Source organism: Astatotilapia calliptera, unplaced genomic scaffold (genome assembly GCF_900246225.1).
Source record: "Astatotilapia calliptera unplaced genomic scaffold, fAstCal1.2 U_scaffold_70, whole genome shotgun sequence".
NCBI classification, from domain to species: Eukaryota; Metazoa; Chordata; class Actinopteri; order Cichliformes; family Cichlidae; genus Astatotilapia; species Astatotilapia calliptera.
This window is the reverse complement of record NW_020535812.1, coordinates 3,559-75,230: the sequence shown is the minus strand read 5'-3', so window position 1 is coordinate 75,230 and position 71,672 is coordinate 3,559. Positions and strand designations below refer to the sequence as shown.

General features: G+C 43.0%; 3 protein-coding genes and 1 long non-coding RNA gene across 6 annotated transcripts in view; 3 read left to right on the top strand and 1 right to left on the bottom strand.

Annotated features, from left to right (window-relative positions):
• The window catches only part of LOC113018373 (uncharacterized), a 16,142-nt gene extending 14,875 nt beyond the window's left edge, over nucleotides 1-1,267 (top strand). The window contains exon 8 of the mRNA XM_026161439.1: nucleotides 1,187-1,267. Coding sequence (XP_026017224.1) covers nucleotides 1,187-1,267 — 81 coding nt within the window. The remainder of the gene's footprint in view (nucleotides 1-1,186) is intronic.
• On the top strand, nucleotides 1,248-4,110 carry LOC113018374 (uncharacterized). The gene is made up of 6 exons (XM_026161440.1): nucleotides 1,248-1,504; nucleotides 1,626-1,697; nucleotides 1,797-1,915; nucleotides 1,999-2,059; nucleotides 2,150-2,244; nucleotides 2,681-4,110. The coding sequence occupies exons 1-6, from the start codon at nucleotides 1,469-1,471 to the stop codon at nucleotides 3,858-3,860; spliced, it is 1,563 nt and encodes a 520-aa protein (XP_026017225.1). The 5' UTR covers nucleotides 1,248-1,468; the 3' UTR covers nucleotides 3,861-4,110.
• A 30,140-nt stretch (nucleotides 4,111-34,250) lies between these two features.
• LOC113018375 (uncharacterized) lies at nucleotides 34,251-53,946 on the top strand. Of its 3 annotated transcripts, none has more exons than XR_003271782.1 (3): nucleotides 34,251-34,451; nucleotides 34,531-34,704; nucleotides 53,925-53,946. It is a non-coding gene; the product is annotated as an uncharacterized LOC113018375 (long non-coding RNA). The 3 variants fall into 3 exon arrangements; XR_003271781.1 differs by lacking the exon at nucleotides 53,925-53,946 and adding an exon at nucleotides 51,374-51,400; XR_003271780.1 differs by lacking the exon at nucleotides 53,925-53,946 and adding an exon at nucleotides 49,090-49,118.
• A 9,384-nt stretch (nucleotides 53,947-63,330) lies between these two features.
• LOC113018372 (uncharacterized) lies at nucleotides 63,331-66,811 on the bottom strand. Its single transcript, XM_026161437.1, has 5 exons — nucleotides 66,719-66,811; nucleotides 66,193-66,571; nucleotides 64,790-64,907; nucleotides 64,479-64,524; nucleotides 63,331-63,670 (listed from the first exon to the last, which is right to left on the bottom strand). Exons 1-5 carry the CDS (start codon nucleotides 66,809-66,811, stop codon nucleotides 63,518-63,520), a joined length of 789 nt encoding a protein of 262 aa, XP_026017222.1. The 3' UTR covers nucleotides 63,331-63,517.
• Nucleotides 66,812-71,672: the final 4,861 nt, after the last annotated feature.

Here is a 71,672-nt window from a genome sequence, read left to right as displayed (position 1 = left end):
AGCTTTCACATGTGGCAGTGTGCCAGACAGTTGACAAAATAGTGTAAATAATGGCCATAAATGTGTATAGTTTTGCTAGGAGTGCGTTGATCATTTGGAAATTGAGTGCAAAGCAGTGAGTTGTGTTTACAGTTCTGCAAAAAGAGTGCTGTGCAGTGGATTGTAGCTACAGGTTTGCAAAGTGTGTGTTACAAAATGGCAAACTGAGTGCAAAGCAGTGTTTGTGCTTTTAGTTTTGCACACTCAGTGAGTGGTTTTGCTATAAGTATCAATAGTTTTAGGAATTGTGCTGTAAGAATCACAGTTAGGGTTTAAGCATTCAGAAAAACCTGTAATAAACGCACACGCATGCGTCTTCAGCATTACTGGGTTTCTGCAGCTCCTGGTTTCCTGTTTAATACATTCACACAAGCAATCAAACGCTATGAATCGTTCCACAATGTTTGCAGTCACTTTTCTTATCCCTCCTGACTCAAGAGCATAAAGCGATCTACGTTAGCTCTGGGAATTCTGACGGTCGTTCAGTAAATCTTTGTTTAATCTCTTTATTTGCTTTTTGGAGAAGTGAAGGTACAAAAACCTCGTCAATCAAATTTGCTTCGGTGGACAGAAAACAGCCGTTGTAGACTGTTTGGGGTTACCTTTTATAAGTATTGAATTTTCAAAAGTGAAGTCAGTTCTTCTGACCAGGTTCAGACCAGGATGAACACAAGTATGATACTGGACCCACTAGAGAACTGGTCCCAGCTGTGGGTTCACCTCCTCCTGCTGAACTCATAGGACAGACTCTAATGTAGCATCACGTTCATCGGTCACTCCTGACCTCCTGTGAAGCATGACGGATGTGTAATTAATGACTTCATTATTTGGGGGCATTATTGCTCTAAAAATCATATTAATAGTATTATTATTATTGTGCTTTAGGCTGCACTGATAACGCAGAGGTCTCTTCTTCCTCTGGGCTGTTTAAAGGGCCAGTTTGTCCAAAGCTGTGTATATACCAGCTGCTGTCAGGCTTCAGATGTCTGCATTAGTCCACAGTCCACTGTTTGTAAGCCATTGCTTTACTGCAAAAGTTCCCATCTACTGTAAAGAAATGGAGATAAGCAGGCACATAATATGAAAAGGCATGCTGTAGCTGACTTTGTCTTTTCTGATCCATCGGTTTGTGTGGCTCTTTCCACAGGAGGGACCTAACCCACACTTTATTTACTTATATGATAAGTTTAGTGGAGTGGAGTGCAAAATACACAGTGTTTACTTTTAATTTAACAACATGAAGCTGCATCAAGTTTCCATGGTGACTGCTCAAGAAATTCTGCATTCATAAATAAACATCAGACTGTCAAAAGAGCTCATCTGTGCGAGACCACCGAGCTGAGAGCATTTTCAGGTCCAGATCCCCCGTACGCCATCGTTGGAGAGCAGTTGACGTTTTTCTTCCTGACTTTGATTTGAACACGTTTAAATGGAAAAGAGTCAAGGAATCTATAAGCCTATCAGGGTATGTGACGCTTTTGCTTTTACTGCATTTCAGTAATTTGAAGAATTTGATGTCGTTTTAAAAGTTGACAAACTGAGAATCATTTTAAGTAACAATGACTAAATTGCTATTTCTTTGACAGGTGTTGTTCAACACACCGATTTATGAAACAGCTGTAAAGATCTGCTGGTATCTTCCGGGCTACAAGGCTCAGGTTAGACCCAGATTCATGCAAACCAAAGCTGACAGAAAATATCAGGTCATTTCTGAGGACCTGAGAGTGGTGGTGATTAAATGTCTCCTTTACTTTTAGGTTGCGATAATGACGGAGTTTCTCAGACTTCAGCAGGAAGATCTAATTCCACCGAACCTCACTGCTGAAGATCTGAGAGATCTTTTGGTGGAGAAGAGCAGGGAGACGCTCAGAGAGCAGTGAGTTACTGTCACGCCTGAAAGTCTGTTTGTGGTGACGTGTAAGTGCTGAGAGAAAACCTCTGCTTTGCTTTCTTTTGAAGGCTGTGGGAGTTTGAGTTAGAGGATTTTGACGAAGAGGAAGCCAAACCTCTTCTAAGGCTGGTAAGACGAGAAAACCCACAAGACTTTTTTTTCATTACGTGCACATAACCTTTACACATAAGCGCACTGTAAATGTGTTTTCTGTTTCAGGTGTGGGCGGTGAACGTCAGCAATAAAATGAGGGACGTTGAATTTGAAGCCAGGTTGCTTCTTCAGTTCCCAGAGGCCGTACCTCCTAAATTTCAGTGAGTCACATGTAACATACAGTTATTAACCCTGTAAGACCCAACCCATCAAAAAACAGCCAGAAAATTCAGATTCTTTGGAACTGAGATGTTTATCAACCCTTTAAACAAAAGCCACACATGAGTTCTTTGCTATGTCATGTTGTGTATGATTTACTTTTATTGTGTATTTATTTTTTGTATCACATTTGATACACTGGGTGTTTTTGGCAACTTTGTGTTAACGACAATGTTAACTTTAGACTAAAAAAAGAGTTTTGTCCACAACATTTAGAAATTATAGCAAGTATTGATCATGTTGATGAGATCGAGGTCTCAGAAACTCATGTATGATACAAAGGTGGTTACAGGGTTAACAGTCCAGCTACAGTGTTTCAATATTTAAATGATGCTTTGAATATGTTTAACAGATAACTCTTATCATGTTTTTCTACAGAGCACCTAAATTCCTCAGCGCGGTGAAGGATTACGTTGAAATCCTGAAAAAGAAGCAGCAGGAACAGCCTAACAGCAAACTGCTCACCGCGCAGGAGGTAGTGGTCGAGGTAGTTCCCCGCGTTCTCCAGGGCTTCTGGGAGCTTCCTCCTCGTCCCCTCCTAAACATGGCCTCCCAGAGTCTAAGTATCCTCTCCACCAGTGTCACCAAGGCCACTTTAGATCGTGTCTCCAAGAGCCTCACGGCGATGGAAACACAGGCCGTCTTTACCCGCTCTATCCGAGACGATCTGGTCGACAGCATCCTGACGGAGATTAGACAGAAATTTCCTGAAGAAATTCTGTCTATCCAAGTTGCAAACTTTGCACCCCTGTTGCTGAAGACCATTGCTGATGTAGCAAGGATCCGGATATGTGAAATCTTTGAGCCCCCTTCAAGTCCTGATGTGAAGAGCACAAATGGTGAGCGCTCCTCTGACGGCCTTTCAGTGGCAAATGTTCCACCAGCCGAAGAAGCTCTGTCAGAAAGTGTTGCAGAGCCCGACGTTCCCTGTGAGGAACTTCTTTCTGAAAGGGCATCCAGTCTGAGTACTCGAGACCTTACGATCGAAGGAGCTCTGTCAGAAAGTGTTGCAGAGCCCGACGTTCCCTGTGAGGAACTTCTTTCTGAAAGGGCATCCAGTCTGAGTACTCGAGACCTTACGATCGAAGGAGCTCTGTCAGAAAGTGTTGCAGAGCCCGACGTTCCCTGTGAGGAACTTCTTTCTGAAAGGGCATCCAGTCTGAGTACTCGAGACCTTACGATCGAAGGAGCTCTGTCAGAAAGTGTTGCAGAGCCCGACGTTCCCTGTGAGGAACTTCTTTCTGAAAGGGCATCCAGTCTGAGTACTCGAGACCTTACGATCGAAGGAGCTCTGTCAGAAAGTGTTGCAGAGCCCGACGCTCCCTGTGAGGAACCCTATGGCGAGTCCAAATCCTGTGTTGAAGGTGAAGATCATATGATCAACGGATCTTGTTCTGAAATTGGGCCGGTTCCTGATGTTCCCTTTGAGGAACCTTTTCCAGAACCTGAAGCCAGCATGAAGTCCGAAGACCGTCAGAGCAAGAAGAAGAAAAAGGGCTTCTTCAAAAGACTGAGAAGTCTGTTCTGCTGCTGTTGCAGACCAAAAGTCACCGACTGACACTGAAGCTGTGACCCAGTGTTGGTGTTGCAGTAACTCTAAATATGTAAATATGTTCCTTAATGATTGTTCTTCATGTTTTTGGGGGTTTCTTTAGTTTTCAGTGGGCTGGGTGTTTTTTCTCCTCCGCGTTCTTTACTTGATTCTTGTTCATAGTTCCTGATTTGTTTTCCTAGTTCTTGTTTCTTAGTTTGTAGTTTCTTGAGTCCACCTGAGTTTCCAGCAATAAAAGCTGCCGATTCAAGTTTCATTCCACGTAAGAGTCCTGTGTTTGGGTCCTACTACCTGCCTGTCACAGCACACCATGACAGAAACTTTATAAACTCATTCATATTTCTACACGAGTCTCCAGCTATGTTAAAGATTTTTTTTCTTTCAAACATTTGTAAGAATCTCTTATGGTTCTCAAAATACTTCCACAAGTCCAGTAAGTGTAGTGCAGTAACATATTGATGGTATTATTTTTAATAATTATTTATTATTTTTAATGCACTTTGAACTGAAACTGGTATATAAAATGTACTTCCTGTAGAAAATGCAGTGTGAATGCTAATAGCTGAATAGCTTGAGTTGAATTTTTATAATTGCTGAAATCTTTGGTGAAAAACATGTTACAGTTTTTTGCCCGTTGCTTGAACACATTTTGCAAAACGTCGCTCATTGTGCCAAAACTCTAAACACAAGTAAACATGACACATCAAAATATACCATTCACATCTGTGCCAAACTGAAACTCTGCTGTCAAAACCTAACATTCCTCTGTCAAGATGTAACTCTGTTGACAAAATGACACATACTTGCATCACATGCAGATCAGATCAGGGGGACACACTAGTCTACTTCATATAAAACACTGCAGTCTTTCATTGTCATTGTTTATTCTGAAGGCACATTTTCAGGAGACACAAACAACCAAAAAAAGCAAATAGGCCTACTCAATATTGTCCACTGCAGCACCATCAATTCAGATAAAGCAAAACACAAACATAATACAGTAATAGAAAAAACACTATACTGTACACACAAAAAATCATGACAATTGTGCATACGTGGGCTCATGGATCCCGCCGTCTGTTGGGGTCTGGCCACAGGACCTCATCGACATCGCAAGCAGTGTCTTCTCCCGCTGGGCACCGGGGAAAATATCCTCTTGCATGTCGAAACCATCCATGGATTGCTGTCACCTGAATGTAAATAGAAATATATGTGGTGGCCCCTAGAGACAAAACACGTACAAACTCCAAAGCACATTTCTAGCTTGAACTGAACTTCCAAAACAGAGCTACCTAGAACAGCGGTCCCCAACCCCCGGGCCTCGGACTGGTACCGGTCCGTGAGTCGTTTGGTACCGGGCCGCGAGAGTTGAGGCTCAGGTGTGAAATGTCTGGTTTTCAGGGTTTTTATCGCTTTTCAGCGTTATTTTGTTATCGTTTTTATCATTAACTCGGTTTTCCTGGGTCTTTTCACGTGTGTTATGAATAAATCTTCTTTTTCGGTACCGGTACTAGTTTTATTTTGTTGTATTTATCCGTGACACCTTAAAGGCCGGTCCGTGAAAATATTGTCGGGCATAAACCGGTCGGTGGTGCAAAAAAGGTTGGAGACCGCTGACCTAGATCACGTAAATGACACAATTGAAAGCATGAAAGCATATGTGTATTGTTTGTGTATTTATGCACAAGCATTCATATATATTCAAATCATTAAAAAACAAAAGTTCATTTGCCTGTTACTACCACACACCAAATCTGGTCGTTGGTACTTGGTGAACTGAGAGACACAACAGCAGAGGTCACTATTAATGCTATAAAAGAGGCCTTTGCAAGACATGCAGTTGCCGAGACTGTGGTATCGGACAACAGGCCGCAAGTTTCATCAGAACAGTTCAAGCACTTTGCTAAAGAGTACCAGTTCACACATGAAACGAGCAGCCCCAGGTACCCCCAAGCCAACGGGGAGGCAGAACGCGCTGATCGTACCATTAAAGACTTGAGAGGACTGTGACTACAGCAGAGCACTGCTAGCATGCAGGGCCACCCCACTGGAACATGGGCTCTCACCGGCACAGTTGCTCATGGGGAGACACCTGCGTACCTCTCTGCCACAAGCTGCTGCGAAGCTGGTGCCAAAGTGACCCGACCTACAGGCTTTTCGCGAGAAGGATGAGGAGGGGAGGCGTGAGCAGGCAAAACACTACAACCGCAGACATAGAGTCAGGACAGAAGGTGTGGATTACTACTGAAGGAACCACTGGAGCAGTAGTTGGACCTGCCAGTGCTCCCAGATCTTATGTGGTAGAGACAGACAGGTTTTCTAAGGAGAAATAGGAGCCACCTCACACCAACAGGGACTGTTACCAGATCTGGTCGAGCGGTGAGACCTCGTGTAAGATTGGATGTGTAATTCTCTGAAGTTATCCATTCAGGCCCTATTCAAAGCTGGCTTAGGCTGTTAGAGATGTTTACAATTATGTGTTTCGTTTAAATGTAAGTGAACAAGTGAGAGATGTGTATCATTTTAACGTTTGATAATGCTCTGCATTCCTGTTCTTGTGAGCTGAGTGAGTCATTGTGAAGTATGTCTTTAGCTAAAAGGAGGTGTAGCAGGAGACTACTGTACCCATAAGGCTGTGTGTGTGTGTGTGGGGGGGGGGGTATGATCTAAATTATAATATTGCTGACTGTCTGAGGCAAAATTTCCCCAAATCGAATCGAATCGAATCATGTGTTAACCATTCCTCGCCGTCAGTCCCCTGACCGTGGTCGGGAGACACGAGGGGAGATGCTTCCTCCAGGGCCGAAGTTTGTCCTCCTTCGGGGTTAACTCCCTTCACTTTTGTGGAGTAGTGAGGCAAACAGAAATCAGCCGAGGCACCGGAGAGTACTGAAGAGATGAGGCTTTAATAACAGTACTGCACACTTTGGAAACACACTGCATAGCCTGTAGCCCGTTAGAACGCTGCTCCCGGTCGCCCTCTACCCATGACACACTCTCTCACTCTCTTTTTCCTCTTTCGCTCCCCGCGTTTCCTTCACGCGCATGCTCACACACACATTACATACACTCCTTACTGCACCCAGTCACACACAAGACAGCAATTCCTGCAACACTACCCCCACTCTGGATGGCAATTAAACAATAATTCCACTCCAGCATTGTAATGCATAAAACTGGTACACAATCCCCTTTACCACTTGGAGCCCACAGGAGATAAAAGTGTTAGCCATTACCGCATATAAGGTGAGGTATAGTATCAACGAGTGCACTTCAGTGACAAAGAGGTTGGCTCAAGTAAGGTGTACATACATGTGCAAAATAAAGCATTTCAAGTGCTGTTAAGTAGAAAAGAAATTACACAATTGTAACTATTACATGGCGACCGGGAATAACCAACTTATCCTAGCATCTAGGAAGGCACAAATACAAATGGATAAGTGCATGTAGATAACCCCGTAGGTCCTTCAGATACTTTTTTTAAAAAAATGTAAACACTGGAACAATGAAAAAAAAAAAATAACTCTTTTAAACCATTGTAGCTAACAGTATAGGAGGCTGAAACGATTTAAACTTGAACCGAATCTTCAGTCCTACTTGGAACTGTCCATGGTAGGTAAACCAAGTTAAGTGATCCACACTCCATACCGGTCTGGAGCTCTGCGCCGACGAGTTGGTCGCTGAAACTGCTGGCCCGGGTGGTCTGGCTCACCCACCACACCCCCACCATTCTCATGGTCTACATGGGAAGGGGACGATGGGACAACCACAACCAGAGCGGGATCAGCTGCAACTGAGACAGAAGGCTGAGAGGAGCTGGGGCCATTGCCAGTTGCAGTAGAGAACAGACTGTGCAGACCCAGATCACGGTCTGCTGGGTCATCTTCTAAAGCTGGTGGTGGGACCTCTGTAGGGGACCACTGATGAGCCTGATCAAGGACCCAGGTATTGTCCAGTGGCTCGCGGCAGCGATAATGCTTTAGCTGGTCATGGTGGACAACTTTCACTTTAGACCTTGGGTTCTTCTGGATCCGATAAACTAGGTCATCCAATTGTCCCAGGACAAAGAATGGTCCTTCATACGATGGGAGGAACTTTCTGACCTTGTTCTTGACGTGACGTGTTCCTTTGATGAGATACCACACAGGATCTCCAGTCTTATACTGTGTGTGGCAACAGTTCTTGTCATATTGCCTTTTTGCGCGCTTGACTGACTCACCCAGGGCTTCCCTGGCGATGAGGTGGGCCAGCTCCAGCCGCTCACGCATTTGCTGCACATACTCTGGAACTGAGGGTTGGTTGCCTGGATCAGGAGGTAGACCTGCGACAAGGTCCACTGGCTCACTCAGTTCTCGGCCAAACATCATGAAGTTCGGGGTGAAACCTGTAGCACTGTGTTTGGTTGCCCTGTAGGCCATAACAGCGTACGGGATCATCAGGTCCCAGTCCCAATGACAACGCTCTGCTGTGGAGGCCAGGATCTTCTGGAGAGTGGCATTGAAACGTTCAACCTGGCCATCTGACTGGGGTCGGAATGGCGTTGTATGAGTCTTATCTATGCCAAACAAACTGCACACCCCTTGGAACACATCAGATTCAAAATTGCGTCCCTGATCACTGTGTAGTGCTTGAGGTATCCCGTAGCGGCACACCCACTCAGACGCAACGACCTCAGCAACGGTTGCAGCCCGTTCATCTGGGATAGGAAAGGCTTCAGTCCACTTTGTAAAGTAGTCTTGTATCACAAGCACATATCGGTTTCTGCGCTCTGTCTCATTCAGTGGTCCCATAATGTCCAGCGCAACGCGCTCCATTGGGGCTCCTACCCGGACAGTTCCCATCGGAGCTTGCGGTGTCTTCTGGGGTCGGGCCCTGGATGCACAGCTGGTACAAGTACGGCACCAAAGAGCGACGTCTTCCCTCATGTGATACCAATAGAATCGGGTTCGTAGTCTGGCCACAGTCCTCTCGACACCAAAATGTCCACCCACTGGCCCTTCGTGCATCTGGCCCATCACTTCTGGTTGTAGCTTACGTGGCAGTACGATTTGGGGATAGAACTGGGTCTCGTCAAGGCAGTAGAAGCGACGGACCAGAACTCCATCTCTGAAGTAGAGCCGTTTCCATTGAGCCCAGTATGTCTTAGTTGCTGGGCTGCATGGTGAAACAATAGTCCATGGGGGGCGCTCACTGCTGGCCTCCATCCAGGCGCGTATGGGTGCAATGTCTGCATCAGCGTCCTGGGCTTGGCTCAGCTCCCCCATGGTCCAACCATGAAACAGAGAAGCAGTATCAAGGGTTTTAGCCACATATACTTTCTCAGTCAGCTTTACAGTGTGTGTATTAGTGGACATGTTCTGGTGTGATATGTCTGTTCTAGTGTGAATTGTCTGTTCTGAGATGTCTGTGTTGATAGGAGTGTTTTGACATAAAATGTCTGACTTTGTAAGAGCAGTTTGGTCTAAAGTCTTTGTTTCTGGTGTGGTGGTGTTATGACTTACCCCCACTAGACACACCGCTGTAGTAGCCGGTTGTCCCTCCACCCTCACCGGACTCAGCAACAGGGAGCTGGTGTCAGAGTCCAACTCGCATTGAACTGCCTGATGACTGGTCCCCCCGAGATGCTTGGGGGGGTCCTGCACTCTGCATGGACAAGACTGGCGACAGGGTCTTCTGGAGAGGCTATCAGCATTGGTGTGCACTCGACCTGGACGGTGGATGATCTCAAAGTTGTACTCGGCAAGCTTCTCGAGCCATCGAGCTAATTGTCCCTCTGGCTCTTTCATTTTTGTTAGCCACCGTAGACTGCTGTGGTCTGTGCGCACTTTGAAAGGCCGTCCAAGGAGATACTGGCGAAAGTGGGACGTGAAATCCACGACGGCTAGTAGTTCACGTCGTGTGGTGCAGTAGTTTTGTTCAGTTCTTGATAGCTTACGACTGCCATATGCCAGCACACGTTCCACGCCCTGTTGCATCTGTGACAGCACCGCGCCGATGCCAGTGTCGCTGGCATCAGTGTCTAGTGTCATTTCTCCATGGTCAAGTGGATAGCCAAGAACAGGGGCAGAGGTGAGTCGACACTTCAGCTTGTTGAAAGCTGCTTGGTGCTCAGCATGCCACTGAAAATGTGCATTCTTCTTGGTCAGGTTGTGCAGGGGTTCGGCTATAGAGGCAAAATCTTTCACAAACCGGCGGTAATATGAGGCCAGGCCGATGAAGCGTCTGACCTCCTGGATGGACGTAGGTGTGGGCCACATCTGAACCTTTTGAACTTTGCTGGGGTCGGTAGCCACACCATGCTCGGATACCACATGGCCAAGATAAGCAACTTCGCGGCGAAAGAGGCAGCATTTGGCAGGTTTCAGTTTCAAGTTAGCTTGTTGAAGTCTATAGAATACCTGGCCAAGCCGTTGCAGCATCCCCGACACGTCCTTAGCCAGCACGATGATGTCGTCCAAGTAGACCAGGCAGGTCTCCCACTGCATGCCAGCCAGGACGCGGTCCATCAGCCGCTGGAACGTTGCCGGGGCATTGCATAGTCCAAATGGCATGACGTTCCACTCAAAGAGGCCTGTCCTAGTGCAGAAAGCGGCGGCCCTGCGTGCTCTAGGCGTCAGCTCAACCTGCCAGTAGCCAGATGCGAGGTCTAATGTGCTGAACCATCTGGCAGTTGAGAGTGTGTCCAGCGTGTCCTGGATGCGGGGCAGCGGGTAGGCGTCTGTTATGGTGCGGTCGTTGAGAGCCCTGTAGTCAATGCAGAGACGGTATGTCCCATCTTTCTTACGCACCATAACGATGGGCGAGGCCCAGCTGCTGCAGCTGCGTTGGGCGAGACCGCTCTGTAGACTGTCGTAGATCTGCTGATCAGCATTTTGCTGCTTTTCCCCTGCCATTCTTCGTGGATTTTGTTTGACTGGGGCACCAGGACGGGTTATGATGTCATGCTGCACAAGGCTGGTTCGGCCCAGGTCAGCAGGCCCTGTAGAAAACACATGTCCATAAGTGCAAAGCAAGCGTTTCAGTTGGAGCTGTTCATAGTCATTGAGGTCTGTGGAGCTCTGGGCATAGAGCTCCTGCAGGTGCAGAGGAACTACAGGAGGGCTGGTCAGAGAGTCTGCAGCTGGGGAGACCATGGAGGGTTCCACGGCCTCAGCTGGCTGGAGGAGCCCGGCAATGGATCCCGCCTTAATTGTTACTGCTTTATTGCCAAGGTTAAAAAGGCGAAGTGGGACAGCTTTAGAAGGCTGTGCGTTGACTAGGACTCTGGCGATAAGTACTTTGTGCTTCTCAACAAAACCTTTGGTGGGACTAAGCATCATGTCACCTCGAGCTGCTGCACCAGGATGCACGTTGCCTTTCACCATATACTCTTGCCCCGGTTCCACCACCACAGTTCTAGCTATTCTCACTGCGTGTGACTTTGTACTGGCTTCGCTTTGGTAGTAGAGCACCTCTTCACCGAAAAGGATGATGTGGCGTTTGCCAAAATCAAGACGTGCTTCAGCTTGAGTGAGGAAGGGATGCCCAAGCAGCACCTCATTTCCTGCTATATCTGCCACCAAGAAATCAACATCCACCTGTCGATTGTTGATATTGACAGGTATCTGGGCTTCACCTAGCACCGGCACGTCCCCAGGTCCCACACCAAGCAAGGTCTCAACAACTGAGGGCTGTAGTGGTGGTCTCACGTCTGGGTGGATGGAGTTGTAGTAGGGCAGCGGCAGCACGCTCCTCCGGGCTCCACTGTCCAAAACAGCACATACCTCCACTTCGTAGAGGCGCATGGGGATACTCATTTCTTGGCTTTGGCACTTAAGGTGGAGCACAGTGGGTTTTGGGCTGTCCCAAGGGCTACTGTTCAATGTTAAGGCCTTGGTGGTTTTGTGAGGGGAAGGGCACTGCTTTTGGACATGGCCCCAACCTTGACAGTTATGGCAGCGAACCCCACTCCTTTTAAAATTTCTGTGATTGTTCAGTGTTGTCGAGGGTGTGTGTGGGACAAAACGATTCGGTGAGGGGCTAGCTGCAGGTGCATGCTCAGCAACAGTCTCATCTCTGTCTTTTTCTCTGACGACGGCAGCTCGGGGCCGGCGTTCAGCTGTGTTACGGGCTCCTTGCTGCATGGCACTGGTTACATAAGATGCAGCCCTTTTAGTGGTTTCGTGTCAGTGGGCTATTTCGTATGCGCAGGCAAGTGTGGCTGGGTGCCTCTCTAGCAACTTCTGTACTATTTCTGCATCACCCAGCCCATTGGTGAAAACTTCAACAGCTATAGAGTCTTGTTCAATCTCTGCTCTATTACCATATGCAACAGCCACTTTCCCATAAATGTCATCTCTGAAAACATGCAGGGCCTCACCAGGTTTACGCACTCGCTGCCTCAGTTCTACAGCAACAGCAGCTGCATGGTCAGAAGAAGGGCCATATGCAGTTTCCAGTTCGTCCACCAGGCGGCGGTAATCCCATTTGGATGAGCGGGGATTTCTGTGGATAATGGCCCCTGCTGCTCCAACTAGGCAGAATTTAAGCTGAGTTGTCATTGTTTTTTCTGACCAATAGTTGGCTTCAGCGCAGCTCTCAAACCTGTGCAGAAATTCCTTCCACGGTGTGGTGCCGTCATATTGGCCCGGACGTAGGGTGGGGACTCTCTCTCTAGTGTCACCGTCCTCTTCACTGTCAGATAGGGGCTGACGGGGCACACAGCGGGTCTTGCCTGGTTTCGAGCGGGGTTTATGCTGTGCAGTGATTTCCCCATAGCTAATGGCTTCATTAAGGCTACTGGAAGGCATACATTGCATGGGTGTATTTAACATTGCGTTAAACTGAGCCGGTGTGCTGTGTACAAAACTGTCCATGTGAGCGGAGGAAAATGGGTTTGAGTCTGGATAGTGGATTTTCATTTGGGGAGTAGGAGCTGGATAATAGTTCATGCTGCTGCCTGTGTTTCTCTCACGGCCGTAGCTGCGGCATTCAGCATCAACGAAGGGATTCGTGCGGGAAAACTGCGGCCGGGCAGGACCATCGGGCGGCGCGAATACACACTCTCCATTAGCGTGTGTGTTAGCACAACTTTCGGCACACAGGAATGGGTTCATATGTTCACATTTAGTCACAGCTCTGTCTCTGTTAGCTTCCCTAATGCTCGCGGCACCCTCGGAGACACTGGTCAGCGATATGAACGGGTTGGAGTAATTGGTCTCAAGTCCGTACTTTTCACGAGAATGGCGAGCAGCGGCCATCGCGAGTTAGCTTAGCTGCGGGCTAATACACTTGTAATTACAGTCACTCGGCTTTATCGTTAGCCGCTTTAGCCTGTCGGTTTTTCTCTGTGCTCACCACTTCTTTAACAACGTGAGAGGGTCCCTTCGTGGTCGCCAGTGTTAACCATTCCTCGCCGTCAGTCCCCTGACCGTGGTCGGGAGACACGAGGGGAGATGCTTCCTCCAGGGCCGAAGTTTGTCCTCCTTCGGGGTTAACTCCCTTCACTTTTGTGGAGTAGTGAGGCAAACAGAAATCAGCCGAGGCACCGGAGAGTACTGAAGAGATGAGGCTTTAATAACAGTACTGCACACTTTGGAAACACACTGCATAGCCTGTAGCCCGTTAGAACGCTGCTCCCGGTCGCCCTCTACCCATGACACACTCTCTCACTCTCTTTTTCCTCTTTCGCTCCCCGCGTTTCCTTCACGCGCATGCTCACACACACATTACATACACTCCTTACTGCACCCAGTCACACACAAGACAGCAATTCCTGCAACACATGGATTGAATCGATTCGGGCAAGGGCGTCGATTTGGCATGGACGGAGGGGACATGTCCCCACCAATATCCAGCGATTATTGAATTGTCCTCACCAATAATTTGATCTCTTCGAGTAAAGAAAAGCAAACCTGATAGAAAGAAGAAAAAAAAAATCTGTCAACGTCTCATTCACCCAGCGGTGCCGAAAGAGTTAAATTACGTCCTGTACTGGAGTCCTACCTCATGTGACAAATATGGCCAATGTGATTGGCTGAACCTTTCAGGGAGCTCTGTTGAGCTTTAGCAGCGGCAAGCCTGCGCTCCCAGGAGGAGAGGAGGACGGCAGCAAAGAGGAAGAACCTGGATATAAGAAAGTATTTTTCAGAGAAACCTGTAAGTCACTTAAAGCCAAGTTCACTCATAATGTCACGGTCTGGCTGGCAGACCGTGGGGGTGTAGGGAAGGAGGACACAGGCGCGGTGCTCTATGTACAAGCAGTGCGTTTATTTACAGCGATGGACAGACATGACAATAAATCCCGTGCTCTCCCGACTCCCGTGACGTGTCCTCTTCCCAGTGCTAGTGCTCCTGTCTCCGCTTCTCCGTGATGAGCACCCCGTGCTCGCTGTCCTCTCGTCTCCCCGTAACTCCTGGGGACATAAGAGAGAGGAAGCCGTCAGACACACAATAATGCAGCAGACTCAAACTAGGAACTGGTCGAGACTGACGTGAAGCCACGCAATGATCCAGCGTCGGAGAGAGCTCCACCACACTCTCAAATAGCTCCTCCGACAGGCCTGATCAGCTGCAGGTGTGGCCAATCACCTGCCAGGGCCACACACACACACACACACACACACACACACACACACACACACACACACACACACACACACACGTCTACAAGCAGGGAGAACGAGGGACAGCAATACAAAATACATACATTATAATATTAGTCCATAACTGCTCAGGGTCCTGGGTCTGACACATAAAATGTGTCCGTCACAATAACGTTGCAGGCTATGCTAGGCTTTGGCCCACATCAGTCTAAAACTGTATGTAACCATGAATAACGTGTTTTGGAAACTAACAGCACAACATGCAGCACTGTTAGTTCTCTCAGTCTCAGAGCAGCGTTTCTAATTCTAATCTAAGTGAAGCTGTCAGAGAAAACAGCAGCCTCGAGCAGCCAGGATATTAGTTTACAGAGGCTGTTAGAATTATATGCCTAACGTTAAAATGTTGGTGACACAAGAATTTCATCTTAATGGCACTGACGTATTCATAGGTCATAGTTATGATTTTGCAAATATTCCACCTTGTAGTGCAGTTTGCACAACTTGTTTTAAAAATGCACTCAGCCTACAAACATTACTGATCAGTCAAGATCTGCACAAAGTGACAGACACACTGAAGCAGCTCCACATTTTATTCTTATTGTCATGTATGTCCTATTTGTCAGGTGACAGAAGAAGCAACACAAAGCTCAGAGAGCAATGGTGACACAAGATCACAGGTGGAATTGGATGATGACGCAGAATGAGAAGAGCGAAAGTAGATCGCTAAATGAAACGGATGAACCAGAACTGGTTTGTAAAAATGCTGCAGCTTCAGTGGTGTGGAACTGGTTTAGCTTTCGTCCGTCAGATACACAACAAAGCACTATTTTTGGTAGAGCATGCTAGCCGGCCGTTGTTATTACCGTGTTGTTTGGAAAATACGGCGCACTTAAAATCAATCCTTTGATTTTTCTGAAAGTCGACAGAGCCCCTTATAACCCCGTGTGCCTTATGTATGAACTCTGGTTGTGTTTACTGACCTCGAAACGATTTTATGTGCACGGCGCTCGAAAATCTGTCAGATGTTTCAGTACGACTTTGCTAAGCTACCACCGCTTGATGGATTGTCGGAGCGTTACGGCTGTCGTAGGCAGGAGCCTCGCGGAGTGAGCCATGTCTCCGTGACGACCAGGACACAGCAGTCACGGACGATTGGCTGTGCGGCGAGAAGTAGGTTCAGTTCGTCTATTTTGTTGACGACCGACCGTGCGCTGGTCAGAAAGATGCTCGGGAGCGGTGGTTTGAAAGGCTGCTTCTTTAGCCTGGCCAGCAGGCCCGACAGGCATCCCCGCTTTTGTTTGCGTTCCTTCCGCCGCCTGCGTTTCTTGGCAGAGCCGATAACAATCCACGGAGCACCCGATGTTCTCGCTATCTCCGGGGGGATGTTGTGCACCCTCTGATAATCACTGGTAATGGGGATCTGGCTGTTATATCCAATCTTGCATAATTCCAGATGGTTGTAGGAAAATTTGGCTTCACAATAAGGAAAACAAAAGAAGAAGAAAAAGTGGAGAAACAAAAAAGAAAGGCACCCAAGTGGAGAGCATAGAGCCGCTGCGTCTGTGCGCGCCGCCATCTAGTATACTTCTTCTAGTACACAGCCTGGAGGTGTGTTTGGTGTCATTGTCCTGTTGAAAACTGGTCCCTAAATGCAATTTCTCAACGAGAAGTTTGGGCTCGGGTGAGTCTGCGTGCTGAAGATATCTACCTATTCGGAACCATGGTAACAGGGTTCTGGCTGATCGGAGCTGGCTTGAGAAAGCGGAACCGGCTGTTCAAACCCCCACAAGGCTGCCCGCTGGGATTGGAACGATGGGAGAGGCGTGAGTTTCTCAAAATGGGCTCATTGAGTCAGCACGGATAAGATCTTGGAGAGGCTACGGCTGCTGTGGATACTCAGAATAAGATCTCTGACTGCAGACTGGATACATCTCGGAAAGGCTCGCTCGGAATAACATCTCTGGGCACAAATTGGATGACATCTCGGGGAGGCACACTGCCGTGAGTTCTCAGAATGAAAATGTTTCATTTTATTTCACTGTAACACCCCCTCAATGACATTTTTAGGATATTCTTGGTGATCCCATGTTTTCATATTTATGCTTTTGGCACTGAGGGTATCTGATACGCACGTTGTCACTGTGTTTTGTGCTACCAGCTGTGAGGGCTCTGCTTTTGCTTTGAGCAGTCTGTTTTTATTTTGTCTCGCGAGTGTGTGTTTTTCAAACCAGATCCTCCTCAGTTTGATTTTGTTACCACAAACTTTGTGTGAAGTTCACAACAGAGGTAAAGAGATTTAAACACACCAGTTTAAGGACGCAGCGATTGAACCAGCTGCACAGGGCTGGTGAAGCAGAGAGTGTCGGGGGAGATGTGCAACAGAAGCAGAGGGAACATTTTACAAGGTGATAAATGGCACATTTAGGTGATTAAGGATTTGTTGACAAGATTAAAAGACACGTCCGTCAGAGTTCAACAACATTACAGTTTGATTAAATAAAAAGTTTTTAAACTACACAAGGTTCATTTTCTCCTCTGATAGTAAGCATATTAAACATGTCAAGAAAGAAAGAGTATAAAGAAAAATAGTAAATGTGTGTCTAATTAAACTCTTCCTGTGAACCTTATATCATCCTTTAATATGTTCGGTGTTACAAACTTGAAGAAGCACAGAAAAGATCATCAGACATTAATCTAATCAGTTTTCAGCCTTCATTCATATTGAAAAGTTGAAATCTTCCCTGCTAGACCCAAGTGCAGCGTTTAACACCGTTGGCCAGAACATTTTATTACAGCTATTATTAAATGGAGAGTCCTCTTCACACACTGAGGTTAATTATGAAGCTCCACAGGCTTCTGTGCAAAGACCAGTTCTGTTTACATTATACGTGCTTTAGAAGACATAGCATACATTTTCACTGCTATGCATATGATACCCGCTTTTATTGGTTAAACTGCCGGGATGTCTTAGACACATAATGAGCTTTAATTTTCTGCTTCTAAGTTCAGATAAAACTGAGGTTATTGTAACGGGGCGTAAAAATCTTAGAAACACTGTGGCTAACACGATCCTTACTCTGGATGGCATCGCCTTAAGCCGCCTGTTGCAGTCATTTGGCACATTATAAGTCAAATTGAAGCACACGATCCCAAAGCACAACATCAACATTTATTTACATACAAAAATGAAAATGCTTTTTACAGAAAAGAATTGTAACTTCACAATATTGCATTAAGATGAGCAGACAGATTTTAATCTCAGTATCGTGCACACAGATTTTTCAGGACACTGGAAGAGTTCCTGCCGTGGATTTAGATGTTAGTGTTGTGTGGATGATCCCATTCTGTGATCTTTGTGTTACTAACACTGATGCTTTTACACTTTAGGACCCTCGAGACCTCTGCTGCTCAGCTGTCCTGATCGCTGCCTCCACTTTAACCAGAGGCTGTAACCTCTGATCATTTCACCTGCACCGACAGTAAAACTCTTCTCCAGAACCAAACGTGCCATAAACCCGTCACAGCTTCATCATCAGCTCAGTCTCAGCAACATGCAGACGACCGAGCAGCAGAAACTCTGCAGGGAACGTCTGAAGTCTGTTCTTCAGTTTTCCCAGCTCACTGTTTATTGAACATGAGACAGAAAAATAACTTCACCTTTAATGTGAAACTTTTATCGCCTGTGACATGTTTGCAGGAAGTTTTCATGCTGTGATTTAGTGTCACAGCCATAAATATCACACAAGGTAAAAACTACAAGTCCCAGCATCCTCTGTGTTTAGGGAGGAGCAGTGAAAGTGAAAGTGTTGATCCTCCGTTCAGAGCAGCAGGAGGAAGGTGGAGCTGATGCAGGTGAGTGTTAACATGAATATGTTTCTTCTTATGACATAAAATAATTCCACACTGTTCGTGTCTGTGGGTGAAACGTGAGGCCGGTCGGCTCCTCTGAGCGCTGGTTTCCTGTAAGTAGAGAGGAAGTGAGTTTAGCTGAGAGAGCAGGAGGAGAGTGAGAGCTGTGCTGAGGCAGGTGAGTGTTAACACCGCTCTGACATTACTGTGTCTCTGTGGCGGGAACAACAGGCTCCGTCAGTGGAGGCAAAAATAATCAGACTTTGGTTTTTCAAAGGAAACTACTTTATGTTGGGAGAAGCCGCGCGCTCATTGGATAACGACTTGTCAATCTCAAGTTATTAGCCAATGAGCGCGCAGGTTCACAGTAAGACCCGCCCTTATCACGACATTTTTAAAAACTAAACGTCCTACCGAGGACCCGGCCTTCGCGGTCTACGTGGGCTGGGTCCTCAGAAGGTCGGGTATGCCGGAAGTAAACGGCTGGGGAAATTGGACGGTCTAGCCTTCTGATTAGTGTCACCGCTGTCTCGGTGGAGTTTAATAAACTCGGCCGTCTGCTCCTTGCTATCTGCAATATAACAGGACACTGGAGTAAATTCTCGACCGTCTCATACTTCTGTTTAATCAGTTTTCTGTTTGATGTTTATTCAGCTGTGTGAAAACCAAGGAGGAACCCACCCGGGGGATCAATAAAGTTTTATTTTATCTAACCTAATCTAATAACTTTAATCTCAGCCAAACCGATTTACTCACGAACAAACAAAACACTGAAAAAAGCCAAACAATAACATTTTTAGGTTCTCTAAGTCACGTTTAACTGAGTAGCGAAAGTCCGCGGTGATCTGAAAACGATGTGCCGGGAGTTGTGCCGTTCTCGGTGGCTTCAGTGACCCTCGAGCTCCCGGCAAGCTATCGAGCTGGTGGGTAGCAGACGTCTCCGAAAATGTCGAAGCACTTTTGCAAATATGCGGTATCTTGATAAACCGAGCAGATATTTGATGTTTACACAGCTACTTTCTTGCCTGAAAATATGTTAAAAGTTTATTTTGTGACCCAGAAAGATTAGTATGAGTAATTTTAAAACTTAGTAGCGGCCGCCAAATTGAGGAACTGGATTTGGTGGTCATGAAAATGGCATTAAACAAGTCCCCAGGGACAGATGGACTCACTACTAATTTTTATCAATTCTTCTGGAAGGACCTAAGAACTTTATTGTTTGATGCATTAAAGGAATCGATAGAGAAAAAAAGAACTGATGCCGAGCATGAAACAAGCGCTGATAACCCTGATCCCTAAATCGGGTAAGGATAAAAGAATTTTAGACAATTTAAGACCCATCACCTTACTAAACACTGACTATAAGATCCTGTCTGGAGCTGTAGCTGAGAGGCTAAAGAAAGGCATCTCAAACATTATCAGTGAAACGCAATCAGGTTTTTTGAAAGGAAGACTAATTCATAACAATATTGGGCTGGTTTTGGACCTCCTTGAGTACAGTGAAATAATCCAAGATGTCACGGTCCTGAGTCTGTGGACTCAGTGTTTTTCTGTTTGTATTAGTTATCTTTGATTTCATGATGTGTTTTGATTCTCTTGGGTTTGATTTTTGTCGCTAGTATTCCTAACTCCCTAGGTCCTTGGCATTTCTTGTGTTCTCCTTCTTAGGTCGTGGTTCTGTGTTACTTCTGTTAGTATACAGTCATCTCTGTCAGTGTGTCTCTTGTTCTGTCACTGTATCCCCTAGTTTAGTCCACGTCTGTTCAGTTTCCTGTTTTACTTTGAAAGTCTGTGTACTATGTCAATGTGTTGAGTTTTGCCGCCCCTTGTCTTGTCATGTCTGATGAGTCCCAGCTGTGTTCTCCTCCTGTTTCACATTCCCTAATCACCTCAGTATGTATTTAAGCCCTGTGTTTTTCCCTGCCAGTTGTTGCGTCCTCCACGTTTGTTGTGTGTGTATTCGTTGTCGTCTACCTTCAGCATCTCCAGTCTAGTTAGTTTAAGTTGTTGGTTATGTATCGCCAAGGGTGACTCACCAGCAAATAAAGCTGTCGTTTAAGTTAATGTTTTGTCTCCGAGTCCTGCACGTGGGTCCAGCCACTGACAGCCACACAACTCATCGTGACACAAGAGAGAGGATACATCCTGTTCTTGGATTTTTACAAAGCATTTGACTCAGTTGAACATACGTTCATATTCAAAACTCTGCAGTCTTTTGGTTTTGGACAGGAATTTATCAATGTTATAGAGATGCTATATAATGACATTAACAGCTCTGTTTTGCTAGAACATGGTACATGTTCAAGGTTTGAGGTTAATAGAGGGATAAGGCAGGGATGTAGCAGCTCACCACTTCTGTTCATCATGGTTGCTGAGCTGTTGTCTATTTTGATTAAAAACAGTCACATTGAGGGGTTAACTGTGATGGGTGCTCGCAGATGATACCACCCTGTTTTTAAAAAATGAGGACCAGATTCCTTTAGCCTTGCAGGTGATCAACCACTTCTCCAAAGCTTCTGGCCTACAGCTGAATATTAATGAATAAGAAATTCTAGCTCTGCATGAGTGTCCCCTGCAAGCAATAAATAATATACAGATAAAAAAAGAGGTGAAGTATCTGGGCATTGTAATTTGCAAGGATAAGACATCAACAGAAAATAAGAATATCTGTACCAATATAGAAAAGTGTAAGTCTATATTAAACAGGTGGCTGCAAAGGGACATAACTCTGTTTGGGAGAATCTTGCTAACCAAAATGGACAGTCTGTCCAGACTAATCTATCCAGCCTTTTCTCTGCCCATATCTCCAAAACTAATTAAATCTATAAATAATCTTAATTTTAGGTTCATATGGAGGAACAAATGTCATTATATAAAGAAAAATGATGTGATTAAGAATTATGAAGAGGGTGGGGCTAATGCCATTGACTTTGATGTTATGAATGGTGTACTAAAATTGAAATGGTTAAGATCTTTCATTAGGAACAAAAATTCCTTTTGGAACATTATTCCCAATGTGATTTTTTGGCAAAATGGGTGGAATAGACTTTTTGTTACGTTGTGACTTTGATTGCAGTTCGTTACCTGTTAAACTCTCAGCTTTCCATCAGCAGGTCCTTCTCTACTGGAAGATCTTAAGGGATTTGGGCTGTAGCTCATTTTACGGATGATAATGGGGTCTTATTAAAACATGATACGTTTTGTGAGAAATTTGATGTAAGATGTACTGTTAAGAGATATAAATCCCTAGTGAAAGCCATCCCAGTCCCTTTGAGATCAATGATAAAAGAAGATATTGTGCACTCTAAAATTTCTCCTGGACTGAGGCAGCTCTGCATAGCTGGAGCTGAATTTGGTGACAGCAGGTTTACAAACAAAGTGATCAGGAATATTTTGATCAACGACATTTGCCCTAATCCGGTTAAAATAAATTATATCCTTAAAGAATTTGAGACCATGGAGGTTAAGGCGATAAGAAAAAAGTATATTTCACTTCCTCTTTCCCCTAAAGTAAAAGAGGTTCACTTTAAAATCATTAATGAGGTTTATCCAGCCAATGAATTCTTAAGACGGAAATTTAACTTAGATGTGAACGCCTGCACATTTTGTGAAAATGATATTGAAAGTCTGGATCACTTGTTTTTCTACTGTGAATCAGTGCACTCCTTCTGGACTGACATGTGGAGCTGGCTACAGTCCAGGAGAATTCAGTTACCACATTTGACGGTGACAGTAATAAAATTTGGAATACTTGCTGAGAATGCAGATTTTGACCTGTTGATTAGGACGATTTTGTTAATGGGAAAAAATTTTCTTCACAAATGCAGATACTTTAAAGCTAAACCATGCATAAACAGAAGGCTGAATGACTTTAGACTCTGGGCTAAATTGCTGAAACTTGTGAATAACAAGAAAGCCCATAAACTTGTTGTTTTATTTAAAGAGTTTAACCTATGTTAAAAAAAAAAGAAACCTCCCTATTTTATAATCATGACTGCCATTTTTTGCTCATGGTATTTTTTGCCTTTGGTTCAAATCCTTCAAAATACATACAAAATCAGTATTGATACTGACGTAAATTAATAGAAATAGAGATGGACCGATATGTAATATCGCATTGGTCCATCTCCATTTCCCTTTCTGGATTAAGTAAGGTTGTAAAAGCAGCTCGATGTACAACCTGTTCTTTGGATCCTCTACCAGCCTGGGCTATAAAGGAACTGTGGTCAGCATTAGGACCCTACAACCTGTTTCTTTTAAATACTTCATTGAGTCTTTCCTGAATGTTTTAAATCAGCTGTGGTAGTACCAATCTTGAAAAAGCCTGGACTGGATGTTGACATGGTCGCAAATAGGGCAGGGTATCGTCACTGATTTCTAGAATCGATTTGATTCCGATTCACAAGGTCCTGAATCAATTCGATCCACGATTCGATTCAATTCGATTTGAATCTGGGAAATTTTGCCTCAGACAGTCAGAAATATTATAATTCAGATCAGTACATTTACATATTTTTGTATCTATAAAAAGGAAGCTGACACTCGCAAGACTTTATCAAAGGTGTGAGCATCACAGCAGAGGCCTTTGTGTCAAAGTAGCTGAAGATCAAACAGAAAAACATGAAGGTGGTTTTATAAAAATATTCTACAGTAGATCAAAAACGAAAGAAAACCATTAATCGACATATGAACATTACCTCTGAAGTTACAGCGGTTTTATGACAGACACAGTGTTTTGCAATTTGCATAATTTTAAAAAGTTTAAATTTGTTCAGAAGCCTGTTGAACGGCAGAAATTAGGTTTTCTTTTCGGAAGTAAGTAAAAGGAAAAAAACAGCAGCCGACAGCGCTGTAAACTTTGGAACGCCAGGACTGCCATAATGAATTAATTAAATACACCATTAAATAATTAATTAAATGTGGCAATAATTAATTAAAATTGGAATTAATTAATTAAATAAATAGTTATGACACATGTAATTAATTAATTATTGACACATTTAATTAATTATTTATGTATTTCACATTTTAATTAATTATTGACACATTTCATTAATTATTGACACATTTAATTAATTATTTAATGATATATTTATTTATTTCATTTTGGCAGTCCTGGCGCCTGGCTCTCGTCATGAAATAATTTTATCTGTCAGCCTCACCCATCAAACTCAGGGGGCGGGGTTAACGCTGATCGAGTCAAAACCATTGCTTTGGCCTGGTGGCCATTGTTTCTAGCACACAACAACCGGCATGTGGAAGCTAACAGAACTGAGCTTTGAAAAACCCTGTTTGTGTGTTACCAAATACCGTTTTAATATTTTTTTAGCCGAGAATGTAGTGGTTTAATCTTCATGTGTCTGGTCGGTTTGTCAAGATACAGCCTCTTTGCAAAAGTGTTTCGATGATTTCGGAGATGTCGTCCCAGTCTCACGGCAAAGCGTGGGATAGACCCGCTCGCCTCGCAAGCAATCCCACCGACAAAGCGCAGGCCCCGGTACACAGCTGTAGTAACCCCCGCTGACTTCTTTTACTGAGGTTATATTTATCGATGTTTTATTTCCTGATGTTCTTATGTGTCCTACGTGTTTCAGTCGCCAATTCTGAATTATAACTAACATTAAAAACATGTTTAAGGAGGAGAGAGAGCAAATAAATCTGTTTAACATCTGATCTTTGGGTTTTTGTTCAGTAATCAGCGTGACCTGTGTATAAACACATAAAAGAGATAACGTTGGTGTTTCCGTCATGTAGTAACTGCTGGCTTTAACTGTACAAAGGTTGTTCGACACTGTGAAACACATACAGACTTCATGATGTTCGGCTAATATTTTTATTGTGAATATTAATCATGCTGACCTCGCTCTGTACACCACGCAGCGAGGTCAGCATATCCACGATATCCTCAGCTCCATGAGTTAACACAAAGTTTCCCAGCTGACTATCTAACTGCCAACTATTCCAGAGACGTGAAAATATACAGCATAAAGAAAAGTGTAAGAGACTCAGCAGCAGATTAGAATAACAGTTATACATTTAATAAATCACCAAATGAATCCAAGAAACGAGCAAACCTGTTCCGACAATTTGAATTTGTATTCCCTCAGCTGCAGACTCGCTGCTGTTTAAATGTTTGAAAAGGAAGATTAGATATAAAAAACGTCAAACATAGACTCAGTCTGCCTTCACATTTGATATGAGGCCAGCACGTATAGTGGCCTCAGCAGGCTATTACTGAAATACACGTGCTATATCATAAACTATGATATAAACAGGGAGGTCCTATTAACATGTTTAGTTTTAAAGGACACCTTCCTGCCTTTAGTCTCATTCATGAGCAGTATTAGTTTTCTTCTAACATCCAGAAGTCTGCACGATGTGTTTCATAGTTTGTAACAAGCCTTTGACAGGTAAACATAACATGACCGAAAAAGCAAAAAAAAAGAAAAAAAAAAGAGAGAGAGTGTTGACATAAGAAGAGAAAATTCTCTCAATTATGGAGACAGACAAATGGTTCATTTATGTTTGATGTGTGTTTATTCCTCCCTAAATATCGTCGGTGAAGTTTGCCATGCACGTCAGATTTTCCTGCGCATTTTTATACCTCTGCCAACAGAGAGAGAAAAAAAATCACATTCCAACAGACAGCTGGTGCTTAGAATACAGTTGAATAACTATTAAAAAACAGATGATATTTAGATGATAGTTCAGTCTAACACATGTGCCAGTGAACCATTAAACGTCTGTGAAACTATGCAGTTATGAAACGTAACTTTAACCTCAGCCAAACCGATTTGCTCAGTTGTAAATAAAACAGCGAAGTAAACGTGACCCGACAGACAGAACCTGAGTGAATGAAGTCCAGCGTTTAACCACTGAGAGCTAAAACTCAGCTGAGGTTTGAAAGCTGTGTGCCGGTGATTGGACATCAGCCGCTGATAAAGCTGGCTCGCCTATAAAGTTCTCTGTAAGGAAACGAGCTCCAGCAGCTCTGCGCTCGGGGAAAACACTATATTTACTTATCTTGTGCAGAAAAATGCGCTGACATTGCGTTATATCGAGCACGGGCTGCCCAGTTAAACTGTGACTATCACCAGGTAACTAGGCGTGTTTCTTGAATTAGCAGCAGGTGTTAAACAGCTGACAGATGAGGAGGAGGATGCATGAAGGTAAACTGAGGGTCTGTTGAGCTGATCGCTGGTTTCGTGAGAAAAATGTCAGCTCGTTCTTTATGTTACAGAAGCACAGAGACACAAGACCAGGCGGAAAGAGACGATCGTTCGGTGAAAATGAGAATCTGCGAATGCAACATGTGGAACACGGAGAGTGGAATATGTAAACAAACCGGTTAACGTAACCCCCTCGGTGCACTCTGCATGCTAACTGTTAGCAGAGCTAGTGAAATCTCTGAAAACATCTGAGCACTTTTGCAAACATGTTCTATGTTGACAACCTGACCAGACATACGTCGCGACATTCGCGGCTAAAACACTGTTAAAAGTGTAGCTGGTGACAGAAAAACGGGGTATTTTAAAACTACACCACCACCATTGCTGCTTGTGATTTGATCTGCATTCTGGGATAACTGGCTGCCCCAAGTCTACACAAGCAATCGATTTTCTAGGATCGACCTGTTTCGACTTACTTTGCACGGCAACCAATCAAATGTTAGAGAAGCTGCATGGGCAGCGTTAACCCCGCCCCCTGAGTTTGATGGGTGAGGCTGACAGATAAAATTATTTCATGACGAGAGCCAGGCGTCAGGACTGCCAAAATGAAATAAATAAATATATCATTAAATAATTAATTAAATGTGTCAATAATTAATTAAATGTGTCAATAATTAATTAAAATGTGAAATACATAAATAATTAATTAAATGTGTCAATAATTAATTAATTACATGTGTCAATAATTAATTAAAATGTGAAATACATAAATAATTAATTAAATGTGTCAATAATTAATTAATTACATATATCATAACTATTTATTTAATTAATTAATTCCAATTTTAATTAATTATTGCCACATTTAATTAATTATTTAATGGTGTATTTAATTAATTCATTATGGCAGTCCTGGCGTTCCATAGTAAACAACGGTAGACTTGTGCGTAACAAGCAAGCGAATAATGCAGAAAACAGATTTTAAGACAGGAAACTGTGTGTGAGAGAGAGAGAGAGAGAGAGCTGTGCATGACGTGTGATTTTTATCCTGGTGGAAGCAAAACAGCAAAAGTCAGAGTGAGTTCATGACGATGTTTATGTGAAGCGTAGTTTGGATCTTCTTTTGCTGCTGGTTCAGTCAATATTGTTTGGAGAGAGATAAAACTAACAGCTTTAGAATCAGCATAAAAAGGACGTAAACACAAAGCTCGGAGCCGCCGAAACATCAGAATCAGCGAGCTGTCGGCTTTCAGCCCCGACCGTGTCCGTGCCATCGGGTGAGAAAGGCGACATCTCACTGATTCTGATGCGTCGGCGGCTCCGAGCTTTGTGTTTACGTCTTTGTGCAGAATCCGTGTTCCTGCTCTCATTTACTGTTTCAGCTGTTTGGTGGTTGTTAAAGTTTTGTGAGGTTTAACCTGAGATTCTGGCGTTGGTGCAAAATGCAGCTGCTCGCATTTTAACAAGAACTGGGAAATTTGAGCACATTACCCCTGTTCTGAGATGTCTTCACTGGCTACCTTGTCAGGTTCGAGCAGATTTTAAGGTCCTGCTGCTCACCTACAAGGCTTTAAACGGATTGGCACCTTCATACCTCTCCGACCTTTTACACCTTTATGTTCCATCTCGTGCTCTCCGATCTCAGGACTCTGGTCTTCTAAAAGTTCTTAGAGCCAGAAAAAAGTCAATTGGAGAGCTTTTTCTTTTCATGCCCCGTTTCTGTGGAACAACCTCCCACAAGATATTCGGCAGGCTGCTCTGTGGAGGTTTTTAAAACCAAGTTGAAGACACATTTGTTCACCCGATCCTACATGTCTTAATTCTATGGCTTTTAGTTTTTACATTTTTATTGTTTTTAACTTGTATTGTGTCTTTTACCTGTATTGCTATGTATCGCTTTTATTTAATTTATCTCTTTAGTTGTACAGCACTTTGTTTGAAAGCGCTTTATAAATAAAGTTATTATTATTATTATTATTACAAGGTCCACATTTACGGGAACATCTGCCACAGATATGGGAGAATATTTGATTTCTATTGTAGACAGAAGCCACGGGTGTGTTCAGTCAAACGTTTAGAATAAACTTTGGTCTATAAATGTGTTTCATGATTTATTTTTAACTCCAACTGCTTATTTGTACTATGCTTTCATTTCAGAGCGCAATGAGAAATAAAAAGGATATTTTCAATAAAACTGTCACGATCCTGGGTCTGTGACTCAGTGTTTTCTGTTTTGTATTGTTAATCTTTGATTTCATGATGTATCTTTGTTTATTCTTACGTTTTGGTTCTGTGTTTTGTTGTACCTCTAAGTTCAGTCTTTGTATTTCCTGCTTTGTTGTGAAGGTCCGTGTCTCATGTCAGTGTGTTTAGTTTGCGTTTCCTCTGTCTCGTCTTGTCAATCACTCCCAGCTGTGTCTTCCTTCTGTGTCTCATTCCCTCGTTATCCCTCTGTGTATTTAAGCCTTGTGTTTGCCTCTGTTAGTTGCTGGTTTGTCTGCGTATCTGTCAGGGTCCTGGGTCTCCTGAGCTAGTGGTTTCAGTTCTTTGTGATGTTTGTGTTATGTCAGTTTAGTTTGTGAGTTATTCTATGCTTCCTAGGTTTTGATTCCCTGCCCCCCTTGTTTCTCTGTGCGCTCTGTTCTGTGTTTAGTCTTCTCTGTCCATTTGTTCCGCCCTGTGTTGTTGCCTTCTGTGTCTCCCTCTGTGTAACTGTCTATATAGCGATGTGTTGTGGTGCTTTGCTCCCACCCCTTGTGTTCCGTGTTTTCGTCTTCCCTTCGTGTAATTCTTCATATTCGTGTACTGTTAGTTTTCCCAGTTTAGGTTTTTGCTTAGTTTCCATGCTCACCTTCGCCATTTCTGTTTGTATCACCATGTGATGAATAAACTCACTTGCATCTGAGCTGCCTGCATAAAGGGTCCTTTAATAATTTACACACGGCTCGCAAACCGTGACGAAAACACTGGAAAAATTGGGCTGTTCTAAAACGTTTGACGGGTAGTGTATATATTTAGTTTATATATTTTCTTTATTTATAATAGTTTGTTTTATATTGTAGCAAAGTGTTACTTGGATACTTCTCTATGTGCTTCTTCATGTGCAATTTTGTTGCATTCTGAGCCTTAGAAATTTATTGTGATGAACTGCTGTTAGAATCAAGTTAAATTCTGATAAATCAGACAATTACCTCTCCAGCTGTTGTTACAGTCTTTGTTTATCGGGTCCTTACAGGGTAAAAGATGACGACACCTAAAGAAATCCTTCTAGGGACTTTGGAGGATTTGGGACGTGATGACTTTGAAAAATTTAAGTGGCATCTGAAGAACGGGTCTGTAGAAGGTTTACCAGCAATCCCAGTGAGTAAACTGGAGAATGCAGAGAGGACGGACATAGTGGATCTGATGTTTGATACCTACTCTATCAACACTTTTGAAGTCACTAAAAATCTTTTGGGGAGGTTAAACAGGAATGATCTGTTGGAGAATTTAAATAAAACCATCCCAGAACCCACAGGTAAGTCAGGGAATGACTAAACAAAAAACACATAAACAATAAAAACCTTAGTTAACATTACACAGGTGCCATTAATCTTGGATGGTCGTCAGAATTTACACCCTTTTATGGTCCTCGGGACCCAAAATGGTCCCCATCCAAAAGGTGATATAGCAATGGATTTTATGAATTGTTTTTTCATTTTTTTTCACATCAGATCTTTTAAACAACTTCAGACCTATCCACTGATATAAAGTTTTTCATAATTTTTTTTACATTTTTTTAGGTTTTTATGGCTTTATTGTCATAAAGACCCCTGTTTATATTTTGGGGGGTAAAAAACCATAATATGCAATATTTTCAAAAAATGAGTTGCAAATGGAACTACTTGGCATGAGGTTATTAGAGCCTTGGATAGGTAAAGAATTCAGAATAGAATTGATTTGGATGCATTATTATTTTTGGAGCAATAAGAGTTTTTGCAATATACTTCCATTGGTATCCCTCGGGACCCAAAATGGTCCCCATCCAAAAGGTGATATAGCAATGGATTTTATGAATTGTTTTTTCATTTTTTTTCACATCAGATCTTTTAAACAACTTCAGACCTAACCACAGATATAAAGTTTTTCATAAATTTGTAAATATTTTTTATGTTTTTATGGCTTTATTGTCATAAAGACCCCTGTTTATTTTTTATTTATTTTTTTTTTGGGGGGGGGAACCCGTAATATATATTATAAATATATTCTCAATCACATTCACACCACTCTCTTATATCAGTTCCACTACATCGAGACTATTTTATGGTGGTCAGCTGTTTTATTGTCATGTATTTTGCATAATAAGATAACCATGTCCTGCATTCAAAACCACTGAAAATGTCTATGGTGGTGCTGTACCTAATATTGTGCTCATTGGATCCAAAACATATTTTTCCTTTATTTTGAAGCCTGAGGCTTAGATCCATTAGGTATTCACGAGAAAAAAATTATCACATGTCAGGATTACAGTATATCGAAAATATGTGATTATAATGGGAGTCAATGGGACCCAAAATGGTACGAGGACCACAGATGGTAACACTTATGTGAATCTCCTTTACTATACACAACACCATAGAGGGGATCAATGAATTTTAAAAATAATGCTAAAATGCACATCCTAGCCAAGTTTCATGCAACTAGTCTTTAAAATGACTGATATATTGAGAATCAAAAATCCAAGGGGACCCAAAAGGGTCCCTTTTTTGACTATGACCATCAGAGGGCATTAAAATCCATATAAATAATAAATCCAAAGCACTTGCCAACACTTTCAGGAGTGAGAGACTGCAGAAAGCCAACAGTTTGTGTTTTATGCATCTGCACAAATAACCTCCTGTGTACACACATGAATATCTGCTCTTTGGGTTGGTTTGATTAAAATGGGACCAGCAGCAGGTTTTCTGCCCATTTTACAGATTTATATTGTCAGATTGGTTTTAGAGCTGTTTTATCAACATAAATGAGGCGACAACAACAGTTTGGGACACGTCACAAATATGATCAAAGTGCTTTTTCTTAAATCTATTTACCAGTTGAAGGTAAAGTTAAAAAAATGGCTGCCATTTCTTTCTGCTGTTTGGAGACCCAAACAAAAAAATGCCCACACAGTAAATGCTTTTTATTATGGTTGATAAACAGGACACTAAGGTGATTGGTCAAAGGTTGGAGGAAAGCCACAGTTCTCCTTATATGACTGAAATCCACCATTTCAGCTCATGCTTTTTCTTCTGCAGCTTTCTTGGAGATTCCACTTCAGCCTTCTGCTGGCAACGCTCCCATTACCATGCTTCCCTTAGGTAGCATCATTAGAAAACATAGCATACATTTACACTGCTATGCAGATGACACCCAGCTCCATCTGTCCATGAAGCCAGATAACACACACCAATGAGTTAAACTGCAGGAATGTCTTAAAGACACAAAGACCTGGATGGCCGCTAACTTTCTGCTTCTTAATACAGATAAAACTGAGGTTATTGTACTCGGCCCTGAAAATCTTAGAAATATGGTATCTAAGCAGATTCTTACTCTGGATGGCATTACCTTGGCCTCCAGTAACGCTGTGAGGAACCTTGGAGTCATTTTTGACCAGGACATGTCCTTCAACGCACATATTAAACAAACATGTAAGACTGCTTTCTTCCATTTGTGCAACATCTCTAAATTTAGAAATATCCCGTCTCAGAGAGACTCTGAAAAACTAGTTCATGCATTTATTACTTCCAGGCTGGACGACTGTAATTCATTATTATCAGGATGTCCAAAAAACTCGCTGAAAAGCCTTCAGCTAATCCAAAATGCTGCAGCAAGAGTCCTGACAGGGACTAGAAAGAGAGAGCATATTTCTCCTGTTTTGGCTTCCCTTCATTGGCTTCCTGTTAAATCCAGAATTGAATTCAAAATCCTGCTCCTCACATACAAGGTCTTAAATAATCAGGCCCCATCTTATCTTAATGACCTTGTAGTACCATATCCCCCTATTAGAGCACTTCGCTCTCGCTCTGCAGGCCTACTTGTTGTTCACAGAGTATTTAAAAGTAGAATGGGAGGCAGAGCCTTCAGTTTTCAGGACCCAAAAAGATATATATTTTTTTTTCAGTTGTATTATTGTAGGTTCTTTATCTTACAATATAAAGCACATTGGGGTGACTGTTGTTGTTATTTGGAGGAATTAAAAAAAAAACGTTTATACTTGAAATTCTTTCATTTATTCTACATATTTATTCATTACTGGCTCCATAGTGTTGTTTATGTAATATGTGAAATGTTGCTAGTATTGATTTGGTGCTGTATAAATAAACACAATTAAATCAAATGTGTCTCTATAAAACCTGCCCTCAGTTATAACCCAAGTGTCAGGGCTCAATGGCTCATGAAAAGGAATGGAGTCAAGCACAGAACCAAAAAACGGAGGCTGAGTGACTTTTAACAGAAATGTATTTTACTAGATTTCTTGACGGAGAAAGCTGAATCACGGCTAAATTCAACAGCAAGCGAGGTATTATGAGAAGTGCAGAGCTGAGGCCAGAACATAAGCTGAGGCAGGTCAAAGGAACAACAGGGGCAGAATCGGGCGAATAGAAACTATCCAGGATCACTGGAACAAAGGAGATAATAATCAGAGTGGTCCACAGTGTAGTGAATGAGTCCAAGATTTAAAAACTAAGAGGTGTTACGTGGCTGCAGGTGGAGATCAGCTGGAGGAGGAGATGAATTAAATCTGGGTACAGAGTGAGATGTGGGTGCACAGGGAGGCAGGCAGCTGAGGATGGCAGTTTGCAAGAGTGAGTTTTCCCAGCAGTGGCAGGCCAGAATCCTGAGGCGTGACTTATGGCGAGAGTTGGAAGATATATCCAGGTGCCGACTAGGGAACAGGAAAAGAGGGTTACGCGAAACAAGCTGAGGAGCACAAGACAAAATGTGAGGCAGAGAACTGACTGTGGTAAGCAGACAATCTGGAGAAGGTTCATTGTGAGTGCTGCTCATAAATACTGCCGGAGTAATTGGCAACAGGTGAGGAGCAGGGAGGAGTGAGGAGGGCTCCACCCAGGGGAGGAGAGCTGATGCTGTGGAAAGTTACTCAGACTCACCCGGATCATGACACCAAGAGTCCAGTGAACTGAACACATAACCACAGTAACCAGAATGCAGTTTTCTCATTTGTGTCATTTGCTGTTTATTCATGCAGAGATTCTCACTGAGTGTCAGCTCAAACTCAAGTCAGACCTGAAGCAGAAGTTCCAGTGTGTGCTCGAGGGGATTTCTACAACAGAAAACCCGACCCTCCTGAGTCAGTTCTACACAGAGCTCTACATCACAGGGGGAGGGACAGAGGTCAATGATGAACATGAGGTCAGACAGATTGAAACAGCATCCAGGAAACCAGACAGACCAGAAACAACCATCAGACAAGAAGACATCTTTAAACTCCCACCTGGAAGAGATAAACCAATCAGAACAGTGCTGACAATGGGAGTGGCTGGCATTGGGAAAACAGTCCTAACACAGAAGTTCACTCTGGACTGGGCTGAAGACAAAGCCAACCAGGACATCCAGTTCATGTTTCCATTCACTTTCAGAGAGCTGAATCTGCTGAAAGAGGAAAAGTTCAGCTTGGTGGAACTTGTTCATCACTTCTTTACTGAAACCAAAGAAACAGGAATCTACACCTTTGAAGACTTCCAGGTTGTGTTCATCTTTGATGGTCTGGATGAGTGTCGACCTCCTCTGGACTTCCACAAAACTACAATCCTGACTGACCCTAGAAAGTCCACCTCAGTGGATGTGCTGCTGATAAACCTCATCAGGGGGAAACTGCTTCCCTCTGCTCGCCTCTGGATAACCACACGACCTGCAGCAGCCAATCAGATCCCAGACTGTGTTGGCGTGGTGACAGAGGTCAGAGGGTTCACTGACCCACAGAAGGAGGAGTACTTCAGGAAGAGATTCGGAGATTCGGAGCAGGCCAGCAGCATCATCTCCCACATCAAGACATCACGAAGCCTCCACATCATGTGCTACATCCCAGTCTTCTGCTGGATCACTGCTACAGTTCTGGAGTTTGTCATGAAGAACAAAGAGAGCAAAGATCTGCCTAAGACTCTCACAAAGCTCTACCTACGCCTTGTGCTATTTCACCTAAAAACGAAGGACATCAAGTATGATGGAGGAGCTGAGACAGAGTCATGCAGGAAGATCATTGAGTCTCTGGGAAAACTGGCCTTTGATCAGCTGCAGAAAGGAAACCTGATCTTCTATGAATCAGACCTGACAGAGTGTGGCATCGATATCAGAGCAGCCTCAGTGTACTCAGGAGTGTTCACACAGATCTTTAAAGCTGATGAGTGCCACATGTTCAACAACGTTGTTTACTGTTTCATCCATCTGAGCATTCAGGAGTTCTTTGCTGCTCTTCATGTCTATCTGACCTTCATCAACTCTGGAGTCAACCTGCTTAAGAAACAATCTCCTCGCTTTAAAATCTTCCAGAAAACACTTACTGTAAAAGACTTCTACCAGAGTGCTGTGGACAAAGCCTTAAAGAGTCCAAATGGACACCTGGACTTGTTCCTCCGCTTCCTCCTGGGTCTTTCACTGCAGACCAATCAGGATCTTCTATGCATGCTGACACAGACAGGAAGTAGCTCACAGACCAATCAGGAAACAGTCCAGTACATCAAGAAGAAGCTCAGTGGGAAACTGTCTGCAGAGAAAAGCATCAACCTGTTCCACTGTCTGAATGAACTGGATGATCGTTCTCTAGTGGAGGAGATCCAACAGTCCCTGAGATTAGGACGTCTCTCCACAGATCAACTGTCTCCTGCTCAGTGGTCGGCTCTGGTCTTCATCTTACTGTCATCAGATCTGGATGAGTTCGACCTGGAGAAATACTCCCGTTCAGAGAAGGCATTTTTGAAGCTGCTGCCAGTGGTCAAAGCATCCAAGAAAGTGCTGTAAGTGAATCTATGAACAAATATGTTTAATAATGCTAGATGAATAAAAGAATATGTCTCCATTGTTATTCTTCCTCAGGCTGAGAGATTGTAAACTCTCAAAAAGAAGCTTTGAAGCTTTGTCTGAAATTCTCAGCTCCCCATCCAATCATCTGAGAGAGCTGGACCTGAGCTCGAACTACCTGCAGGATTCAGAATTGGATTTGCTGTGTGTTGGACTAAAGAGTCCTGACTGTAAACTTGAAACTCTCAGGTAAGGATACAGACTTTTTGACACTTTTTGACTCTTAAATCTGTAAGTTTATCTTGATGAGGACGTTCAAAGTCAGCACAATTTTCCTTTTAAGTTCCTGAGTTTATATTTTTGACTGTCAGGTTGTCTGGACAGATGTTTTTATTTTATTTTGTTTTTTTACTTGTCCCTAAAGTCAGAACTAAACCCACATGTAGATGACTTTCTGTTACTGGAGCAGCCTTCCTGAAGACAGCAGTGTGTTTTCATGCTTTTAAAGCCAAACTCACCTTTCAGACCTGGCTTTCATTTATTATCTATTTTTGTTTGTTTATTATATATTTATTTCTACTGTTTAACTACTGCTCACATCTTTTATCCTCCTTTTTAATTGTTCATTTCTTTTTACCCAGTGTTTCTATATTGCACTTTTTATTTGTCATCTATATTTATCATGCACTACTTTGCTCATTTATTGTTTGGTTTTAATGTTATTAAATTCCGGTCCTTTTGGTATTCTTTACGGCCAGAAAGACACGGCTCAAAAGTGGTCTTTTTACTTTAAAAAATGATCTTTATTTTACATATCCGGATATGGAGACCTGAACACACAACCCCAGGTCTGAAGCACAAAACAGGAAGCCTAGTCATTTATATAGACGTCACACACACTTTAAGTTTCGACCAAACACTGTGCTTAGTTTCACTTTTCGCCTGCAAAAGCATGTAATTTCCTGTCAGTCCTGTCGGCACAGAGTGTACTCAGAGTTGGGCCTTTCTTATAAAGCAATATAATCAGCATATAAGTATTTAAGATTATAAATTTAAACCTCAACAATGTTCTTACCTAGTCTCTGGTTTGTTTGTTTGTTTGTTTGTTTGTTTGTTTTGCTCAGTTCTGTTTTTCTGAGGTTTTTTAAGTTATTAAATTTGTAACTGTAGTGATTTGTGTGTGTGACAGAGAGGCACTGCCAGGGATTTTTGACACAAGTTGTTCTTGTAAAATCAGTCTGTGAAGGTTCTCAGACATCCAGGTCATCGTAGTCTAAGGAGCTTGGAAAGAAAAGCGTCTGGACTTCTTTAAGTTTCCTTGAAGATGTTTCACCTCTTATGAGAGGGTCAAATGGTGGAGTGGGGCAGTCAGTGAAAGGGCAATGGTGGTGGCTCAGGGTTTGTATGTTTGTGGGGTTCAGAGGGAAAAGATGAATGCACGTCTGGAGTTGCTGTGTGAGAGCAGGGAGTGAATTCAGCACCCTGACAACCTGGATGAAGCTGTCTCTCAGTCACCTGGTTCTGGCCCGGTGGCTCTTCAGTCTCCTCCCTGATGGCAGCAGGTCCTGACAAGCATGTTGATAGTGTCACCACCCGATCGTTGGGGGGGTGGGGGGGTTGAGTCTTCTGTGCTGGGGTGTCGTTCTGTGTCTCAAAGCAAGAGAAAACTTCACTTAGCTCTTACTGTAATGTGGTGGACCCGACAGCGGTCTGAGGAGTGGGCTTGTAGTCTGTGATGGTCTGTATCCCTTGCCACAGCCTCTGAGTGTCTCTGCTGTCACTGAAGCTTTGCAAAATCCTCCTGGAGCACTGCATTTCCACCTCTCTGATGCACGTGACAGGTTTGCCCTTGCTGTTGTTAGGCTCACCTCATCCCCAGCTTTCAAGGCTGCATTTCTCACCCTCAGGAGCCTGTAGACCTCACCTGTGAGCCATGGTTTCTGATTGGCCCGGACAGTGGTCTCTATGACCTCATCGATGCCTTTTGAGATGTAGCCAATGACAGTTTCTGTATATTCCTGCAGTTCTGTGGTCTGTGGTGGAAAAGCAGTATTGCAGGTTCTTCTGGCCACACACGTACCTGCTTACGAACTGGTTTTGTTACGGCCGAGACCGTTTCAGACGAGTGACAGGACTCAAACGCAAGACGCCGAACAGCTCGTAAATATATTTTAAGAATAATGTTTAATGTTTACACAAAATATTCATAAACAAAAAGGTGAGCGTAGACGTTAAACTAAATAACGATCTGGTCCGGGTCAGAGAGGACAGCTATTCCGGGGATTGGACTGGAAAGCAAGTGTTAAGATTCAAAAATTGAGGAAGGGTACAAGAGGTGATCGAAAAATAACCACACTGGTCCGGCCGGGTGAAGTCAAACGAAGATTTAATTCACACGTGGAAGATCATGAAAACAGCAATGATCTTCAACTACTAAGCACAAACAATTATTTATAACATCAGGGTTGTTACTGACGCCCTCATGCGTCACCGGTACATTTTATACATAGATCAGATCACATCATCATGACTTTCACCAGAAATCATTTCTATTTCATGCTTGGTACTTTCCGTTCTTATCTTAAAATGAATTGTTCCTCTTTCTTGTCTAGACATAACTGATCTCCCCTCTAAATAAATCTTAACTAATGTGTGTGTACGTGTTGACCTCACATGCTCTTTGTGTCACCTCTTCACCTCCTACTGTCTGTGTCTCGTCCTCAAATGCTCTTTCTCAATTCACCTGTTGCACTTCTGACCTTTCACTAGACCAGAAGCTCACTGAGACTATGTGTATGTCTTCTACCAAATAAATGTTTTAACCAAGAACCTCTACTAAAACCTTAATATAAAATGACCTGATATAAGTGTTTTGTAAGCATGTATTGCAATTCCTTCTATGTTCTAGTTTTCCCTCAGCATGTATCACCTGAACAGTCACGTCAGTGAGGCTTAAGACCTTTAAAGAACCTGAACATCAACTCAAATAAGCACAGATATGCAATATGTATAAAATAGTTATAACTGCACCTGAAATACAAAGTTAATATCATCATAAACATCTTAAGGCCATATTAAAGCTATCTGTTACATTGTTAAAGCAATGATCATACTGCAGATTATATTATGCTGGTAAAATACTTTTCTGTTCATCCCCACACAAGTCACAAAGGGTCCAGGAAAAAGGTCGGGGTCACTGTAACAGAATGCAGATGTTCAAACATAGATAAGGAGGCATATGAATATGTTGTTTGGCTCAGAATCCTCCTTCGTACTGCGTACTTGCCAACGGAGGTCGGAGATGACATAGAGGGGTGAGTAGTCCGGGTGTGTAAATCCAAAAACTCCTGGCGTGGAGGCAGAGAGGCAGGTAGGTAATTTTGGTAATAGCCTGAGGGACTGCCAGAAGGTCCAGCATCCAAGTAGAAGCTCTTCGCCAGGGGTTGACAGTTAGGTGTAGCTGAAAAAGGAGGCGCACAAAAAACAAACATACAGTGAGGCAAGGTGATTCAAAAAAACACGTAGGGAATTTATGGTGGTGGCCTGCACTGACTGATGTTTAGCAGAGAATCTGGCGAAGAGAGATTGAGAACGCTGGCCTTATGAGTCCCCGGCTAATTACCCACAGATGTAAGCGATCAGCAAAAACACTGAGGCCCCTCCCAGGGGTGGAGACGCCGGCTCGGAGGGAGACACACTGGCACACACCCGGACCATGACAGGTTTAGTGACTTTGACCAGGGGCCTGTATGCTGGCATTAGCATAACAGTGATGTGGTCAGAGGCACCAAAGTGGGTGGGGGGGCTTTGTAATCTCCTTTCTTGGTGGTGAAAACATTATCCAAAAAGTCATTTCCTTGTGTTGGAAATTCAATGTGTCTATGCAGTAGTAAACATAGGGGGTGTCCAAATTCATGGCCTGCATCCTCCTGAGGACGCATTTGTAGACCGATTACGTCACAGCGACACGATGAAGGCTGTCCAAATTCATAGACTCCTCCGAATGCAGCCGACCAATGCGTCCTCCTTTTCCCCAAATTTAAAGGATGGGTCGGGAGTGTCCTTCGTGGCCCACCATATCCCAGAAGTCATAGCTTGGCCCATCCAATTCCACTTTCCGGCAATGGTGATCGCTACTAAGTTTTTAATATTACTCTTATTACTCTTTCTGGGTCACAAAATAAACTTTTAACATATTTTCAGGTGAGAATGTAGCTGCGTAAACTTTAAATATCTGCTCAGTTTATCAAGACATCACATATTTGCAAAAGTGCTCCGACGTTTCTGAGACGTCTGTTACCCACCAGCTCGATAGCTAGCCGAGAGCTCGAGGGTCACTAGAGCCACCGAGAACAGCAAACTCCCGGCACATCATGTTCAGATCACCGCGGTCTTTCGCTACTCAGGTTAAACGTAATATATAAGTGACTTAGACAACCTAAAAATGTTATTGTTTGACTTTTTTCAGTGTTTTATTTGTTCCTGAGTAAATCAGTTTGGCTGAGATTAAAGTTATTAGATTAGATTAGACAAAATAAACCTTTACAGTGGCAAAAGTATTCGGCCCCCTTGAACTTTCCCACATTTTGTCCCACATTACAGCCACAAACATGAATCAATTTTATTGGAATTCCAGGTGAAAGACCAACACAAACTGGTGTACACATGAGAAGTGGAATGAAAATCATACACGACTCCAAACATTTTTTACAAATAAATAACTGCAAAGTGGGGTGTGTGTAATTCTTCAGCCCCCTTTGGTCTGAGTGCAGTCAGTTGCCCATAGACGTTGCCTGATGAGTGCTAATGACTACATAGAGTGCACCTGTGTGTAATCTAATGTCAGTACAAATACAGCTGCTCTGCGACGGCCTCAGAGGTTGTCTAAGAGAATATTGAGAGCAACAACACCATGAAGTCCAAAGAACACACCAGACAGGTCAGGGATAAAGTTACTGAGAAATTTAAAGCAGGCTTAGGCTACAAAAAGATTTCCCAAGCCTTGAACATCCACGGAGCACTGTTCAAGCGATCATTCAGAAATGGAAGAAGTATGGCACAACTGTAAACCTACCAAGACAAGGCCGTCCACCTAAACTCACAGGCCGAACAAGGAGAGCGCTGATCAGAAATGCAGCCAAGAGGCCCATGGTGACTTTGGACGAGCTGCAGAGATCTACAGCTCAGGTGGAGGAATCTGTCCATAGGACAATTATTAGTCGTGCACTGCACAAAGTTGGCCTTTATGGAAGAGTGGCAAGAAGAAAGCCATTGTTAACAGAAAACCATAAGAAGTCCCCGTTTGCAGTTTGCCACAAGCCATGTGGGGGACACAGCAAACATGTGGAAGAAGGTGCTCTGGTCAGATGAGACCAAAATGGAACTTATTGTTCAAAGTGCAAAACGCTGTGTGGGGCAGAAAACTAACACTGCACATGACTCTGAACACACCATCCCCACTGTCAAATATGGTGGTGGCAGCATCATGCTCTGGGGGTGCTTCTCTTCAGCAGGGACAGGGAAGCTGGTCAGAGTTGATGGGAAGATGGATGGAGCCAAATACAGGGCAATCTTGGAAGAAAAACTCTTGGAGTCTGCAAAAGACTTGAGACTGGGGTGGAGGGTCACCTTCCAGCAGGACAACGACCCTAAACATAAATCCAGGGCAACAATGGAGTGGTTTAAAACAAAACATATCCATGTGTTAGAACGGCCCAGTCAAAGTCCAGATCTAAATCCAATCCAGAATCTGTGGCAAGATCTGAAAACTGCTGTTCACAAACGCTGCCCATCTAATCTGACTGAGCTGGAGCTGTTTTGCAAAGAAGAATGGGCAAGAATTTCAGTCTGTAGATGTCCAAAGCTGGTAGAGATATACCCTAAAAGACTGGCAGCTGTAACTGCAGCAAAAGCTGGTTCTACAAAGTATTGACTCAGGGGGCTGAATAATTACGCACAATAATTACGCACATGTGGCAAAATGTGGAAAAGTTTTGCCACAAGTTTTGCCAAAAGGGGGCCGAATACTTCTGCAAGCCACTTTATTAATCCCCCGGGTGGTTTTCACACAGCTGAATAAACGTCAAACAGAAAACTGATTAAGCAGAAGTGTGAGATCAAATTCAAATTCAAATTTTATTTGTCACACACACACAACCATACACAGTATGACATGGGGGTGAAATGCTTGTAGCTGTAAAATGCCTGACCATTAAATGACAGAAGAAAAGTTTTACAATATTTACAATTTACAGTTTACTACAGAATTTACAAATTAACTTAGGAATTTACAGTATAGAATGTGCAAATAGCAGAAGAGATTATAAAGATTATAAATTATAGGAATTATAGGATTATAGGAAATGTGTGGTGGTGCATGTGGTGACGTGTGTGAGAGTCCAGTCCTACACCTGGTTCAGGGCCCGAATAGCCTGTGGGAAGAAGCTCCTCCTCATTCTCTCTGTTTTGGCCTTAAGGGAGCGGAAGCGCTTCCCAGACCTCAACAGTGAGAAGAGTCCATTGTTGGGATGGGAGAGGTCCATCATAATCTTCCTAGCTTTGGACTTGCACCGCTTGGTGTAGATGGACAGCAGGTCAGGGAGCTCTGATTGAATGATGCGTTCAGCTGAGCACACCACTCTTTGCAGATCTCGTCTGTCCTGCTTGGTGCTGTTCCCAAACCAGGTGCAGATGTTTGCCGTCAGGGCGCTCTCGATGGTGCAGGAGTAGAAGTTCTTGAGCACCTTCAGTGGCAGATGGAAGTCTCTAAGTCTTCTGAGGAAGAAGAGACGCTGACGGGCTTTCTTAACCAGGGTTTTGATGTGGCAGGACCATGACAGGTCCTGAGTGATGTGGACACCCAGGTATCGGAAACTGTCCACTCTCTCTTCACTGGCGTGCCACTGATGATGAGGGGTTTGTAATTCCTCGCCTGCTTTGTAGTGAAGTCCACGATCAGCTCCTTAGTCTTGCTGATGTTTAGGAGGAGGTTATTCTCCTGGCACCAGGTCTCCAGGTTCCTAATCTCCTCCAGGTAGGCCGTCTCGATGTTGTTGGAGATCAGGCCCACGACAGCAGTGTCGTCAGCAAACTTGACAATGGAGGTGGTGTATGATGTGGCTACACAGTCATAAGTGTACAGTGAGTACAGCAGGGGGCTTAAAACACAGCCTTGAGGCACTCCAGTGCTGAGTGAGATGGAGGGGGAGACTTGTTTTCCCACCCTCACTGATTGGGGTCTGTCTGTGAGGAAGTTGAGGATCCACTGACACAGTGATGAGCTGAGTCCTAGATCTGTCAACTTGGTGAAAAGCTTAGAGGGAATTATTGTGTTGAATACTGAACTGTAGTCCACGAACAGCATCCTAACATAATTCCCTCTGCCAGTGTCCAGGTGACTCAGAGATGTGTGGAGCAGGTGAGATATGGCATTGTCTGTGGAACGATTAGTCCGGTAAGCAAACTGAAGTGAGTCGATGGTGGCAGGAAGTGAAGAAGTGATGTGATCTCTCAACAGTCTTTCAAAACACTTCATCACAATTGAAGTCAGTGCTACTGGACGGTAGTCATTGTGGCAAGCGGGCTGTTGTTTCTTTGGAACAGGAACAATAATGGACTGTTTGAAGCACGTGGGAACCACAGCTTGGGCCAGGGAGAGGTTGAAGATCTCCGTGAACACTGGTGCTAGCTGATCAGCGCAGGCTCTAAGGACCCGGCCAGGGATTGCATCTGGTCCTGCTGCCTTCCTGGTGTTCACCCTCCTGAAGGTGTTCCTCACGGCATGCTCTGTGATGACGAATGCACTTTCTTCACTGGTGCACTCCGAGCGCGCACAGCCGTTTGTTGTTTTAATTGCTGCGGCGTCGAAGCGAGCATAAAACGTGTTCAGCTCATTAGCCAGCGAAGCATCTGCATTCATCATTGAAGAAGCTGGTCGTTTATAGTCCGTTATAGTCCGCAGTCCTTTTCACAGGCTCCTAGAGTTGCACTGTCGTAGCTGTGACTCTAGTTTTTCCACGTAGCTCCGCTTTGCCTTTCGGACCACGCTGCGCACATTGTAGGACGCAGCCTGGTATAGGTCCATATTACCGGAGACGAGCCCTTCATTGTAAGCAGCGGTGCGTCGCGGATGTTTTTATCCACCCACGGCTTCTGGTTGGGAAACGTTCGGATGATAGTTCTTTCTGCTGTGTCGTCCGCTAGTTTCCCGATAAATCCCACAACCGCTTCCGTAAACATGTTGATGTCATCAGAGCTGTGCCGAAACATGTCCCAGTCTGCGTCATCCAGTGCGTCCTGCAGCACGGCCACTGATTGGTCCGTCCAGCGAGCGACCTCCCTCCCTCCTGATTGGTGGTTGCTGCTTTAGCCTTTGTTTGTAAGCAGGCATGAGGAAGATGGCGGCATGGTCCGATTTTCCAAATGCCGGCAGGGGCTGAGCTTTGTATCAGTTCTTGATCGGGGTGTAGCAGTGGTCTAATGTCCTCGTGCCCCGGGTGGGGCAGTTGATGTGCTGGTGAAGGTTGTGAAATGTCCGTTTGAGATTCACTCTGTTAAAATCTCCCATAACAATGAGTACAGCATCTTGGTGAAGTGTTTGTTGATGTGTGAGAGCCTCATGTAGCTCACATAAGGCAGTGTCCGAGTCCGCGTGAGGCGGAATGTAAACAGTGCAGGCAATGACCGCAGTGAATTCCCGAGAGAGATAGAAAGGGCGACATTTAACGATCAAAAGCTCCAGATTGGGCGAGCAAGAGCGTGTGAGTGGGGAGATGTTTGTGCTGTCGCACCATCTGTTGTTCACCATCAAACACACTCCACCACCTCTTTTCTTCCCCAACTCCCTTGTCCTGTCCATGCGGTTAACCGAAAAGAACCCCGTCGGCTGCACGGCGTGGTCTGGTATCGCTGGGTTCAGCCAAGTCTCGGTGAAGCAGAGGAGGTTGCAGTCCCGAATGTCTCTCTGGAACTTGATTCTGGCTCTGAGGTCATCAAGCTTGTTCTCGATGGATTGAACATTGGCTAACAGGATACTGGGCATGGGTGCGCGGTGAAGGCAAGACCGTCCCATTTCATAGCCGTTTACTTCTGGCCTACCCGACCTTCTGAGGACCCGGCCCACATAGACCACGAAGGCCGGGTCCTCAGGAGGATGCAGCCTATGAGTTTGGACATGACCATAGTAAAAGTTAATGGAGTCTGACCAATGACTGGAGAAAACGTGAATGACGCGACAACTCCCCAAACATGAAACCAAAACGTCTCTATCGCCCCCTGGTGTCTGGCTGCAGTATAGGTCATAAACCCCGCCTCCTCCATGTTAGCGGATGGGACTGGGGTCAGACTAAAATAAATTTATTCTCCTCAGATATTTTTCCAAAGATTCTTTCTTTTCTTATCAATAGTTCTCATCACGCTGATTTATGTCCAAGTTTGATTCTAATTCCGACAGCGGTGATGTTAAAATGGGGTGTAACGTCATCATAGCAGCTTTGACTGGCAGCTGTAGTCACGGAGAAACTTGCGTATCTCTGTTCGGGAATAGCAGATAGAGCGTAGGCTCTGAGAGGACGGCCTGCCTTTACGCTACGAAGACACGACCGAGTGTTTTAACCTGACAGCCTGAGGTGTTCTTCAGTAAACTGGACTACCCGACAGAAGGACCCAAGGCCCCGCTGCACTTTTTCGGTAAGTTAAACGTGTTTGTAAGCTACTCCGTAACTACCGTCCTTAGCTCGGTCCTGAGACCTAGCTAGCTAAGATGAGCACTCGGCCGTCAGGGTTTGTTTAGCTAACCCGTGCAGGTGAATGAATTTACCCTGACTAAAGAAATCAAGAGAAACGCCCCGGGCTGCTCAGTCACTAATTACCGTTACTGTACTTTTATTACAAGTATTATACTGTAAAGGCAACAGGCTGCACCCCGCTGCAGCTCCTGTGCAGAGCTGAATATTAAATATCTTATTAAACAGCACCATGTTTTCAGTCTCCACATGTGTAAAGACAGTAACACCAACTTTAAAAACCTGGCACTTCAGCAACTCCTCATTAATCTGTAAAAACCGATCAAATAGCAAAGCCTGATATTTACTGAAACAAACGACTTCCTCTTGGCAGCTTAAGTTAAAATTTTAATTTTTCGACTGATTAATTTTTTAGCACTGACTGTATTTTTTATACTGAGTTTGTTGCAAATATTCAGGTTAAAAACTGTCTGAAATATTGTTAATGAGGTATGTTCACAAAGACACATGTGCAGAACTCTGTACAGCTTCCATCCTTTAAGACAAATAGTTTGAAGCATTAATATTTCTTCTTCAATACCAGTGCTGATACCAGTGCTGATACCAGTGCTGATACCAGTGCTGATACCACCTCCGTATGTTGTGACCAGGATGCAGCAGCACTGAAACCTGCTCCATCATCACATCTTTGCAGATGTCCATTTATAAAGCTCCAACAACTCAAAGGTGAACATGATATAGGAACATCTGTTCGTATATAAGGCTTTTTTTAAATAAACAGCTCATATGTCAGCTGTCAGCAGAACTGTAGGACTGAAAAAATGTAAGAGAAGAGAAGAACACTCCCGAGTGTGGGAGGACAGAAGGATCAGCTTTATTTCAGATTTGAGAGATAAACTTTATTTATTTATTAATTTATTTATTTATTTATTTAGGACAGTGCATGTTAATGAACATAAATGTAAAAAAAAATGACATGAATGTAAACATACCAGATTATAGCCAAGGACTAATTTCCATCTGTTGTCCTTAAGCATAAAAAATAGACATAATAATTCATAAAAATTCATCATTCATTCATAATAAAAACTCCGTCACCAAACTTACACACACACACACCATTCTGTTCCCAAATAAAACATTAAAACTGTACAATTCATACATGATCGCACACTTGATTTGTCCATAACCAGTTTTTAACCTTTGCCTTAAACAAACTGAGTGTAGAGCATTCTCTAATGGGTTGAGGAAGACTGTTCCACAGATGGCCTCCCTGGACAGAGAGGACGTTCTGCCCAAATGCTGTCCGTCTGTGGGGTATAAACAAGTCTCCTCGGATTGTAGCTCGAGTGGTCCTGTCTGAGCTTTCTTTATGCCTAATGAACTGCTTTAATGGTGGTGGAGCAAGGGAGTGTAAGACTTTATATATTAAACTCACTCTTTTAAGTTTCACCTAGTTATTGAAGTTCAGTAATTTATGTTTTTTAACACATGACAGTGGTGGTGGGAAGTCGGTTTTTTGTCAAGTAGTTTTAAACTTCTTTTATAAATGTTTTCAATAGTTTTAAGTGTTGTTGGACAAGCAAGTGACCAGGACGTCAAACAATAGTCCATATGAGAGATGATCATTGAGTAAAAATAAGTTTTTGCAACATTCATATTTAAATTATTACGTATATGATTAAAATTTCGATTATTAAATTTAAGTACCTGGGACACTTTATTTATGTGACTCTTGAAGGATAATGTTGGGTCTAGAATGACCCCAAGATATTTAAATTCTGGAGCTAATTCAAGCTCTACTCCATCATATTTATATTTCAGTTTGTGATGATTGTGTTCTTGTTGTGACTACAGGAGCCGTCCTCAGATTCAGACCTCAGCACCACCCAGTGACAGCAGACAGATCATCCTATAGTTTCACTCTTTGTAGTAACTCCATAATTAACTGATGAAAACAGGCCAAAGGTTAAAGTACCACATGCGCTGTCAGTGAAAGCTGCAGCTGTTTAAAGATAGAGTTAAAAGGATGAATCACCCATGTAACTGTGTCACTGTATATCAGCATCAACAGGACCTGAGTTTGGTGTTTCAGAGAGCTGTTGTCTACGTCTGTGTGCTGTCATTGCTCAGTCTGACCGAACGATGGACAGACTCAAGTTTGACTTTGAATCAAACTGTGTTGTTAAACAGTTTCATGGTTCAAAAAACAAAACAATCAAAAACACTTTTTTCATACTTGTGTTAAGTTTTGTATAGAAATGAGACAAAATTGATTGTGAGGTTAAATGTGATAGAAACAGCTCACACTGACATCCATCCTGATCAAACACGAGTGTCATGAAGCCTGTTTGCAGTTGTTTGCACTGTTTTCCACTCTGGATGTTGTTTCTGTTCAGCTGTGAGTATAAAAGGCTCCATTCTACAACCTGTTTGTGTTAGTTGTTCAATAGAAACATTATTTTGTGCTGATGTTGCACTTCTTTTATTCACAACCAAAGAGTTTTTGACGTCCGCATCAAAATACAAAGATCAGTATTGTCTAATGTTTTGGCTGCAGTGTGTTTTTGCAGACAGGTATAACTGAACAGCTTTAGTGTTTAGATTTTTTAAACTTGAGTATGAACTTATACAAAATGCAGCAAGATATTAAAAAAACGTTTGATTATAAAATCGACTATATTGGATTCATATCGATATCGGACATAAAAAGTGGCATCGTTCCATCTCTGCTTTGACTAGAGACACAGCTCTAATCAAAGAGGTGGTCCGCTTGCCTCCGCCCCAGAGAGAAGGGTTACATCTCCTGGGTTTAGGTGCGGCTTGCCCCTCTGAGGGCGGGGGTACCTGGACTTGGGATATAGAGTATGTTTGGGGAGTGCGACGGTCTGTGCAGTTTATATTTGTGTCTGTCTACATGTTGGGTGAGTGCCGAGTATTTGGTTGTGCATATGGGGTGGGAATGCACGTTTGTGTCCGCGTGCGCCTGTTCGTCTGTGTCTATGTGTCAGGTTGGGTCTTAGACTCCACCTCTCTGGGTACATCTCAGGCCCTCCAAAGTACGGAGGCCTATCTCCCCTCACCACACTCCCTGCCGGTGGCTGATGCCCTCAGACGTTGGTGTGTTGGTGGTCCTTGTCGTCTGGGGCTGGGCGCTCATGTATGTACCGGCTCACTCCTGGTGGCCGATTGGCGATTCCCCCCCTTTTGGTGGTCCTCCTCGGGTCCTTGTACTCTGGGGCCTCTGGATATCTGGGGCCTGGATCTCCTCCATACCTGCTTCATACCCTGGGGGACGGGGCTATGGCTCCCCACACTCCCTAGCAGATCGTTACATGGAGAAACCTTTGGAATGCAAGCATGCTGATCCACACAGGTGTGCACACAGGTGTACACACGGGTGTTCACAGACGCGGACTACAGCTTTATGGCTGCTGCCTCTAAGCACATTGTGCGCTGTCTATCTTGCGTGCTGCACAATATCGTTTATTATTTAGTATCTACTGTTATCTACTACTAGCTAGTTTATTGTGATGGTGCTGTTTTTATTATGTTGTTTGCTTTCTCTTCTGTTTTTTTTTTCTCCATACAGGTGATCCAGGTGTTTTGTTTGTTTTTCTTTTTTTCTTCCCCCCTTTCTCACCGTCTCTTCTCCCCTTTGGTTTTCTTTCTCTCCCTCTCTTTCTTTCATTCTCTCTCCCTGTCCTGTCCCCCAGTCATGTCTGTCCCGTTTGTAGCAACTGAAAATAAAATAAATTCATAATTATAATAAAGGTCAATCAAATGGACCAATATGGAAAGGCCATGATGATCCACTTGGTAAAATAAATCCGCTTGGCATCTTTCTTGGCGTTAAGACAACAACTCTGATGGCTAAAGATCCAAACGGGACACACACAAAAAAAAAGAGACACAGCTCTGTGTTTTCCAATTTGTCATCGTTTTGAAAGTTTACATTTCTTCAGTGTTGAGCAGCAGAAATGAGACTTTCCTGTCAGAGGTCATTTTTTAAAAAATGAGGTGAATCAACCATGAAAACCATGAATCAACATGTGAACATGAGCTGATGCTGCTGAAGTGAAGCAAAGTTACAGAGGTTTGATTAATATTGAGTAAGAACTGGACTCTCATACAGCGAGACTCAAATGCCTTTAAACATCAGCTTATCCTGCTGATCCAAGTCCAACACTGAGTTTGTAAAAACATGTTTGTCAATCATTTTGTTTGGTTTCTGAGGAAAAAGATTCAATAAGTTGCTGCTAATACACAACATTTCATCATATTTCCTCATAACCCTCTTTTGTCTGACCATTTGATCCCATTTGAATTTGCAATAAAGGATCCACAGAGTTTGGTGACAATAATGACAGTAGATGTTTGTGTGAAAGTGCTGGAAGCAAATGAGTGTGTGATGTTCTTTCAGTGTTGCACTTTGTAGACGCTCCCTGAGCACTGGTCTCACAGCCAGCTGCACATAGAGACCAGTGTTGTTAGTCCAGGTCAGAAGATGACTTGTTGGAATGAAAATGAGCTTGTAGTTTGTCTGCTTTAATAATGTGACTGGAAAAAGGTGTTGGACTTCAAATATGTCCATTTCTGTCACACTTCACCTTTAAAAGTGAAGCCATGTGGTTCCTGGAAGGAAAAACACGACTTTTTCAAGTCTTTGTCCTGTTTTTATGAGAAATGTACGACTTTAATGTGAAACATTCAGAGTTTTTTCTCTTGTTGTGTTTGTTTGAAGCTGCTTCCTGTTGGCTTCAGCTGTTTGGAGTTTCCATTTTCTAAACTTCTACATTCTGAACCTTCTTCAGCTCTGAACAGATGATGAAACACTGAATGATTTCAAGCTCTTTGTCTAATAAACTTACATCTTTCATTCTTTATACAGATTGAAGAGCTGTGGTTTGTCAGAGATCAGCTGTGATTATCTGGCAGCAGCACTGAAGTCCAACCCCTCCCATCTGAGAGAGCTGGACCTGAGCTTCAACTACAACCTGCAGGATCCAGGAGTGAAGCATCTGTGTGGTTTCCTGGAGAGTCCAGGATGTAAACTTGAAACTCTGAGGTCAGTCAGCATGTTTTAGTTGTGCTGAGATGAATATGATGTGAAAGTTGTGCTGACACTAAACTGCAGACATCAGGCTGATATTATACTGATCCACACTGAGGATCTTCATGGTAAAGTCTGTTTTCTTCTTCTCTGGTTTAGTCCATTGACTGCAGCAGAACAATGTTCACATTTCAAACAGTGATACTCAACGTATGGCCCGCGGCCCACACGCGGCCTGCCCACCTTTCCTGATTCAGAGAGAGGGGACCCTGATTAACTGTGTAGCTTCTTCCTCACAGTTCTAAGTATCAGACACAACAATGAATAATCCACAGCTGACTGTCTTTAGCAGGTCAAAGGTCACGGCACACAGCAGACAGTCAGAAATATTCTAACTCTGATCATTTATCAGTTGTGACACTGTGAGACTTGATCAGAGGTGTGATCATCACAGCAGAGGCCTTTGTGTCAAAGTCACTGAGGATCAAACAGAAACACATGAAGCAGATTTTCCTCTTCTGGCTTTTTATAGCAGATAACCTTCAAAATATTCTGCAGTCGATCAAAAACTGAAGCAAACCATGAAGCAACATGTGAACATGAGCTGATGCTGCTGAAGTGAAGCAAAGTTACAGAGGTTTGATTACAGACACAGCTGAGAGTTTGTAATCTGTCATCATTTTAAAAAGTTTCCATGGAACAGCAGAAATGAGGCTTTACTGTCAGAGGCCGACAGCACTGAACACAACAGCAGACTGGTGGCTAATAAACAGTGAATGATGCAGAAACAGATGTTTGAAGCTGTTCTTGGAGTACACTGAGAGAGAGAGAGCTGTGCAGGCAGGAACAGCCAAAGTCAGAGAGAATTCATGAGCATATTGATCAAACGTGAAGCAGAGTTTGGATCTTCTTTTGCTGCTGCTTCACTCAGTTTTGGTTGGAGACAGATGAAACCTGCAGCTTCAGGATCTGTGAGCTGTCCACTTTCAGCCCCGACGGCGTGTCCGTGTACGTGCCGTCGAGTGAACGATCCACGCTCTGTGTTTCCATCTTTGTGTGTTTAGCTGCTCTCATTTACTGTTTTAGCTGTTTGCTGCTTGTTGAAATAGTTTGTGAGCTTTAACCTGAGATTCTGGCAAAATACATTTATATTAAACATCGATTCAGGATTGAATGAATCAACATCGTTTTATTCAAATTAAAACCATTTAAATGGGAACATGAATTTTTTACAGCCGCCTCTAATGCTGGGTAATGTCAGCTGGTCCATGTGCAGCTGGCTGTGAGGCTCAGGGAGCGTCTACAAAGTGCAACACTGAAAGAACATCATCCATAAATATTGAGTAAGAACTGGACTCTCATACAGCGAGACTCAAATGCCTTTAAACATCAGCTTATCCTGCTGATCCAAGTCCAACACTGAGTTTGTAAAAACATGTTTGTCAATCATTTTGTTTGGTTTCTGAGGAAAATGATTCAATAAGTTGCTGCTAATACACAACATTTCATCATATTTCCTCATAACCCTCTTTTGTCTGACCATTTGATCCCATTTGAATTTGCAATAAAGGATCCACAGAGTTTGGTGACAATAATGACAGTAGATGTTTGTGTGAAAGTGCTGGAAGCAAATGAGTGTGTGATGTTCTTTCAGTGTTGCACTTTGTAGACGCTCCCTGAGCACTGGTCTCACAGCCAGCTGCACATAGAGACCAGTGTTGTTAGTCCAGGTCAGAAGATGACTTGTTGGAATGAAAATGAGCTTGTAGTTTGTCTGCTTTAATAATGTGACTGGAAAAAGGTGTTGGACTTCAAATATGTCCATTTCTGTCACACTTCACCTTTAAAAGTGAAGCCATGTGGTTCCTGGAAGGAAAAACACGACTTTTTCAAGTCTTTGTCCTGTTTTTATGAGAAATGTACGACTTTAATGTGAAACATTCAGAGTTTTTTCTCTTGTTGTGTTTGTTTGAAGCTGCTTCCTGTTGGCTTCAGCTGTTTGGAGTTTCCATTTTCTAAACTTCTACATTCTGAACCTTCTTCAGCTCTGAACAGATGATGAAACACTGAATGATTTCAAGCACTTTGTCTAATAAACTTACATCTTTCATTCTTTATACAGATTGTGGAGCTGTGGTTTGTCAGAGATCAGCTGTGATTATCTGGCAGCAGCACTGAAGTCCAACCCCTCCCATCTGAGAGAGCTGGACCTGAGCTCAACAACAAGCTGCAGGATCCAGGAGTGAAGCATCTGTGTGGTTTCCTGGAGAGTCCAGGATGTAAACTTGAAACTCTGGGGTCAGTCAGCATGTTTTAGTTGTGCTGAGATGAATATGATGTGAAAGTTGTGCTGACACTAAACTGCAGACATCAGGCTGATATTATACTGATCCACACTGAGGATCTTCATGGTAAAGTCTGTTTTCTTCTTCTCTGGTTTAGTCCATTGACTGCAGCAGAACAATGTTCACATTTCAAACCTTCAAAGAAGAAGAAAAATCCTCCACTGGAAAATTCACTGTGAAACTCTCAAACTCTTCATTGCACCTTAAAGTCTGTGTGACACTGAAATCCAAAGCAAAATGTGCGTTTGCTTTACAGACAGCAGTCCAACACAAACATACACACATCATCCAAAACACAGTCCAACATCCAAATCTCCTCCACTGCCAGCATGAATGATGGGAAAGAGAAGGAGGAACACTCTGACATTCAGGGTTAGAATGAGTTTCATCAAGCAGACTGTGAAGATCAAAGCTGCATTAGAAAGCTTACATGAATGAATGAGTGGACAGAAGTGGACAGAGATCATCTGAAGCACTTCAAAGGCTTTAAATCAGCACATTTCTCTTTATTCTTTATCAACTCTGTTAGTTTCTCTCAGTTTTCTGTGGAATGAAGCTAACAGCAGGCTAATAAGATGCTGACCAATAGGTTTCTATTAAAGGTTGTAATTTGTATATGAAAAAGTGCTTTGGCTCAGCAGGGATCAGCTTACAGGTAGAATACAGCTGCTGGATGGGATTAGCATGTCATAGCTATCTACCAAACTGCTAACTGGGGGATTTCAGGCCATCTATGGATCATTTTTGCTAACTGTTTATTCAGCTTAGGCTCACAGGGCTGCAGCCTGTGCCCTAGCTGTCATAGGGCAAGAGGCGTGGTCCACCTGCACAGGTGAGCAGTCCATCACAGGGCCAACAGAGAGCGACAGAGAAGCACTCCCTCACATCCACACCTACAGCCAATGTAGAAGCACCAATGAACCTAAGCAGCATTTCATTGGACTGTGGGAGAACATCCAACCTCCACAGAAAGGCCCAGCTGACCAACAAGCTTCAACCTACAACCTTCTTGCTCTAAGGCACTAGTGCTAACCACTTTTGCCCATTTCAGCCCAAATCCTGCATCTTCCTGTTTCTGACTCCAGGCCAGCTCCACTAACACTTTCTCATCAGACACTGCCACCTAGTGGAGGAAGTCTTAGTTCCATTTGAAGCTTCAGATTACAGTTAGTTCCTTTACAAAGAGGTGGAGGTGGTGGGGCCACAGCACCATCATCACTGAGTGCCATAGGACACTTAACCTTTGTTTCCATATGCTGGGAACTTCCTGTTGTTCCAAGGAGGACTGGAAAATGTGTGAAAATCTCCCAGTCAGTTCCTCACAGCACACTTCAATCATTTCCCTCCCACAGCATCAGGACCAGGGCTTTTTCTCTCTTTGGTCCCACTAAGAGATTTCCACACAAACACCTCATCAGTGGGACTCTCAGAGCTACCAGCCCTTTGCTACAATCACAAAGCTCTTCATTGAAATCAATGATATCAAAGCTGGAATCAAATGAGTCCAAGTCTTCTGCTGATTCAGCATCACATTCATCTTTGCTCCTTGTTCTGCATCCCCACCATGGACTTCATTCCTTTCCAAGCCAGCCTTGAGTGTCCTTTATTCAGCTCATCCTCTGCTTTACTTTTACACCTGATTTTAGCTGCTTTATCTCTCTTTCAACAGGTTTCTGTGCCTCAATCTTTTTCTTCTCTCCCTCATAACAAGACAGCTTCTTCTGCCTGAGAACATGTTGGAGTGATTTACTAATCCAGGGCTGCTTATTGGGGAAAATACTTCCTGTTTGCAAAGTAATCCCCATTTTTCCCAGAAAGAAATGTCAGTAGAAATCGATGATCTAAGTGAGAACATGAGCCTTTAAAAAGTCCCAGTGGGTGCAGTCAAAGCAGTCCCTCAGTCCCAGTATAGAGTCTTTGGTCCAGACTGGAACAACTGTGTGCCCAGTTTGAGCTCTCTTCAATGCTGTGACCTGACAGACCCAGAGGGGCCATCACATCACATTTAGAAGCTCCCCTGATGGAGCCACAACACATGTCCAATACTTAGTCTGTCTTGTTGGACCAACTGGAAGAAATGATTCAAGGACTTAGTCACAGAACAGAGATTCAAATCTCCAAAATCCAACTGGCTGCATCAGGACATATAGTCTGAAACTCTGCACAGTTTCCTGTTTGAAGCTGCTTCCTGTTGGCTTCAGCTGTTTGGAGTTTCCATTTTCTAAACTTCTACATTCTGAACCTTCTTCAGCTCTGAACAGATGATGAAACACTGAATGATTTCAAGCACTTTGTCTAATAAACTTACATCTTTCATTCTTTATACAGATTGTGGGGCTGTGGTTTGTCAAAGATCAGCTGTGATTATCTGGCAGCAGCACTGAAGTCCAACCCCTCCCATCTGAGAGAGCTGGACCTGTAGGGAAACAACCTGCAGGATCCAGATGTGAAGCAGCTGTCTGATCTTCAGCAGAGTCCAGACTACAGACTGGAGACTCTGAGGTCAGTAGAGTGATGGAGTGAGTGGGTGGTGCTGTCAGCAGTATTGTACTAAACACAGTCAGTATGAAACAAAGATCCAGTGTTTCCTGTAAAGCTGCAGCTTCTCAGTGAAGCTGTGAGAGGAGAACGGTGACAGGCTTCAGGATTGGACACAAACACTTCCTGTTTCTCACCTTTATGGTCACCATAGTAACGGCTGACACGCTCTGATCAAACACTGTCAACAGCCAATCAGCTCTCTGAACAAAGCAGCACGCAGACCAATGACTGCATTGATTTCCAAGTTTAAAGCAGTGAAGAACACAGTCTGTAGGTGAGGAAGAATTTAGTGAGAGCAGATGTTTGGATGGAATTCCTCCAGTTAACAGCTGGAACCGTCCATCTGGATTGTTGGGCTTGTTGTTGGGGTTCCTACAGAGCTCAGAGTGGACACACCAAGGTTCTTCTAATGAATGAAAGTCCAAACTCAAACTAGGAGGGAAAAACATTTTCAGCAACTTCAATAAAAATCCAAAGATTAGAAAAAGTGAAGCAACAATGAGTCCTAGTACAGTCCCAGCACTGACGTCCCTGCTGCTCTTTATACTGGATGTGCTGCATCACTGACTGACAGCTGATGAAGAGTCTCTGGAAACACTCGTTTATCTCCTCTGCTCTTCCTCCTTCTCTCTGCAGGTGGAGGTGATGATGGTAAACAGGACGGTGTGTGTGCTGAGAGAGGAGCAGCTGTGTCCTGATGATCCAGAGAGGTTGAAGCAGCAGCAGCTTGTGTGTAGAGACGCTCTGACTGGGCCATGTTACTGGGAGGTGGAGAGGAGAGCTTCATCCAGCAGTGACTGACAGAGGAATGAAGTGCAGATGACTGTCAGTGCTGCAGAGTGAACTGCTCTGAGAACAGCTCCACTGTCAGACACAATGTAGAGTCCAGCATCAGCCCTGTGTGTCCCTCTGGATCTGACAGAGGATCATCAGTGTATCTGGACTGCTCTGCTGCTGCTCTGTCCTTCTACAGTCTCTGCACAGTCTCTGTCTCACTCTGGAAAGATTTTACAACTTGTTGTAATTACAGAACGTTAATATAATATTCAAACATGTGATCTTCTCTTTATTTCTGAATCTTTACCAAATAAAGAAAAACCAAACTAACAAACAGAAGCTGTCGTGTCCTTTTTCACCACATCTGTGAATCTTTTCTGTGTTTTTCCTCTTTTCCTCCTTCCTGCAGCTCCATCTTCATCATTCTGTGTCCAGTATATGTGAACACGTCCAAAGCATCTGAGCCTCATGTTACCCGTTTGTGTGAGTTACGCCTGTCGTTGTGTTGTGGTGTATAAATAAGGGGCAGGAGACAGCGCTGGATCTCTGAGTTCTTTACTCTCAATTTCTGCAACATCTGCAATATCTAGAAATGCAAACCTGTGAGCTGTGTGTGTTGTGCGTCTGCTCGGCCACCTCTCCTCCGGCCGTGCTGGAAGCAGCTGTGCGTTTGACAGTTTTATCGACTCGACAATAATCGAACAAATTAAATGTTCAAAAATATCAACTTAAGCACTTCAAAGTCAACAAAAAGCTTAAAACAATGAAATAATATTTCACTGACAAAACAACAGCTCATAAGAACGATACACAAAATAATACAGAAACAAACAAATAAAAGTTATTAACCAGGATCCATGTTTTTGTCACAAACACTGAATCAGCTGATTCACTCTTTATGTTTCTGAGTTTGTTTTGTGATTATAGTTCTGGTTTCTGTTTCTGTGTCTTCACTGTGTCCCACGTCTCCTTACTTTGGACTCTGTGTTATATTTCCTGTTTTACTTTGACAGTCCTGTGTTACTGTTTCCTGTCTCGTGTGTGTAATTGGTCCCAGCTGTGTTTCCCTCCTGTCTCCCGTTCCCTGATTACTAAACTGCGTCCACGCCGCCGGCGCTCCTCTCCACAGCTGGATTCCAGGATTTCAGAGCATCCAGCTGTGGTGAGTGATGGAGACACTTTCTCTGCTCCCTCAGTAATCAGGACAGTTTATTGAACATCAGAGGACATAAAGGACTGTTTTTCACCTGCCCGTTCTGAACCTGGACATTAAAGACTGCTGGCTTCAAGGACATTAATCCCAGTGTCAGCCAGCCAATAACAGCCTGTGTTTTTCAGCTCTTTAGGAGTCAGAAATGAGAAAGACACAGACTGCTAACCTCTCCCTGCAGGAAATAAGCTCCGCCTCTTCCTTTCCTGTATATGAGTGATTCTGACATGAGACACAATGAGTTTTCTGTTTATTGTGACTTAAAGCGAGCAGCAAAGACACTAAACTGTGTGTTTCCAGCTGAAGCTGCTTTTTGTGTTACTCCCACAATCCTGTCTAAAACAGTCAGTGAGGAAAACTCAGTTTATGCTTCCAAGCTCATTGTGAGAGGGCACATTGTGTTCCTGCAAGTGCTGATTTTGTCTGCATCCCTGAGTTTAGTGAGCTGCCTCCAAGGACTTGTGAAGCCCAGTGTGTTAAGGCTGCATCTCCCAGATGTTTCCACCTTTCCAGCACAGACGATAAATGTTCCCACAAAGGCTCAAAGACTGTTTGATTTTCTGAGTGTTGGCCTCAAGAGATTGCTCAGTGAGTACCTGAGTGTTTCTGGGACATCGGACACTAACTGGAACTTCAAGTCTTGTTCTGAAGCTGCACATGCAAAGACTGTTTCTGGTTGTAGAGACCTGGCTGTTCCAGGGATTGTAACCTCCCCAGAGGCTGAGCTGCTGACCTCAGCTGACTCTGGAGCCTTGAAGGTAACTAAGTTTGCACCGCTCGGGTGAGCCATCTCAGCTGCAACAGCCTCCACAGAGAGCTCACGCAAGCTTACCCAGCCTGCTGAGGATTTTATGCTGCTGCAGCCCAAAATGGGCTAAAATCGCCCCTGTTAACAAATAACAGCCCAACAGTAACTTTTATACTTATTGTAGCTGTTAGCTAAAAACACTAATTTAGCTTAGTTTGCCCTGAATTCAGCTTTAACAGACATGATCGACTGTTTCCAGTTAGGGTTGCCAACCGTCCCTTAAAATACGGAATCGTCCCGTATTTAGAAACAAAAGTACACGTCCCGTATTGAGCTCATAAGGGACGCACTTTGTCCCGTAATACAGTGAGACTCAAAAGTAGTCTATAACTTTTAATGGAATTAACACTTTGTTTGAAAACATAATTCCCAGCCCCTCTCCTGCTTTGTGACCAATGAGCTGACAGCACACTTATCGCACACTGTTTGCCCAGCTTTATGCTGGGCAAACAGTGTGCGATTTTTTTTTTCAGTCACGTTATTCAGCTCCTGCTCAAACTGCACGATTGACTCGCAGGGGTTAGAAGTTGGTAGGTCACGATGCAGGTCTCACACTATACGGCCCGATGCTCTGATGCGACCTGAGTGCTCACACTGTGCCTCCATAAAATGAAGGTTATAGCAGAAAATCTGTCGCTCTCTGTCTTTCACTCACACAGACACACAAACCACCACCATCAACTTTGCTAAATTGCTAATGAAAAACATTGATCAGGCAGCTGTGATTGAGCAGCAGTGTAAATCCAACTATTTTAATGGTTGTTGTGGTCGTGATAATTTTGTGATGCCACATCGAAAAGGCTCGGATGAGCTTTCCAAAGTTCTACAAGTTGTGCCTCCATTGCTTGTGTCCAGATCACACGCTGCACAGCCGTGCTGCTCCGTCTTTTTCACCGACGTTTACGTGTTTGCGCGTGAGCAGTGTGAGCGGCTCACGAGCGATTGATGATCGGGAGCTGCTCGAGGTGTTAATCGCTTCTCGTTACCCCACGTATACTACACGACGCACGACGAAGGCCAAAAAACGGTCCGATCACCAAAACGGTCGCACGACTCAAAAATCGGCTCAAAATGGGCCTAAAACCGCACAGTGTGAGCCCAGCATTAGAGCAGCAATGTTTGTTTCCCTCAGAGAAAGGGAAGAATGGGAAAAGGAAAACACCTGGCTGGAAAAAGTTAATATGGGCATGTGCAGTCAATATCAGCGCTATGTGGCCAGAAGTGTGATAATATAACTTATTTTGTGTAAGAAACAACTGCAAGGATAGATGATTACAACAAATAGATGACTAATACATAAAAGTAATACATAGATGAATAATGATGATGAGTTAAGATGCGTAATCATGGGAACAGGCGGGTTTACAAACAGGAGCAGCTGATTAGCATTAGAAAAGCTGAAATAATACCTCAACTGAAGCCAATTGTACTAAATGCACTAAATGTGCACTGTTAGAAGAATATTTTTCTTTCTATTGTTTTCTATTATTTTAAGTTAAGCAGGACAGAGTTCTTTTAAAGAAAGATTTACTTATATTCTCAAAAGTTAAGCATGACAGGCTTCTGTTTAAGAAAGAGACCTGTTTTACTGTGTTAATGTTGTCATTTTGAGCTACAAAAAAATGGCTAAATGATCATTTGTTTCACATGTGTTCATATCACAAAGAATAGAATAGGATTTAAGTAGAACATATCTACTTAAATCAACTTCAAGTCAAATGGTTAAAAAAAAGAGCTAGAAAATTCACCACACTGGGAAGGGTGAAGACAACTGGGTCGCCTGGCCCTGGCCACGAGGTGTCCCTTATTTATTTTTCAGGAAGTTGGCAACCCTATTTCCAGTAGAATTCCTCGTTGTCATCTTGTTCCCTCTCAGAGCCCCGTATGCTTGCAGAGACCCCTACAGTAGGGAAATGTGCCAAAGAACGTCCAAAACATTGCATTTTAGGTTTATTTATGCCTTACACACAATCCCAACTCTTTAGCTAACTTAACAACTTTGGCTAAAGTCTATAGTTAGTCTTACTCGTTTGTACAACATTTCTGGATCGCCACTGTTTGAAATGATATGACATATGACTCTCACTGAAACAGCAAACTTTGTAGAAAACACAACACTTCTGATTCTCTATCTAGCTGTTTGGTCACAGCTGTAGATTACATTATAAGTGGTTGTTCACTCTTGTCAATAATTACATTTCTAAATTCTATTTGTGCAGTTACATGTAAACAAAGTCCAATATTGTATCTAAATGATTGTGTTATGGTGGGACAGTTTCCAGTTTTGTTGTATTATTGCACTAGGTATGACTGTGCAAGAGTTATCTTATCTTCCTTGCTTGCACCACACTCTTTGCAGAAATGGTGCACAGCAGCACTGCATCATGTTATTGTGTTGTATAATATACCAGAACTAATACAAAGCAATATCCATGTACACTATAGGTCCATGCCAATGTGCCCAAATGGGACCTCCATAAATGGTAAGGGGCGCAAAGGCACTTTAAGACCAGTGGGCACACCATCGGTGCACATCCGCTCGGATGCTTTTTTCTATTCATTTATTTCCCTGTTTATTTATCGATGCACAAAAGCAATTATCTCAGAGACACCATCCTCTTAACAGAGACTCAAATCAGGAACCTGCAGATTATTAGTCAGCAGCTTTAACTTCCTGTCTTTGTCTCACTAAACCTTCCACGTGGAAACTTGAGCTGCCCACTCAAGCACAGTAGGCTTTAACTGGCTCTGCTCAAGTCACTTCAGTATCTGAGAAACTGTCTCGATGCATGCCAAAGAACACTTTGACAATACGCTTGTGTTGAGTCAAATCCACCACAAGCATATTCTATGGCAGTTTAATTCCACTCCACATAAAAATAGTCACGTATTATTTCCCCCCACCACACTTCCTGCCAGTAGCTGGTGCCCCCACCCACAGTGCATTAGTGGTTCTCTGTGTTTAGTGGCTCACTCTGGGCGGCTGCTCGGTGGGGCCCGGCCCCCTGGCTCTGTTGGGCCTGTGCTGCGGGTGGGGTGCCCTCAGGTCTCGGCCCTCTGGGCCCATTTACTGCTCAGTAACATTTAATATCTATTATTTACTACTACTTACTAGCCTACTTACTGCATATTATTGGTTGTTGCTGTGGGTTCCCCACTGTGTTGGTTTTTCCTTGTGTTTTTCAGCAGATGATGAAATAGATTTTCAGTATTTTTTCTCTCTTCCTCTCCATCTATTTCTCTTCTTCTCTATTTTTCCCTCTTCTTCTGTTAACTTTCTCCCCAGCTTATCTTTTTTCTTCTTTCCTGACCCCCGTTCTGATTCTAATGACTCAAAATAAAATAAAATCATCATCAAATTCTTTTTTTTTTTTTTTTTTTTTTTTTTTCTGGAAGTGACATCAGAAACAGCAGCATGTGACATCACGTGATGGCGGAGCTTCAGTTCATCCTTTGTCATCCTTTCAAAGAAAACCAAAGGGGAGAAGAGACGGTGAGAAGGGGGGGAAGAGAGAAAAAACAAAAACAAAAAAAAACAACTCCTGGGTCACCTGTATGGAGAGAAAGAAAAACAAAAAAAACAGGGGAGACAGCAAACAACAAAGAGCAACATAATAATAATAAAAAAAAAGCACCATCACAATAAACTAGCTAGTCATAGATATCAATAGTTACTAAATAGTAAACGATATTGTGCAGCACGCAAGATAGACAGTGCACAGTGTGCTTTGAGGCAGCAGCCAAGAAAGCTGTAGTCCGCGTCTATGAATACCCATGTGTACACCCGTGTGCATACCTGTGTGGATCAGCATGCTTGCATTCCAAAGGTTTCTCCATGTAATGATCTGCTAGGGAGTGTGGGGGGGGCCACAGCCCCGTCCTCTATGGTATCAAGCAGGTATGGAGGAGATCAAAACTCCAGACATCCAGAGGCCCCCAGAACACAAGAGACCATGGAAGACCAACAGAAGGGCAGCCGCGCCACTGTCCCAGTAAGAGCTGAGGAGAGTCCCAGATGAGGGCTCATTCAGCAGCTGCGGAGCAGAAGCCAGGGGGAGTTGCAGTGACGCGCCCGTGAGCTCCGCCGGCAGCCAGCCGCGCCTGAGTGACCGAGCCCCAGGCCGAGAGGCCGGGGGCACCCCACCTCCGAAGTGGCCCGAGCGAGCCCCAATAAGCGGCCGCCAAGGAGTGAGCCGGTGTGTACCCGGATGCCCACCCCCAGATACAAAGAACCACCAACGCACCGATACCTGAGGGAGTCCGCCACCGGCAGGGGAAGTAATCAAGTGGACCAGTATAGCAAAAACCATAATGATCGCAGAGGCCACAGAGCCAAGTGGAGGATTTTCAACGTTCAAACCAGATAAAAAACAGAAATTAAATGGTGTTAAAAGCCATGAATTCAGGCAATTCATTCACAACATCATTACAAGTTTTACTGGACGTTAATATTTTTCTCTTTTTTCAGTGCAAAACAAACTAACAGTACACATGATGCTGGCAAGTTAAAATGTCAGTGTCTTTTATAGATAGCATGTCTAGCATCATAGTTTTATAGATCACGTAGTCAGGATAAAAACTCCATCTCTGATTGTTATTGTACATGACTGTGACATGCAGTGGCCTCAGCATCATGATGAAGGCGACCGGAGGAGATAGTTTGGTAGACATCGATGTTTTGCCGATGAAGGCTCATGTAGCGGTCCTCTTTGTCCTACACAACAATTTACACTGTCATTTACATTTAATTAAAGTGCAGCTTAAAAACAGACATAATGCACTGCAGCCTCGGCACAATTAAGTGTAAAACAGAACTATGGAAAACTCACAAACATCTGGCGAGTTTCAGATCCTGTTAAGTTAGTTAGACCTGATCTGTTTTCTCTGTTAGGATAAAAACATCAGAGGTCATGGGGTGAAAAATAGCTCAAAAACAAGACTAGCTATGTCTACAACTAATGTGTGGTGTTTTAAAAGAACCTATGAGATACTTTGAACACCACAGTGGCTGCTGTATGCAGTAATGTGCTCAAGTGATTTCAAAGGGTCATTTCATGAGTTTAAGTGCGTCAGTAAAAGTTTTCACCTGCGAGGATTTCTCCTCAGGCTGTAACCACAGGTTATCACAGCCACACTGATGAGTGAAGCAGCAGCAGAAATGATGGGAACTGTAGCCATGAACTTCATGCCAGAAGAATCTCCATCGTCTGTTGAATGTTGCCACACACACACAAAAAAACTTCATTTTGAAAACATGAAAAGTCACGAAATTTGCATTAGCCTGTTATATTAAAGTGGAAAACATGTTTATCTTTTCATTACATTAGAGTTTCAATTGCATCATTCAAACACTTCACTGATGAAATAACACCAAAGTTGTGATTGGAGCAGTTTTATAATGAAATTTTAAACAAATTAGCCAGAAGAAGAGCTTAAAAACATTCCAGATGTTCATCTCCTGACTGAAACCTTTCATTAATCCGCTGCAGGCGGGAATGACGACCTCAAACCATGTATGACAGAAAAGAAAGTGTTAACGCAGTTCCAAACATCCACCTTGAATCTGCGGTGTGGGTATAAATAGAAAATGTTTTTACCTCTCACAGTCACACTGAGATGGAGAACATACAATCCACCACGAAATCCACACTCACAGGTGTAGTTCCCACTGTCTTCAGATGTTAAGTTGAGCAGGTGGAGAAACACAGTCTCATTTTCTTTGATCAGTGTGAACCTGGAGTCACAGCCATGAATAAAGCCTCGGTCGTAACGATAGAGCAGACGACGCTGTTCTCCTCGGCTCCTCTCTGTGCTGATCTCACACAGTATCATCACAGTAATATTCAGAGTTGTTTTGCTGCATATTTGAGTGGAATCGGGTTTCTTTCCAATTGTCTTCACAAGAGTCTCTATAAATTGTTCCAGTTAAAATGAAACAAAATCGGGATTATAGTTTCTATATATTTGTTGTTGTGGGAAAATCAATCACATATATTATTTCACTAACCTAACTAAAGCTTTCTTCTTAAACACCTGGCTTTACAGCTTTTCTTTTTTAATTATATATATTTACCTTCACTGCTAAAAACCACAAGCAGAAGCAGGAGAAAGCAGAGTTTCCATGCAGTCATGCTGGTGAGGAAGTAACTGTGGCTGACAGTGTGAGGTAGACTATAGTGAAAGCAGGAAGACTTGCACCCTCCTTATTTCACCTCTTGTGTCTACACTGAAACTTTTACTATGTCTAAAATAGAAGTGCATAAAAGTGGAAGGACAGTAGAAGGTAAACCACCAACATTGTTTAAGCCAGACTGATCTCTCTGTTTATCTGGATGGACATTGTGTTCAAATTATGATGAGATGTTTGTTCAAAAACAAAACTAGTCTGATACAAAGAGTCATGTTTGCCACAGTTTATTGTGTTTGTATTGTATTAAATCTGAGAGCCTGAGTTGGAGTATTATGACTGAATGGTCTCCATTACTGGGAAACAAATATCCAGTGTGAAAAGATGGACGTTTATTATAATATATGAATATTATTATATTAGTATGTCACCTAAAGTGTTATATACTTTAAAATGTTTCATAGAGCTTTATTATCCACTCCCACAGTTCCTGTGCTTCTTGCTGAGCGTGTCTTGTTGTCGTGTTGATGGTTCACTGAGATGATAGTCTGGTAGGAATCACTCGATGGCTGCTGAAGGTTTGTATAGGGCTGATCTGGCTCATCGTCATCCTTTAGAAAAGTGAAATATTTTAGGTATTAATCAAGTTCAACCCGGTCTACCCACACACTCTATTGATCTTTAAATCTCTCCATCTGTTGCCTGGATTATTTAATGTTTCTGCTCATTTCTGTAAGAGCTTCTTCTCAAAATAAAGGACACTGAAGTTGGCACTAATAGTATTATAACACTAATCTGTAATTATCCATATAAGTAACATCCTAAAACATAAATGTACATGTTTTACCAAGTCTGCCAGAGCTCATATTATATTTTTACATGCTGTGAAGCCATTTTTGGGAGCATTTCAAGTTGATATACATCAATACAACCATTATAGCCCAAATTCTAATAATATGTCTGCATTAAGTGCACAGTAATTACATAAATTGCAAAAAAATGCAATAAACTACCAAAAAATTGAAAATCGTTTTTGTTTTTTAACATATATTTCTAGTTAGAGAAATTTAAGAGGCTTATCTCTCAAAACTGTAAATACAAAATAGTTGCACAAAATAGTTTCCCACCACAGGAAATTTATTTTGAGTGTCTTCATAGTTTTATTTCTGAAATACACCAATTTTTATATAATGCAGGAAAAACAAAAATAAATATTATAATGCAAAATTAATCATCAAAATAAACTATTTCCAGCAGTGCAATATGAGTTCTAAGCATCTCAGAAACGACACAGAAAGTCATAAAGTCAAACATAACTTTTAAAAACACCAGTATAGGCTCATAAGGCCCTGATGGTAAAAACTACATTTCTGCAAACTTTTAACTAGCTGCTGTAGATCGTAGCAATAAATTGCTCACCAAACCGTTGGGATTTTCAGGTACAGACACTCCAGATGTTCCTGACCTTAAGCAGCCACGTTGATAAGAAAGGATGTCAGCATTAGTGTAACACTATTCACATTCAAACAGAGAAAAATCAAGTCAGAACATCTACATTTATATTATCTTCTCTCTTAATAATGATAATTATTTTTGGAAGGATAAAAAGTGTTCATTCTAGACATGATGTTTAACATACACCGAATTCTCATTTATTGAAATGCGATGTTTCCTTTTACTTTCTCTACATCTATATCATCTTTGAATTACTACAGCAAAAATAGTCTCACCCATTACTTTTCCTCCAGTAGATAAATCCCACGATAACTCCAGTTATAAAGATGATCACAACACCGGGCAGATAAACGGAAAAAGATTTGTCTGCTGAAGTGTGCGCCTCGTTTGTGTCTAAATCATTGAAAAGATGCATTTGTCAGTAAAATCATTTACTTTCATTTCCTGGAAATCAAAACACAAATCAAACACAGTTTATGTCTACTGAAACTCTGAGTGAAGTAATGAAACCCCAGTTTTATAACCACAGAGCTTTAAATATTGTCACTGTGCTCTTTTCTTTTGTCTTCTTCTTCTTCTTTTGCATCTTTTCTGAATATTACTATGAACTGAAATTGGTCCAACTGCTTATATACATTCACTGGCCACTTTATGAGGTATACTTGTTCAGGGTGTAACACAAATATTTCAGTGTTCATTTCATTTGTCAATCACATGTCAGCTTCATCTTCCTGGTTAAATAAAGGTTAATAAAATAATAAAATGTCAGCAAATCAATGCTCAAACAGAGCAACATGGCACATGTTACTGGTCCCAGTGCTTCACAAACTGCTGATCTGCTGGGATTTTCCCACACAATCATCTCTGTTCACAGACAATGGTCTGAAAAATAGAAAATATCCAGTGAGCTGTGATTCTCTGGGTAAAAATGCTGTTTACACATCAAACCTTGAGGCAGAGCGGACCACACTGGATATCACTGCTGTCCTCTAACAACAGCAAGCTGAGGCTACAGTTTGCAAGTCTGGACAACAGAAGACTAAAAAACGATGCCTTGCCCGATGAGTTGATTTCTAACAGTTCAGACTGCTGGTGGTGTAATGCTCTGTGGGGGATTTTCTTTGCAAACTTTGGACCCTGTAGTAACCACTGAGCATCATTTAAACACCACAGCCTGCCTGAAGGTTGTTGCTGACCACATTCATGTCTTTATGCCCAAAAAATACCCATCGTCTGATGGCTGCTTCCAGCAGGATACCACACCATGTCACGGCGCTCAAATCATGTACGGCCTGCGCAGTCACCAGATCTCAATCCAGCAGAGCACCTTTGGGATGTGGTGGAACGGAAAGTTTGCTTCAAGTAAGAGCAGCTGACGAATCTGCAGCAACTGTGTGATGATGTAATTTCAATATGTCTTGAGAATCTTTGAGGAATGTTTTTAGCGCCTTGTTGTGCCACAAAAAATGAAGACATGTTTGATGGCTGAAGGTGGTCCAACTCGGTTCAAAGATGTACCTGATAAATGAGTCAGTGAGAGTATTTAAACTGCTGTAAGTGAAAATAAGAAGAAAAGAAATGAACAAATTACAAGAATAAAAAACAGATAAGCAGGTCAATACAATGCTGACACAGTGCTGAATAACTGTGTCAAATAAAGAAACCAAAATGCATTTACCTTCCACAGTGACACTGATATGGACAATATATGTCCCTTCAGTGTTTGTACACTCACAGGTGAAGTTCCCACTATCAGCTGGTGTTAAACTGGTCAGCTCCAGAAAGGCAGTCTGATTTTCTTTTGTTATTGAGAACCTGGGGTCACATTCCTGAGTAACGTTCTCTCCGTGTCGATACAGCAGATGACACTCTCCTCCTGTGTCCCTCTGTCTTTTGATCTTACAGATAATCAAAACAATAGTAGTCTGACTTTCCTTGTTGCAAATCCGAGTGACATCGTGTTCTCTCCTGACTGTCTTCACAACAGTCTCTGTAAACAGGGACAGCAAAATACGGTAAATACAAGATTCAGCCTGTGTCAGAGAGGACTTTAGTTTCTATATTTTGTGAATGTTAAACCATCTTTTTAATCCCATAATAATGTGTTTAGTTTAAACTAAAAGCAAGGAGGTTATAAATTTAAAAATATTAATTAAATGTAAATGACAGTGTAAATTGTTGTTTAGGACAAAGAGGACCGCTACATGAGCCTTCATCGGCAAAACATCGATGTCTACCAAACTATCTCCTCCGGTCGCCTTCATCATGATGCTGAGGCCGCTGCATGTCACAGTCATGTACAATAATAATCAGAGATGGAGTTTTTACCCTGACTACGTAATCTATAAAACTATGATGCTAGACATGCTATCTATAAAAGACACTGACATTTTAACTTGCCAGCATCATGTGTACTGTTAGTTTGTTTTGCACTGAAAAAAGAGAAAAATATTAACGTCCAGTAAAACTTGTAATTATGTTGTGAATGAATTGCCTTAATTCATGGCTTTTAACACCATTTAATTTCTGTTTTTTATCTGGTTTGAACGTTGAAAATCCTGCCACTTGGCTCTGTGGCCTCTGCCACCATTATGGTTTTTGCTATACTGGTCCACTTGATAGTCATATTTTATTAGAATTTGATTCTGATTTTATTTTATTTTGAGTCATTAGAATCAGAACGGGGGTCAGGAAAGCAGAAAAAAGATAAGCTGGGGAGAAAGTTAACAGAAGAAGAGGGAAAAATAGAGAAGAAGAGAAATAGATGGAGAGGAAGAGAGAAAACATACTGAAAATCTATTTCATCATCTGCTGAAAAACACAAGGAAAAACCAACACAGTGGGGAACCCACAGCAACAACCAATAATATGCAGTAAGTAGGCTAGTAAGTAGTAGTAAATAATAGATATTAAATGTTACTGAGCAGTAAATGGGCCCAGAGGGCCGAGACCTGAGGGCACCCCACCCGCAGCACAGGCCCAACAGAGCCAGGGGGCCGGGCCCCACCGAGCAGCCGCCCAGAGTGAGCCACTAAACACAGAGAACCACTAATGCACTGTGGGTGGGGGCACCAGCTACTGGCAGGAAGTGTGGTGGGGGGAAATAATACGTGACTATTTTTATGTGGAGTGGAATTAAACTGCCATAGAATATGCTTGTGGTGGATTTGACTCAACACAAGCGTATTGTCAAAGTGTTCTTTGGCATGCATCGAGGCAGTTTCTCAGATACTGAAGTGACTTGAGCAGAGCCAGTTAAAGCCTACTGTGCTTGAGTGGGCAGCTCAAGTTTCCACGTGGAAGGTTTAGTGAGACAAAGACAGGAAGTTAAAGCTGCTGACTAATAATCTGCAGGTTCCTGATTTGAGTCTCTGTTAAGAGGATGGTGTCTCTGAGATAATTGCTTTTGTGCATCGATAAATAAACAGGGAAATAAATGAATAGAAAAAAGCATCCGAGCGGATGTGCACCGACGGTGTGCCCACTGGTCTTAAAGTGCCTTTGCGCCCCTTACCATTTATGGAGGTCCCATTTGGGCACATTGGCATGGACCTATAGTGTACATGGATATTGCTTTGTATTAGTTCTGGTATATTATATAACACAATAACATGATACAGTGCTGCTGTGCAACATTTCTGCAAAGAGTGTGGTGCAAGCAAGGAAGATAAGATAACTCTTGCACAGTCATACCTAGTACAATAATACAACAAATTTGGAAACTGTCCCACCATAACACAATCATTTAGATACAATATTGGACTTTGTTTACATGTAACTGCACAAATAGAATTTAGAAATGTAATTATTGACAAGAGTGAACAACCACTTATAATGTAATCTACAGCTGTGAGCAAACAGCTAGATAGAGAATCAGAAGTGTTGTTTTCTACAAAGTTTGCTGTTTCAGTGAGAGTCATATGTCATATCATTTCAAACAGTGGCGATCCAGTAATGTTGTACAAACGAGTAAGACTAACTACAGACTTTAGCCAAAGTTGTTAAGTTAGCTAAAGAGTTGGGATTGTGTGTAAGGCATAAATAAACCTAAAATGCAATGTTTTGGACGTTCTTTGGCACATTTCCCTACTGTAGGGGTCTCTGCAAGCATACGGGGCTCTGAGAGGGAACAAGATGACAACGAGGAATTCTACTGGAAACAGTCGATCATGTCTGTCAAAGCTGAATCAGGGCAAACTAGGCTAAATTAGTGTTTTTAGCTAACAGCTACAGTAAGCATAAAAGTGACCGTTGGGCTATTATTTGTTAACAGGGGCGATTTTAGCCCATTTTTGGGGTGCTTTGGTTCATTTTTGGGGTGCTTTGGTTCATTTTTGGGGTGCTTCAGTACTTACTTACTTTTTTTTTGACAATATTTCCTGTTTGTGTGACACACTACTAAAAATATAAAAGGCAGAACTTGGTTGAGAGGTAACATTTTTTTTTTTTTTTTTTTTTTGGCCTGTCCCGTTTGGCTCTTTTGCATCAGAATTATTGTCTAAAGGCAAAGAAAGATGCCCAACAGATTTTCTTTACCAAACTGACCATCCCAGCCTTGCCGTAATGGTCAATTTGATTCACCTTTTATTGTTTATTTTATTTTCACTTGCTGAATACGGGACAGACTTGACTGGGGGAAAGAAGGGGAGAAAGAAAGAGGGAAAGAGAAACAGCTGAGAAGAGGGACGGGGGAGAAGGGCAAAAAACATAAACCAACAGAACGGGCAGAGAAAAAAAAATGCATATATCAATCACCTGGATCACCTGCTGAGAAAGAAAAAAGAAAACAAGCAGAAGAGAACAAGAGTAATAGAATAAACAACATCACAATGATTTTAGTATTTATTTATTTATTGTCATTGTCAAGAACAATGAAATTGCGTTTGGGGCTTCCATACAACCCCAAAAAAAGAAGAAAATAATAAATACCCCTTAAAACCCAAGTGTACATATTTAACCCAGTGTGACTCCAATGCAATAAGACAATCCTTAGCAATAATGTTCGTAGAAATTCAGACAAAGACCTGAGAAACATGACAAAATACAACAATGCAACCCATTCAATATTATTGTACTGTGAGATATGATATCAGATATGATAGTTATCTATTTAAGAAAGAGGGGGGGGGGGGCAGGAGGGGGAAGAGAATAAAGATATGATGCACCAATGCAGACCAGTTCATTGCTATTAAGAAGTTGGATATGGTTATTGTCCGTGAGAGGGGGGCAGAGAGTTCAGGAGCCTCACAGCCTGTGGATATGGGAATATGACAGTAAATACTAAATATTAAACATTATTGTGCAGCACGTAAGATCAACAGAACACAGTGTGCTTTGAGGTAGGAGCCAAAAAGGGTGTAGTTTGTGGGTGTGATCACCCGTGTGTACACCTGTGAGCATGGACGCGCTTGTTTTTTTAAAAGGTTCCTTCATGTAATGATCTGCTAGAGGGTGTGGGGGGGGCACAGCCCCGTCCTCCAGGGCGTGAAGCAGGTATGGAGGAGATCAAAACTCCAGACATCCAGAGGCCCCCAGAACACAAGAGACCAAGGAAGACCAACAGAGGGGCAGCCGCGCCACTGTCCCGGAAAGAGCTGAGGAGAGTCCCAGATGAGGGCTCACTCAGCAGCCGCGGAGCAGAAGCCAGGGGGGGTTGCAGTGACGCGCCCGTGAGCTCCGCCGGCAGCCAGCTGCGCCTGAGTGACCGAGCCCCAGGCCGAGAGGCCGGGGGCACCCCACCTCCGAAGTGGCCCGAGCGAGCCCCAGGCTCCAGGCCCCGATAAGCGGCCGCCAAGGAGTGAGCCGGTGTGTACCTGGACGCCCATCCCCGGACACAAAGAACCACCAACGCACCGATGTCTGAGGGAGTCCGCCACTGGCAGGGGAAGTGGTGGTAGGGGGAGATAGGCCTCCAAACCTTGGAGGGCCTGAGATGTCCCCAGAGAGGTGGCGTCTGATACCCAACCTGACATATAGACACAGACATACAGGCACACACAGATACAAACATCCATTCCCACCCTCATGCTCTCATATGCACTTACTCCACACTCAACCAACGTGGAGACAGACATAAAGAGACGCTGTACACACAATCACACTCCCCAAGCGTACTCTACGAACCGGGTCTAGGTACCCTTGCCCCTGGAGGGGGGACTGCACCCAGACCTAGGTGGTGAGAGGTAACATTTTAACAAAAGTATCCATAATATTTTTTAATATTTTGTAATAATTTATTTGTAATAATTTATTCTGTTTCAGGAGTGTTTTTATGCATCTGTATTATATTATACAAACACATTAAAAGTGAATCTCTGTCCAAAATATGCACTCAGTTTACTTCTTACTCACTGTGAGCATCATTCATTATTCTCCTCCAGTAATTAAGGTTAGGATATGTATTTTTTTTATTCCAATCCATTCTTCTTTGGCAGCATTTAAATAACCTTGATCAGAATTGATGGTTTTGTTACAGACTTTTCAAAAAAGTGTTTTGCTTTTCTTTCACAAATGTGGGATTAAATTGTTAAAAAGTACAAAACAGTGATGTCATGTTTTGTGACGAGGACCCAGGCACAGAGAGACTTGATGGATTTAAGAATCTTTTGATTTAATAAAGAAATTTGCAGACTTTCACAGAGATGGTAAAATTATGATGACTGATAAAGGAGGCGAAGACAACAGACGATGAGGACAGGGAGGATGCAGGGACCGACAGAGACGGGGAAGAAGTCTCATTGTGACGAGTAAAGTGTATCTTGGCTGGCTGGGAAGCTCTGATCCTAGAATCCTCCCTGAATTGTGTTAATACAGTATGTCAAAATGAAAGCATAACTGTACAGGGTGGGCCAGTTATATGGATACACCGTAATAACATAGGAATGTAGGCATAGGCACATTAGTATATGTGAGGGGGCAAACTCCTCAAGTTGGGTGGTGACCATGGTGGCCATTTAGAAGTCGGCCATCTGATACCAAATGATACCAAAGAAGGTATTCAGATTAACAAACAAAATGTTAGTTGGTTCTATATAGTTTAATTGGTTTATAATTCTTATAGCTCTTTTTTGTAACTTGAAAATATGAAGAGTGTTTGTTTTATATGCATTACCCCATATCTCCAGACAGTAAGTCATATATGGAAGCAACAGAGTACAA

What these genes read in the sequence shown, in the direction of transcription:
- LOC113018374 (XM_026161440.1), top strand. Translation starts at nt 1,469, where the DNA reads ATGGAAAAGAGTCAAGGAATCTATAAGCCTATCAGG. An exon ending in GAATCTATAAGCCTATCAGG is followed by an intron (nt 1,505 to 1,625) that starts GTATGTGACGCT and finishes TTTCTTTGACAG; the next exon opens with GTGTTGTTCAACACACCGAT. An exon ending in AGGGAGACGCTCAGAGAGCA is followed by an intron (nt 1,916 to 1,998) that starts GTGAGTTACTGT and finishes TTTCTTTTGAAG; the next exon opens with GCTGTGGGAGTTTGAGTTAG.
- LOC113018372 (XM_026161437.1), bottom strand. Translation starts at nt 66,811, where the DNA reads ATGACTGTGACATGCAGCGGCCTCAGCATCATGATGAAGGCGACCGGA. An exon ending in TTTTGCCGATGAAGGCTCAT is followed by an intron (nt 66,572 to 66,718) that starts GTAGCGGTCCTC and finishes CACAAAATATAG; the next exon opens with AAACTAAAGTCCTCTCTGAC. An exon ending in CTGAAAATCCCAACGGTTTG is followed by an intron (nt 63,671 to 64,478) that starts GTGAGCAATTTA and finishes ACTTTTCTAAAG; the next exon opens with GATGACGATGAGCCAGATCA.